Source organism: Choristoneura fumiferana, chromosome 22 (genome assembly GCF_025370935.1).
Source record: "Choristoneura fumiferana chromosome 22, NRCan_CFum_1, whole genome shotgun sequence".
Taxonomy (NCBI): Eukaryota; Metazoa; Arthropoda; class Insecta; order Lepidoptera; family Tortricidae; genus Choristoneura; species Choristoneura fumiferana.
This window is the reverse complement of record NC_133493.1, coordinates 1,805,953-1,868,049: the sequence shown is the minus strand read 5'-3', so window position 1 is coordinate 1,868,049 and position 62,097 is coordinate 1,805,953. Positions and strand designations below refer to the sequence as shown.

General features: G+C 42.5%; 2 protein-coding genes and 1 pseudogene across 4 annotated transcripts; all 3 read right to left on the bottom strand.

Moving 5' to 3' along the window:
* Positions 1-1,358: 1,358 nt before the first annotated feature.
* On the bottom strand, positions 1,359-7,723 carry LOC141440170 (fatty acid synthase-like). Its single transcript, XM_074104632.1, has 4 exons — positions 7,483-7,723; positions 6,022-7,445; positions 4,742-5,695; positions 1,359-1,499 (listed from the first exon to the last, which is right to left on the bottom strand). Exons 2-4 carry the CDS (start codon positions 6,196-6,198, stop codon positions 1,359-1,361), a joined length of 1,272 nt encoding a protein of 423 aa, XP_073960733.1. The 5' UTR covers positions 6,199-7,445; positions 7,483-7,723.
* Positions 7,724-20,704: 12,981 nt separating this feature from the next.
* On the bottom strand, positions 20,705-35,134 carry LOC141440267 (fatty acid synthase-like). 3 transcript variants are annotated; one of them, XM_074104731.1, is made up of 17 exons: positions 35,108-35,134; positions 34,190-34,349; positions 32,899-33,896; positions 32,157-32,489; positions 31,738-32,044; positions 31,031-31,224; positions 29,332-29,560; positions 27,764-28,242; positions 26,484-27,437; positions 25,556-26,167; positions 25,278-25,487; positions 24,458-25,200; positions 24,203-24,345; positions 23,277-23,397; positions 22,488-22,687; positions 21,425-21,832; positions 20,705-21,069 (listed from the first exon to the last, which is right to left on the bottom strand). In XM_074104731.1, the coding sequence occupies exons 2-17, from the start codon at positions 34,341-34,343 to the stop codon at positions 20,831-20,833; spliced, it is 6,324 nt and encodes a 2,107-aa protein (XP_073960832.1). In that variant the 5' UTR covers positions 34,344-34,349; positions 35,108-35,134; the 3' UTR covers positions 20,705-20,830. The 3 variants fall into 3 exon arrangements, with proteins under 3 accessions (XP_073960832.1, XP_073960831.1, XP_073960833.1); XM_074104730.1 differs by lacking the exon at positions 35,108-35,134 and having other exon boundaries at positions 34,190-34,538; XM_074104732.1 differs by lacking the exon at positions 35,108-35,134 and having other exon boundaries at positions 32,899-33,440; positions 34,190-34,537.
* A 4,538-nt stretch (positions 35,135-39,672) lies between these two features.
* On the bottom strand, positions 39,673-52,620 carry LOC141440339 (fatty acid synthase-like; annotated as a pseudogene).
* Positions 52,621-62,097: the final 9,477 nt, after the last annotated feature.

The window sequence follows — 62,097 nt, the reverse complement described above, 5'->3', positions numbered from 1 at the left end:
GCCTCATCTCGTCCGAAGTTCCATTAATTTAATTGTTTCATTGGAGAGTTTCTGAGGTCTTTTCCGGCGTGGAGTCTTAAAGAACTGGGACCCCACGGCCTGAACAGTTTCCACCAGCTCGTTATTAATCTCGTCCGTGGTTTTGCTATCGGCTAGGCACTGGAAGCGATTATGAAACGCGAGTTGAAAACTTTCGGGGTTCTGGATTCGGGCAGGAATAGGAAGGAGCGTGGACTTCATCAGACGTGACCGTTCAAGCTTCACATTGATATTCAGTGTGCCTCTGACAATACGATGATCACTTCCGGTTTTCACTTTGCTGATCACAGAGACATCACTGAATATTCGCTTCTTGGTCGTCATAATGAAGTCAACCTCATTTCTGACTGAACCATCGGGGCCGATCCACGTCCACTTCCTGGATGGTCGCTTTTGGAAAAAGGAGTTCATCACGTAGAGCAAGAAGTTGACCAGCCGCTGGCCCCTTTGGTTCCGCTGCCCATAGCCGGCCATACGGCCATACGGCCCCACTCTCAACTCATCGCCATTCTGAGTGCCCACCTTAGCATTGAAGTCCCCCATAATAACGGTGAAATATGTCTCGAAGGAATGTATGGCTTGAGAGATTTTCTCATACATAGCCTCTACTTCATCGTCAGGGTGTGTCGAGGTTTGCGCATATACCTGGATAACCTTCAACGAATATCTGTCGGTGATTCTGAGAATCAGGTACGTCACCCTACTCGACACACTATCGACTTTTTATCACGTTATTAATGAGGGACCTGCGGACGAGAAACCGGACACCACCCTGTGAGACTTTCGGTCTCCTTCCCGGAAGAAAAGCATGTTGCCGGACTCCAGGATCATCGTATCCTGCCCTTCTCGTCGGACTTCCGATAATCCCATGATGTCCAACCGTAACTTACTCGATTCTTCCTCCAGCTCAACGATCTTCTCGTTGGTCCTCAGCGTGCGGATGTTGTGCGTAGCCAGGGCCAATGTCCGATGGGGATGGTAGCAAGGAGTCACCCGGAGATTCTTAGCACCCCCTACTCCTCCGTTATCTGGTCCGCTACCAAGGCCAGGGATAGAGATTGAGAGAGAGATTGCCATAATCCCCACGATTGGCAGGCGGCTTGGGGATCGCAGTATTACGTTGATGGTATACGCAGAAGACGCTGCTGCCCGTCTTCTGGATTTTCCCTTTGTCGCCTTCTACGACACCCAACGGGATGGAATGGAGGGGGAGCTAGTCTTGTCCGGACACCCCACGGACGGATGGTGAAACCAATATTGTCTTTTAACACCTCTTATACCATATTTCAAGCGAAATAAAGTTATTTATATTTGTGCATTTAGTAGGCATCAGGGTAGGCAGAGCAAGTGCTGGTGGCGCACTGCTTCACAGCAAACTCCCAACTGCCTACACAGCAATCGACACAATACTTCTTCTTCATCGTATTCTTCATCTGAAGGTCGTGCCTGTCTTGATAAGCCTTTACGGAGACGTTGACGAACTACTTTCACACCCCTATGTCCTCGACCAGTTTCAGAGCTGCAGGCAAGGTGAGCCCCGTGATCGCCTTAATTTGATCCGACCATCGGGTCAGTGATCGTATTCTCTGGGCATTTTCCCCTCATCTTGCCTAGCACATTCAGTTTCTCTAGGTTGTCTGACTCCCTTCGAGCCAAAATGGCCAAAATAGCCGAGTACTCGCTGGTAGCAGGTTGTGGATAATCTGGTTCCGACATTCAGCTGGTCGAGCATGATGGTTCTTTTTGCTGTCCACGGTTTGCGTCCTCAATAATATTACGGCGTGCATTAGGCCAATTCTAGGGTAGGCAGCGCTGCTCGCGCCGCAATTGCGCGCCGCCAGCTCAAGACGCTGCCTATCCTGGAATTGACCCTGGATTGCATGCCTATCTAATCTAACGCGCGGGCGATCGTGATTGCATTCATTATCTCTTTCTAACCCATCCATAATTCCAAGTGTCTTACACAAGTGGCCTCTACTGACAGTGGCACTGGTAGTGGTAATAGTAATTTACAGAAACTCACACTGGACATGGTAAACTAAATAACTCTGAATTAAGCGCTCTCACAACGTTCACAAACTTTCCCATTTATGTAAGTACTAGCTTTTGCCCGCGGATCCGCCTGCGTGGTATTCGGTTATCGCATGCATGCATGCATTTTTCCGGGATAAAAAGTAGCCTATGTCACTCTTGGGCCCATAATCTCTATGCCAAAAATCACGTCGATCCGTCGCTCCGTTACGGCGTGAAAAACGGACAACACACACAAACATACAAACACACTTTCGCATTTATAATATTAGTATGGATTATTAGGATTATTTAGTTTTGGTTCCATTATTTTCGCATGGAACCTTAAAAAACACGTTTTCAACTATTACTTCACGCATGATTTGACGGTAAATCCTTCTGGCCGCTTACAAATTTCGCCAATTAGTAGTCGTTTGGCGCGCGCGGCACTTGTAACGCTGCGCTGTATACTTTTAATAGGTCAAAATGTTATTAAGGAATATTATTGTGATTTTATTTTTTATCGGTAAGTTTTTTTTTATTCGAAATATCTGTTTTGACAGCACCTTGCGCTTCTTAACTTCAAGATATATTACCTAATCTAAACAAGATTATACACGGTCTTTATGGCGTGACACAACAGACCATGTAAAAAATAGAGATTTATGAGAGCGTACTGTAACGAAAATAAAAAAACCGGCCAAGAGCATGTCGGACACGCCCAAGATAGGGTTCCGTAGCCATTACTAAAAAATCAAATAATATTTTTCTAAGGATTGTGTGCGGAATATTTCAAGTTTAAGTATACTACAAGCTTAAATTTCGTTTCACCTGTCCCGTTGTCTGTCTGTTCGTCCGTCTGTCTGTTTGCCTGTAATCAAATCTTGTCAGTTCAATTTGACCAACTTCCAGTAGTCAGATTGACTTGTAATTTGGAATACTTATGTAAATTGCGTAACAACACAATAATCTGGTAGTGACATCCTGGTAGTTTCTTTAATATTTTCCGCAGCGCATGCGTTGAAACACATTTTATGACTATTTATTTTACACCCTGGGTTACATTATTGAAGTTTTAGTACGGATCCCTAATTTTTTTAAATACAATATAGCCTTTGACACTCGGAGATAGTGTAGCTTCCCAACGGTGAAAGTTTTTTTTAATCGGTCCATTAATGAACTAAAATAATTTCCTTGCTCACCCGCGACCTTACGATAGCTAAGCTTATGCAAAATATGCGTGTTCATGCAGTTCCTCCACCTCCACACTGTAAGAACACACACAAATCACACAAACCCATCTATCACCACCACCACACTACACTGACGCGTTTCGAACTCAAACAGAGCTCATCTTCAGAGTGACACAACCGTACACCATGCTACCAGTTGTTAGACTAAAGAACCACAACCACCGTTTTAACTTGTCACTGTAACTCCCCAAGTACCCACATACGTTTCATGAAACAAAACTACCCACAAATTATTAATAAATTTTTTAACCGTCCTTCAAAACTACCTTGATTTTTTATTTATTTACTGTCAAGGCATGTTTTATTAACTACCATTGCTGAAATTAGATCCAAGCCGTAGCAAGGGAGATGAAACTAAATTTACCTGCTCATTAATAATAGACCCCATACTGTTGTATCTAATTATTTCCATGCATTCTAAAACATCGAGACGAAACCCCTTGCCACAATAATGTAACACTTCATACGAATCGGAGTCCGATAAAGAATGATTTAGTTCCAACAAATGTTTGGCAAAATTCGCGCAAATGTTTGGGTCGCGGGTGAGCAAGGAAATTATTTTAGTTCATTGATATGGACCTCCGCAAAGTAACGCCTGATTCAATAAATTATCGGTCCATTAGTTTCGGAGCCTATAAAATGCAAACAAAACAAACAAATCTTTTCTCTTTATAATATTAGTTTATATAGACAAGAAATCTACGGATACAACTATTTGATATAAATATTTTTGTTGATTTTTATAATGATCAATGCTGTGCCTCCTGTGATCAGTGATGTAACTCGCCTTGTACCCTTTTTGTGTGTGTGTTTTATTTAGAAATAATCAGAAATAAATAACGAATTTTGGGTCTATCTCACGTACTTTTAGGTGCTATAGTTTCGGAGATAATTTTGTGAACAGTGCTACAACTAGCAGCATTTCGGCAAAAAAATCGTGCACATCGATATTGTATTAAGTTGTAACCCCTTTATGTAATTAAAAAAGTGCTTCGGTAAATGCTAGCCCCCTTGGCTCACAAACCAGAATTTATTAAATTATATTTTCGCTCTCCTGTAAAATGACGATTTTGCACTTGTATCACTTATCACAGGAGGCACAGAATGATATATTTTCCTAAAGCTAAAAAAAACAAAGTCACCTTTACTCCACTCCCACTCCACTGCGTTTCCCGATGCTTTGTTAACATTGTTCTTGTAGTGTGAGCTGCGCCTCACACACACACTCTCCCATTATGTGTCATATAAATAGTCTTAAAGTTTTACAATAAACGCAGTATTTACTCATCATTCGGTAGTATTACTCGTCTCCCATCGCCCCACATTACATTCTAAAGTAAAAAACTTAATGAACGAAGCGAGAGCTTACTGTCTACATATGTAACTAACGTAATAACAAGTCTGCGATACACAGCGTCGGAGCCACATTTTACAAGTACCTTTACTCCGAGAGGCTCCACAGTGGCGGCGTAGTTAACAGCGTTAGCGCCCGCGGCCAGGCTCGCGTCGACGCGCACCTGCGGCTCGGCATCCAGTATGGGCAGCACGAGCGGCAACAGCAGCTCACTGGCGGGGCGACCCAGCGCGACTTCCGCCACTTTCAGAAGCAAAGTGTTGCTATTTTTAAGTACTAACTGTAGTGCAACGGTGAGTGCACTTCCCTTTAAGAGACTGACATTTACAGTATCAACGCGTGTAGTATCCAGCGGTGTAAACTCGTATATCTCTAGCTTAGGTGCAATCACAGCATTAGTGCGGCGTGGTGCTAACGATTTTTTGATTCCGCGCAGTTCCACGCCACCAGCAACAGTTCCGGACAGATCCTTATTCCGGCGTATAGGCAAGTTACCACCGCTAGTTGCCGCCGCCTCGGCTGCTTTTTGTGCAACCGGATCAATGAGCACACGCTGTATCCGCGTAGGCAGTTTCAGTACGCGCGTGTTCTCAGCTATGATCTGAAACTGCAGCATGCTGTCTATGAATGAAATCCAGTTGTTTTCCCAGGCAAGCAAGCCTTCCGTGCCAATCGCATTTGACTGAAGGACACCGCGAAACACGCCCTGGTAATTATAACCCCGTAGATGTAGCTCTTTATAAACATCGTGTGCATCCAACGACGGTATGTCTTCCACAGAAGCATTGTCGGCAAGCGCGGCTACAGGCAAGTGCTCAGCAGCAGGATCAGTTACTAGGCGTGCGCGGCCAGTCGCCACGACAGCTCCTCCCTCGCATATTTCGAAGTTTCCGCTGTTGCTTAGTAGCGTGACGAGGAAACGCAGCGGCACGTCACGGGACATTATGGTGGCACGTCGGAAATGAATGTCCTCCAGTAACACGGCTATCTCGTTCATGTTTAAGTTGTTGACCTTGGCGACCGTACGCCACACCATCGTCTGTTGGGCAATTATGATAGTTTATTGCATGTGGATAAAAGCAATCTCCATGCTACAACCAGGATGGCTCACTTTACTCAAAAGCCAACTAATTTGTAAAACGAAAAGCTTGATAAGGTACATAATGAATGACTCTTAAACAATACCTTATATTGTCTAAAGCGATCGTCACAAAATTTTATCGTATAGCCTTTGAACATTATGACGGGTCATTTTGATCTAATACGTTAGGAGCCAGCGTGAATTCAAATCAATCCCATTTTAGTGTAATGATACTGAACATCAGTTAATTAAGTAATCAAACAGAAATTTTCATAGCCACTTACCAGATAGCCAGCGCCAGGGAACAAAACGCGTCCATCAATATTATGCCCATCCAGAAAAGCTTGATCCGGCTTGCCAAGATCAAACTCGATTACATTCTCGCCAGTATGCGTTGTTAACTTGTAATTAGCCACCGTCCATTCCTTGGAATGGTCCCATTCGATGGCTGAAGCGAGCATTGGCGTACCGCGTGACACAGGCCATGATACTGCCGGGTACAGCGATGACACGCGTGGCTGCGCGCCCGCTGTGAACAGCCGGCCCAATGCCTGCAGTAGATGCGACAGTGGTTCTGGGTGGTCTCGTCGTACTAAAGGCACATGCGTAGCGGACGGCAGGGCACGTCGTAAAACAGCGTTTAAAAGTGCGTGTGGGGCTACTTCTACTACTATAGCATCCTCCGGTATCGCTCGCAGTGCGTCAGCAGACCGCACTGGTGACACAACGTTGTTGACGTGGTATTCCGCGCCGCACAGCTTGCCTGCAACACACGCTGAGTCATTCTAACAGTCCTGACTAAGCATTATCACCTCACGAAGTAACCATAATGAATCAAGCATCATTTTGTACGGCAAAGGATTCTTAGTAATTTCAGGTGGGTAGCTCGGTAGCTCAGATAGTTTTCAGCAAAGCAACATCTATCTACTAATCGATCGGTTTCGATGCTTAAAAGGAACCAATAGGATCTAAATGCTTAAATAAATATATGTATGTTTGTATGTAAGTATGTATGTATGTTTGTATGTATGTATGTATGTGGGTATGTATGTCCATTTCTTTGGTCCTCGCTGCAGCCTGAACGGCTGGACGGATTGTAAATTGTAACATATGAGGTACCATTGGATTCGTCATAACTTTCGGAGTGACAAAGGGTATATAATATTTTCAATATGGCGTCTGCGAAAAAAAATATGGCGAAGGAATAAAAAAATATATTTTGATAGCTCAGTGTAAGCACAGAATATATAATAGTACTGACATACAGAATGGACACGCTCCGCCCCGCACCGGTTCGAGTTACCCCACCCCTCAAGCGCAGATTGTAGGAAAACCGCAGGAAAGCAGTCGGGCGCGCAACGCGATGTATGTCGGCCGCACCGTCGCACAGCACTAAGTTCGGGAGCAATAACTTTGCGAAATGGTGATATACTGTTCATTGTATGGGTGTTTGTCAACAGCCAAAGATAAGAAAAGGAGTTTTTTTCGATTTCCGAAGGACAAAAAAAGGTAGGTAAGGTACCTAACCAACTTTTATTAGCAACATGTACAATGTAAGTATTAGGTATATGGGGAAAAAACCAATACCTAGGTTTAAAAGTTTGTACCTATAATGTATAAATAGACGTCTTATATTAGTCGGTAGGTATTTGTAAAAATGATTTATTAATTCTTTCCTATCAATAGATCAATATCTTATCTACAATCACTATATATTGTATTATATAGATTATAAATCACTATACTAATTATATAACAAATTGTCTTTACAAAATAAACTAGGTATACACTCATTCACTTGTTTTTAAACACTTAATTTAGACAAACGATACCTAAGTACTTTCCGCACCTATCTCTTTCTATGCCGCTATACAGTCGTGCAGTCGCGAGTCGCCACTCACATGATCTTCCAAACGCTGTAACTTTGTTTTCGTCAGGTGCAAACTATGGGTCGTAGCGTCCGTTCGTTCAGATTTAAACAATAAAACTGTGGGAAATCTAAACGTCAGCAGGGCTACTCTGAAACTCGAAACTCGAAGTTCGTGTCGTGCGGTCCCTCTGACACTTATACTATTTAATACGAGAGCGAGAGGGACCGCACGACACGAACTTCGAGTTTCGAGTTTCGGAGTAGCCCTGCAGTTACTACATTTGTGATTTACACTTTAAAAATACAGATCGTCTAGCAAAAAAATTAAAACGTGATGCAGTTCAGACTCAAAATTTGCCACAAGATATTCGTCTAGATCGAAAAAAATATACTCAAACTGAATATAGTATTTCTCAGCGCATATCAACAATAGAATATGATTCAGAAACTTCAATTCCGAGTGTTTCAGATTGTTCAACACAGACTACGAAAGATTTGTCTGCCAACACACCACGTAAAAAAAAATTGCTTAGGGAATATAAAACTATTTCCGAAAATTATTTCCTAAAAACCCGAAAATCAGTCATATTCTAATAATTTGTCGCTCGTACAAAGTCACATAATTTTCCGTGAAATCCGCGCGCCGGCAGTTCATTGCTCGGCTCGGTGGCCGTGACTCCGCGAGCAAGCGCCAACTTGTCAGTGGGCGCGCGAGAAATTGAGGTTCCTACCCTACCTACTTTCTAAAAGTATCGCGATTAATACGACATGAAATAACTTATTAGGTACAGAATAATTCGTTCAAGTTTGTAGTCATATATTTATTGTAATTTAAAATAATAATGCTTAAATACATAGACAGACACATTTTAAGTAGGTTTAATTAAAAATATATGATTAACGATTACATTTATTTACACATTTAAGTCATACCTACATACCCTATAGTACTAGGGTTTTTGCGATAGTCAGCCCTGTGCAGCTTACGCACACATTGACGCGTGTACAGACATCGTCGTGCCTATGTAGATTCAAAAACGCGTATTTTCATTTCATTTCATTCATTCATTTTCATTTATTTTGGGCAACTTGGCCCATACAGTAAATACCTTACAGACTAACATACATATTTATAATCAATATTAAAAACTAATTTGGTGACAAAACGGCGTGACCCCGTTGAGCCACCGTCCCCGACGTCGCATTCATCTGCGGCATGGTGCCCCGGTACCGCCGGAACACGACGTCTTTCGGCCAGAAGGCAGCACTCGCGATGGTCCCCATCAGCAGCCGTGGCGTGGATTTTGTATGGCGTGTCCGCCCTGTGGTAAGTACACAAACAAAATAGACTATAACATGAACTGCTAAAACTTCAAATTCGATTCAGTGGTACAGCCGAAATCAAAGTTTAGAAAACTTGAAAATTTCTTATTTAATAATTTACTAAATGTATAATAAGATTATAAGAAGAATATAATAAGATTAAGGATTTATATTAAGCAAAGAATATTCTACTTCCTAGGGCCTACCAGTACACTACCAGAAAGAATGACAAAATCCGTTGTCGGGGGCCAATTTTGTTCGCTATTCGGTTTGTAACCTTTAATTTCGGCTGTACCACTGAACCGAATTTGCACTTTTAAATGCTTAATCAACGCAAAATGTAACGGTTCTTTAATACTAAATATGAACTTTTCCGGCTTATGTACTGTTTCTGTGCTAGAAGCAAAAAACTGAGAAAACAGTAAAATTTTCGCGGTTATTTGGCTCCCAAAGTTATGCACACCTCCAGGAAAGGGGGCAAACTCGGATTACACGCATTTAGGACCTAATTAAAATGATTTACAGCTTGCTGGAAATTAATTCTTCGAAAATTTCTAATTACATTGGTCTAAAAAATTAAAAATATTTTTAAACCCGGACTACAAATGAAACCCCGCCCGGACGGTCCCCGGACGCCCTCTAAACTAGGACAAATCCGGGGAAACCCGGACGGATGGCAGCCCTAGACGTAGGCTCCCATTGACCACCGGCTGCTTCGGCTGGAAGCAGCCTGCATAAACTCACAGGTCGTCTTTCATCTTGTTGACTTACGCTGCCTTCTGATCCGCGGTTTCAATTTGAGAACTTTTCGACCCCAACGAATCGTGCTATAATATCGCATGTACTTACCTATGTATGTAAAAGTACGTTTGTATAGCATTAGTAGGCTTCATATCTAATACCTGGGTAATTATTTGAGGTGTAAGATAAATGTTACAGAAATAAAAACACACATTTTGATGTGGTCTTTTTTATTTTGAACATAAGGATATGTACCGATAAGATGCTTTATATTATAAGAGATCGATAAAGTTTATTTTGGTTAAAAAAAGCAAAAATCCAATTTTAACGGTAACGAAAATGAGCATCGAGACCACGAAAAAGAACATTTTGTTTATTTTAAAATCTTATAATTGTACTATTTGAATGAAAATCCGATCATAATGAGAAAACGAATAAGCATTATTTAATTAATCAGGTATCAACAGAAATAGACAATCAATATCTATATAAAAAAAAATTAAAACTTGACCACGAAAATGACGACTTCAAATTGTCATTTTTGTAACCTTTTAAATACTATCTAGAAATTACTTAATTAAAGTAAGATTAATAACTTCAACTCACAAACCAAAACAGTTTTCAATACCTTCCCCCGTGCAGGTCTACGGTAAACCAGAACGAAATTATGTTACAACGAAACAACACAACAAAATGCTCCTCTAAATGACGAAGTTTTCTTTTAATATTTAGATATATACATTTCACACGTACATTCAGGGCAAAATAATTCTTGAACCTCTCGCCAGTTAACAAAATTGGCGTCGCACTGGTCATAATTCCTATAACCACACCTGGAGCAAATGTTGTTGACGGTCAACCATTCTTCGTTTAAATCAATTAAATCAATAACGGCATAAACGATTACACTGTAAAAAGCAGAAAATTCTATAAAAAGTGTTCTGTATTTTTTCTACTTGTAGGGAAAATCATCTTTTCGTGGTCTTTAATCAGTTTCGTGGCCCATAGGACCACGAAAATGATGACCACGAAATTGACAAGCTCTTACTTTCGCGGCTCTGCAGTAAATATCCTATAGATTTGAAGCAAATGAAATCAATATTGAATAACTTAACTGCAAATGACACAGCACCAGTAAAACATTATATTTATTTACCCAATACTTACCAAGTCGCAACCGTAACGAAAATGACGCTCGATCTTTGACGCAAATCTAACTGAAACTTTATTACATTAATTATAGATAAATAATTATGACTTGTGTTAGACCCCGCTTACCCGGGCAACAATCAATCGCTGTTGATGGGGCTGGTTCTACTTCAAAGCAAAGTCAGAAAGGTTGAATACTAGAATTTATTCACTTACTAGGTACATGTACTGTATGAACTTAATCTTAGGACCTATGTCACTCGCGCTCCGCCAGCAGAATGCCCAGCTGGTCCAGACCTCGATCCTCCCTTCCACCAAAACCGCGCGAATTACTGCGTGACGATTGGTTTACGTCGTCACGTGACGACGCAGACCAATAGCCATCGCCGATATTTCCCGCCAATGAATTTACCAATTAAAACCAAACAAGTATTGCCATTAATAAAATTTATAGACAATACTTATTCAAAAAGTCATTTTAACGAATTAAAAAAACAACCTAAGATATTTTATCATAATAATCTAAAACCCTAACAATCGACCATCCTGACGACGTGCGCGGCCTCGCACACGGCACCAGGTGGAACCCTAACAATCGGGGTCTGAACCAGTAGCACAATCTTCATTAATCTTAGTTGTAATATGCAACGAACGAAAACCCTATTTATTCAAAAATGAAAATATGTAATATTTATACAATACTGAGCCACAACTTTTAGTAGTAATATGTAAAACTATGGAACACGGATGAGTGAAATGGACGACAGTTGATTTTGTATACACATTAAATTAATGTAAACCTACTGAGTAGCGCCACCAATCGCCATCTCATTTCATAGTCTTACACAGTTAAAATTTACGAATTATTAAATTATACATACATAATTCTGAATGGATTAAAACTAAATAAGTTTTGTGACTCATAACAATATATATATATATATCAACCATATTTACTATTATTATTTATATAGCTCTAGTATATAAAAAAAAATCTATACAGTAAGTTTTTTTTTTTTTTTATATGTGTCTAAAGTGAGATATTTAGGCACTAATAATTAACAAACTTTTACAAAAGGAAAATAACGAGCAACGCTTTTATTAAACTCAAAAATGAGGGAATAACAATTGTTTCACTAGGGGCTAGGATCAACTACTTAGCGAATAATTTTACCAATTGTATCGAATCAACAGAAAAACAATCATGACGCTTTCGTAAAACTTCACTATAGACATGGTAGGCCCAAACGATCGATTAATTGGGTCACCGAAACAATTAAGGTTCTCGACCGATCGATTATCGAGAGACCTTACTATTACTACTGCCCGTGCCTGAACGATCGATTATCAGGCACGCCTCACCGATCCCAATACGAGCCGATCGATTACCCGTGAGAGTGGTGAGGAAGAGCAGGCGCTTAGCTGACACTCGCTGCTCCAAGCTCGAGCCGATCGATTTGCTCTGCTTGATCTGTAACAACGTGCAACACTCTGTAGTCCTCAGTCTTAATATTATAATATATATGTAGAGAGATTTAACGTACTTAGTACACTTCAACTTAATACAAGGTGGACTCTTCGTCATTGCTATCGCTACTATCGGGATCATTGTCTTCGAGGTGTAATGACGCCAGGTGTATCCATGGCTTCATACGATCGGCAGCGACTGTAGTTGGCCGTCTATTCTCTGTAATCTTTAGTCCCGGTATAGGTGCTACCATGTATCGGTCCTTGCCTAAAACTTTAGTGACACGATAAGGCCCTATAAATGACGGCATAAGTTTCTTGCTTTGGCCATCGCTGTAAAAACAGGTTTTTGTAATCTTTACTAGATCACCTTCGCTATATTTATGAGCTGGCTTCCTACCTTTGTCATAATTGACTTTCTGCTTGATCTGCTCGTCATCTATCCTTGCCTTAACCTCCTTATGTATACTAGACCTATCAGTATTCGTACACGTGCCTGCGGTGGTCTCGTTTAAAGCAGGCTTCACCTCACCGTTCATACAAGTCCCAAACAGTACCTCTGAAGGAGTTCTCCCTATAGTCTTCTGGATGGTATTGTTGAGACCCCACTGAATTTTCCCGAGATGGCTATCCCAACTTTTTTCGCCGTGTTTAATGCATAATGCCTTTAACGAGTCCAGAATTGTGCGGTTGTACCGCTCAACCTGGCCATTAGACCTGGGACTAGCCACAGAGTTAAGAACGTGTCTGACGCCCTTATCTAAACAAAATCTCTTAAAAGTGTGTGACGTGAAGCAGCTACCGCGGTCGCTAATAATACGGGTAGGGTTTCTGAAAGTGCTGAAAATGTCCTCTAGAGACCTTATAACGTTCTGCGTGTTAGTGTTCCTGACAGGCTTAAGGAAGCAAAACTTCGTGAATCCATCTACTACTACAAACAGATGCGTATACCCCTTACTAGACTTCACAAAGGGTCCGAGGTGGTCCATATGTAAAGTGTGAAAAGGTATCTCCACTTTCTCTATGGGGTGCAGGAGCCCCTCGCGGGCGCTTGTATTGTTCTTGCTGTAAGCACATTCAATACAAGCGCTCACGTATTTCTTTACAAATCTGGACATTTTGGGGAACCAATATTGTTTTCTTATCCTCTCTAACGTTTTTTCGACCCCAAAATGTCCAATTTCATCGTGATTAAGACGACATAGTTGCCACCTCGCGCCCTTTGGTACCACCCATCGAATTTCTGTCTGGTTACCTTCAAGGATACGGAATAACTTATTGTCTTTAATGACGTAATTATTTTTGATGTAACGTAAATTTTTCTCATCGAGGTCACTACTTACTATATCTCTAATTCTACGCAACTCTGAGTCACCTAGCTGGAGTGTATGCAACCAATCATCACCACTAATAGACATTACTGTCGGATATTGGTCCCTAACCAATTCTGATGATTCAACGACCGGGTTACGGGACAACGCGTCAACATGGCTCATCTTAATTCCGGCCCGATATTCAATAGAGCAATTGAATTCTTGTAGTGTCAACCACCAGCGGGCTATCCGTGGAATAAGGTCTCTTTTAGAAAACGTAGACCGCAGTGCGCTACAATCAGTAACAATCTTAAATTCCATTCCTAAAAGATAAACCCTGAACTTACGGAGTGAACAGACGACCGCTAGAGTTTCTAACTCGTAAGAATGGAAGTTTTTCTCCTCCGGAGAGGTCTGTCGGCTGTAATACGCCACAGGGCGAAGAGCATCACTGCCCGGTGACCGCTGTAGAAGTATACCTCCGACACCTACTTTGCTCGCATCGGTATGCAATTCAAATTCAGCTGCAGGATCATAAATCGCCAGGACTGGCCTATCAACCAAATTTACCTTCAACGTCTCGAACGCCCTCTCTTGACTGTCAGTCCATTCCCACGCTACATCTTTCTTAAGAAGCTTACAAAGGGGAGACGATATCTGTGCAAAATCTTTAATAAATTTGCGAAAATAACTCGCTAATCCTAGGAACTGTCGAACGCCATGAACATTCTCGGGTCGGGGGAACTTCATCACGCTCAGAATTTTATTCTCTCCAGGCCTCACTCCACTAGCACTGATTTCATACCCTAGGTAATCTATCTTACTACGTAAAAACTCACACTTTGACAAGTTCAATGTAAGATTCGCCTTCTCTATCACCTGTAATACCTCTTCTAGCCGCTCCAGACACTCAGTAGAATCCTTTCCAAAGATCAGAATATCATCTATGTACGCTGTAGCTTTACTGAAGCGAGCAGAACCTAAAATGGTGTTGATCATCCGTTGAAACACGGCAGGCGCATTCGCTAAGCCGAACGGCATCCGGTTAAACTCATATTGTCCGTCCGGTGTCACAAAAGAGGTGAGATGTTTACTCTGCTCCGAAATGGGTACCTGATAGTAGCCTGATGTGAGGTCGAGAGTTATGAAGCACCCCTGCCCAGCAAGACGGGCTATCTCGTCTTCAATGATGGGCATCGGGTACCTTTCTTTAACTGTCACAGAATTAAGCATGCGAAAGTCAACGCACAACCTAGGAGACCCATCCTTTTTCCGAACGAGCAGGATTGGACTAGCGTAGTTTGAGACTGACTCCCTAACTATACCAGCATCGAGCATATCTGCTACCATCGAGCGCACCTTTTCTCGTTCGTGATGAGACAGTCTATACGGGCGATAAACAATTGGCCGCTGACTATTCAACTCTATGTTCATCTCCGCGGCATTAGTACATCCTATATCCTTTAGAGAAGAAGCAAAACAGTGTTGGTACTTCTCCAACATCACTAACAAGGTCTGCTTGGCGTCCTCTGATGCGGTCTCGCAGATTTTCACCTGATTTTCGTCCAACGTTGAATCAGTTCGCATTTCGATAGGAGTATCAACAATAAGCCTATTAACGACATCGACACGTTCAGCACGACAAAAAACGAGTTTAGACGTTATGAGGCAAGAATTTGCGCAAGGTACGACCAGCACGTTGACTCGACCATTAACTGAACGATGAAGTCCACCGGCAATAAAATACTGTCCGCCAGGTTTCCCTGCCACACAATTCTTAATAAGCACATTACCATCAAACAAAGATTTTGTTTCTATTCTAACAGACGCCGGACCAAAAATCTCTACAGTTCCTGCTGGTGAGAAGCTCAATAATTTTTCACTATCATCACTTACTGCAGGACTAGGCAATTCGTTGCCGACATTAAAGAATTGCAATTGATTCACGTCCTTGTAAACCGATATGTGTGGCTGCTCCGTAAATGACTGTCCAATAAGGACAGGCATTTCCAACAAATGATCGCTTACAACTTTGCACAAAACGGTAGCATTCACACCATCGACGCTTACATTAACGGTGAGCCCTCCTAATGACTGAACTATGTCATTGCCAAACCCTTTCATAAACGATAATACGTTGTCATGAGGCACTCCTAATTCTCTAGCAGCAGATTCTCTTTCTTACTAAGGTAACATCGCTCCCAAAATCTATGAAGGCCCTAAATGAAACATCGTTCAACTGCACATCCTTTATAAACTTAGAATCTCGATTACTAACAACGTCCTTATCTACATAATCAATGCGCATGGTTTTACCAATTGCGACAGTGGTTTTGTTTAGTTTATCACCTGTCTTGCTATAGCATTTTTCGGCAGTGTGGCCTACTTTATTGCACTGCGTGCATCTTACCAACGGTTTAGGGCAGTACAAAAAGCTATGACCCTTTTCCCTACAATTATAACACCCGATTGGCGGTGTTGGCTTACCCTCCGACCTCGCATTGTTAACGTTAGTGTTACTAAAGTTTTTATTCCTAAGTGGGAGTCTGTCCCCACCGCTAATTTGATTAGGGTCTTTATTACTAAGCAAGTATTGCAATAATTGATCGGGCTGGGAGCAGCGTAGCGCCAACGCACCTAACCTAAGTCCCCTATCACTGAGACCGTGTATTATACAGTCTACGGCACGTCTACCTTCTATTTCACATTGATTTATAAGACTTAATTTTTCGTAATAATACACTTCTATAGGTTCATTAAATTTGCTTTTTCTTTTAATCATGTCTTCCAAGGTCTGTCCATAGTTTTGCTCGCATGGAAACGCGCTAATTAACTTTTCCTGCCACTCTGGCCAGGTAAAAAGAATCGTATTAAGACTTTGGTACCACGTCTTGGCCAGACCTTGCAATTTCTGCATAGCGAAATGAGTAGTAGTTCGTTCATCCCACCCGTACACTGAAGCGCACTCGTTGACCTTCTTTAACCAAATATCAATGCGCTGATTCTTGGTAGAAGGATCGAAATCAGGTAAAATATTTTTATGATCTATCTTTTGGAGCGGTTGTTGAGCGCCTTGAGGTACGGGCGGTAATGTCAAACCATCCCTCATTTGTTTAAAAATATCAATCAAGTCTCGTTTAGAAAAAGAGGGACTACGTGACCTTTCTCTATATCCCGCGCCGACACGTCGTCCTGCACCCCGGTCAGTTGCCCTGCTGCGCCGGGAGTCTCTTGAAGAACTGCGGCGCTGGCGACTGCGCGATCGTCGCTCATCGTTGGCTCGCGAAGCATGGCGCTCCTCGGAGGCTCGCAGTCGATCGCGCTCGAGCTGTAGCTCTCGTTCCAGCAGGAGGAGGCGCTCACGCCTGAGCTCCGAATCAGGTAGCAGGCGCCTGGAGCTAGGCGGCCGTAGTCTGCTACGACTTCGTGTGGCAGCGTGGGCCTCTCTGCGACTAGGAGTCGAGAGCCTCCGCCGTCCCGGACTCTCTTCCATCGCCTGAAAACTCGCCACGATAACGAGGTTTTAGTATACAGTCAAAGTGGCGTCTCAAATCATCACCTCAGAGGGGCATTCACATGAACACTAGTCCACTCACTGGGTTCTAATATAAATGTTAATCCAGAGTTCAAATAAAAAATTATCTACCAGGGTCAACCCAAATCGTAAAGTATTGGAGTAAGAAATTACCTAAACATTGTTACAATTGCAACACTCTTACTGGGTTGTACTTGTAACATGTATATACTGTGCAATTTCATTAAATAAATAAATGAATAAATTTCTTAGCAAAACTCATCAAAACGTGTATTAAGTAGATTAAAGAAAGAAAAATAATAAAGAAAGGGTAGATATTGCAGCGTGATATTGATCACTCCCTTTTTTTTGTTCAGCATTTTAAAACTAAATGTATATATCATGTAATAAGGAACACAAAAAGAGTTTTAACATTAGGTATTATGTACTACCTACTTATACCGTACATAGTAATACGTTACTTACTTATACCACAAGTTAGTAGGTAGTTGAATTGCAACCAACTCCGGCGTAACTTTGCAAACCGGAGTTGGAAAGAAATATCGATAGGCGGACACATTAAGCAATTAAGCTTGTAGGATGTAGGGTAGAATTAAGCTAAAAATTTAGGTACAAACTTTGATTGCAAAGCTGCTTATTTGGGAAGAATTTGCCGGCGCTATGCAATAATAGAACGAGTTCCGCATTTATCTAATAATGAGACTTACTTCGCACAGCTACCCGCATTATTCAGAGAACGTTTTACCCTGTTAGTTTTACGTGTAATGTGGGGATAACTATCCTTAATTCATTAGTGCAACATATTTGCCTTCACAGTCTTGATAATAAAATAACAATATCAAAGATACTAGGGGGTTGGCAACAATAGAGGGAAATAAAATCACCTAGCCACTATAGGTACCGAGCGAAGTCGAAATTAACTATCGAACCATTGTTAAAAACATAAAATTGGGCGTGTACTTACGTTTATTTTGGTGTCACTTGTCACTTCTGATATGTTAGACCCCGCTTACCCGGGCAACAATCAATCGCTGTTGATGGGGCTGGTTCTACTTCAAAGCAAAGTCAGAAAGGTTGAATACTAGAATTTATTCACTTACTAGGTACATGTACTGTATGAACTTAATCTTAGGACCTATGTCACTCGCGCTCCGCCAGCAGAATGCCCAGCTGGTCCAGACCTCGATCCTCCCTTCCACCAAAACCGCGCGAATTACTGCGTGACGATTGGTTTACGTCGTCACGTGACGACGCAGACCAATAGCCATCGCCGATATTTCCCGCCAATGAATTTACCAATTAAAACCAAACAAGTATTGCCATTAATAAAATTTATAGACAATACTTATTCAAAAAGTCATTTTAACGAATTAAAAAAACAACCTAAGATATTTTATCATAATAATCTAAAACCCTAACACTTGCGATAAACATTATAAGTTATATTGACGCAGTCTTATTTTCAAAGTTGCTTATAGTTAAAAAAGGATTTACAGGAGGTTTGACCTCTTTTTTTTGTTTAAAATATACTTAATAAGTGTGGCTACGAAAATGATGGTGTATTTTGGAACAACGGGAAATGTAGAAAAAAATAGTCTTATCAATGTCGTAATTTTTTTATGTTTGCATGCATGGTATATCATATTATGAACATTCAATCCCTGTTTTAAACAGCAAGTTTTTCTATACCTTGTATTTTTTACAATACTACAAAGTAATCAGGGATAATCCGAACCTGACCACGTAACTGACTTTTGTGCAGAAAATTTTAGTTAGTGGAAAAAAAGATAAAATAGAATAAAATGTATTTATCACAAGTTTCAGTGATAATATCCTAAGCAACTTAAAAACAATAAACGATATATTTCTAATTTTATAACTGAAAATTTGAGTCTGAACACAATTGAACCTCTCGAAATAATAACCCACCTTTAGACGAACAATACGCTATTTGACAACTCCAGAATTTGCCATGTCTTGTATATTATTATGAAAATATAGGTCAGTATACAGACAGTGTTGATATGCCATAATATGCTGTAATACTTTTACCGACATTTCCGTGTAAAAAGGCAGGTGTTTTGTATTATTTTATCATCCCATAGATCGGGTAAAAGTTCAAGGAAAATTCCTGCACAAAATATCGCAGCGTCGAATTCACACCTGGTTATACTGATACAGCACACGTGCTAAAAACAGAACGTGAAAATAACGAAACATAAATGTGAAATGAGAGCCAAGTTCAATATTATGATATTATATGACTTGATTGTTGACTTTAACGACAAAAGAAGTGAGATCTAAATGGGTGCCAAGTGCCAAGGTGTCAAGTTCAATGGTCAGTCCTGAAATTTATTAATAACAATATAAAATATTTTATACCAACTTAAAATATAATTTCTTCTTATAACTTAGGATAACATATTGAAGTCTAAGGTCTGACTTGGCTAATTCTCATATACGAATTATTATTAAGTACCTAATAAAACAGTAATGGAAGAGCCCCATGTTCGAAAACTTAAAACTTGCGAAGGCTATAATATAATTCGTAAATACCAACCTAGAATTGCTCTAATATATTCATCAGAATAGCGGAATAATCGGATTTATGACTATTCGTTTTATCGAATCAAGTTTCGACACTTTGACTCTCTAGTCTGTGGTATTGAGAGCTGTCACCCTATAATGTAAGCATTGTAAGAAGATTATATTTTGTATGTAGTACACAGATTTTATATTCCTTAAGCCACTTTTCGAATATGGAACGTTGACTAATTTTTAAGTCAAAGACAAAGTCAAAATGTCTTTATTCAATTTAGGCTATACCAAGCACTTATGAATGTCGGAAAAACCTCTGTTGAGAAGAATCCGGCAAGAAACTCAACGAGGTATATATATATTTTTTAAACAGATTTACAATATTATTAAATGATATGTATACATCACAAGTATTTAACACAACTTTATTTTTAACACAGTAGGTTCGCTATTGGAAGGGATCGCTAATGCGGATCAAAGTTAATTAAGGACACGTTACTACTAAGTAGATACATAGTTTTGATTGGTCAGGTGAGATTCCTCAGTTTTTTACCAATAGCGGTGCTCAGTTACCATCAGGTTGATCAGATTGACCACTCGCTTGTTTTTCACCGTCTCACCATACTGCTAATGCAAAACCACTGTAGCCCAACGAAGGTCGTGGGTTCGCAAACCGTCTCGAAACGGCTACAAGGGATTTACGAACAATAAAACTACTGAGATAAACCGCTAAGAGAAAGATTTATTTTTTCCAATTGTTAGGTTTTTGGGACGTTTGTCCGATTTAGCGGTCGTTAGATCTATGGGGCAGCGACTGAAGATTAAAATTTATTTGATGCTACAAAGCCTGCGAGGGCGTAACAAGAATAGGGAATATTTCACCTATATTTCCTGTAGTTGAAATCGTACAGTCTGATTTAAACTATTTAGGTATTTCTGCTGCTTCATCTAAACAATTCCAATGCAATTGCATGTGATAGGGATCTCTTCTGGTGTCAATAGTGCAGACCAGTATTAAAACAAAGTAAGTTTCTGTTGAAATCTTTATGACTGTATTGAAAGATAAAGATATTTTTTTTTCAGCAAACAAGCACTACCTCAAGGTACTTCTTAGCCAAAACGTGAGGCGCAGCGCGAATCAACTTCTGACAATCTCCTTAATTAGTTACCGTACTGCAGATAGATTGGTCGGCAGATTTTGCTGATGCAACAGGGACTGACGTTGCACTACCTATACTTCGCAGCTTGCCAAACGTGAGTCTTCGAACCTCTGCCATGCTCAACAGCAAGGCGTATCCTCGCTCCAAGGTCCATTCGATTTCAGCGCTCATTAGCGAGTCCATACCTAGCTCCGATAAACTAGTGCTGTCTGATATCTTGCTGGGATCTTTGATGCCTGCAAACACGGATTTTTACATAATTTAATGCGATCTTATTTTGCGTAAGTCAAATAATTACTTTGCTCACCAGCGACCTTACGATCGCTACGTCTATGCAACATATGAGAGTAACAAATCCAACTAGATATCACTACCACCACACTACGCTAACGAGATCTAATTCAATCAAAGTACCCTCAGATCTCCAAAGAGTTACTCTTGAGGATGTGAACTACATGTTACTGCTTGAGTCTACGATTCCTTTTAACAAATAAATCCAATGAAATAAAAATAACATTATGAAAATAATGAGAGAGAGTGAGACAGAGAGAGAGAGAGAGAGATTTATTCACACAACAAACTTTTACGTACCAAGGATATTGGCGACGACCTGAACAATTTCCTGCGACGGTTTCTTCGGGGGGCGTTTATCAGCCACCACCATAGCAGCAGTGACAGCGTGTGGCAGAGTCATCAAGGCATCCAGAGTGTTCAGACACGAAGCTATACCTTGCGGCACTGTATCAGCCAGCACAATGTCAGAAACACCTTTCGTCACGGTGGCAACGATCCCAACGTCTCCAATGGCGCCCCATTGCACAGCCAGCGCGGGCAGACTATCGGCTTGCCTCTGCTCGCATAGCCGCTCCATAGCGCTATTGGCAAGTCCATAGTTACTCTGGCCATGAGTCCCTCGCCCGCATGCTACGGATGAGAAGACCACAAAGTAGTCCAGTTGTTGTGCTAGCTCACGAGATGCCACATCGAGCGCGCGTGTGCCTGAAACAAAGAAATCTCTTGAGGTTACGAGTGTAGCCTATTGTCTACCTTATTTTATATTTTTTTTATGTCTCTGTACTGCTTTTGGTGATCAATAAAGAATATTTGTTTTGTATTTGTATTGTGTAATACAGGTAAATTGAAACTATTAGGTACTTAGTAAGCATGAGACATTTCGATCAACTCTCAACTGTTGCTAACATAAACGTGTCAAACGTGTTGAAGCCGAAAAAAGCATAAGAAAAAGTCTATAGTAACTAATACATGTACAGTACAGACACCAACAGCAATATGTAACACAACAAAGTATGCATACATATTTATCTGATACGACTCTACTTCTAGGGCCGGTAAGACGTGACAGATATTTTTGCGCGCTCCGCTCTAGCCTTATATTATATAATACTATATAGTCTATGGTTCTAGCAGATGAACAACCAGAACCAGAACCTGTAATTGGCTTTCTGTATCTATTGTTATTTTTAATATGTATGTTTTAAGCTGTTGGTTCTCCAGAATAAATAAATAAATATCAATGAAGGTGACAGACATGCAATCAAATGTAGCCTCTTGCAACAAAATCACGAAGTTGAAAAGAATTCTAAGCTATGCGATAATTAAATGATAGCCATTTTTAGTTACCCAGCAAACTAACCATCAATTTTTGGTTTTGTGACAGCTAGGAAATTTTCTGGTGTCTGATTCTCAAGGAAAGCATCGTGCCATACGGCAGCCAGGTTGAAGATACCACCCACGGGCGCCGCACGCGCTGCCTCTCCCAGCAGCGTGCGCGCACCAGCTACAGTCGTCACATCTGATGTTGACAGGTTCACTTGTATGCCTTTTTCACGCCACCTGTGAAAATAGACACGCGATGTCAGACCGCACCTTTGTACCTAAAATATTTATGCGTCCGACGCCCACCACCGAGATGAACGGATGATCTGGTTAAAACCACTGGTTCACGCTGAATGCAGGCCGCTTCCAACCGAATTAACTGGAGGTATATTTTAAGGGGAGGCCTATGTCCAACAGTGCTCGTCGTACAGCTGATATAATGACGATGATGAAGGTTTTAGCAGCAGATCTGGTCCGGTTACGCATTTCGATTCACTCTGGTTTCGCGATGGCTTTGAATTTAATGATCACTCAGGTTCCACTAGTTTGATCAGTTAACTCGTCTACTTTGCTTCAAGAAAAGAAGCTTTTGTTATTGTTATACAATCATTAACCTCTTCATCACCACAGTCATCCAGTCGTGACAGTCAATGTCATGTCTCATACGTAACGGTCATCTTTACATGACCAACATTTAACTCGAAATTTTAATCCTGGATGGAACAAAAAATTTAGTTGACTTATCGCTGGTTTTTCTGTTGCATACAGAGCCCTTCACCTTATTCGTAGTGTAGCGGTCAAGAAGTAAAATAGGGATGTGAGGCACCTGCGAATGCACCAGGCCTGGTAGCCGGTACGTACGCCGCTGCGAGAGTTGAGCACGAGCGCGCGCGCACCTTGCTTTACTAGCCAATCACATAGCTCCAGCCCGAAGCCCCCAAGGCCGCCTGCAATACAATTTAGAGCTAGAGAATTGTAATTATATAATAGCAACACAAATTTGCATAGAAAAAGTAACAGGAGACGTAAACAGCCAAGCAAAACAAAAGAGTAAATTTGGTTAAAACCTGGCCTGTTGTGGGTATCTATATTATTACTGCACAAGTACACAACGAAGAGGAAGATAGTGGTTCGCAGTAATATAGTGGCACGTTTGGTCGATGCTGGCATGGACTAATAATAACTCTTTTAAATGCTTAATGTTAATCTTTTAACCTAAGCAGCATATACATTTTATACACTAAGCGAGGCTACAGCACTCTTAAGGTACCTACAGTATAACAACGGGTTCAGGATGTTAGTAAGATTGCCACAATAGCAGTTACTGCTAGGGTGGGAAAGACTGAGGATTTACATAACCCTGAACGCAATTTCAGAAAAATATGACTGCCCAATACTTGGTACACTGGATTAGAAATTCAAATCGTTTATTCTGCAAGTAGACCACTAGGACTCTTTTACACGTTTTTACCAAACTAACAGTGCTTTCGGATATTCGGATAGATCGTCATTGCCAAGAAGAATGCGCCGCAAGAAACTTGGCAGAAAGTATTTTTTTCAAAATAAATAATTAAAAATAGCACGAGGCAAATAAGGCCATGGATTAGTTGTGTGCTACAGTTAATTTTATTTAAATGAATATCTAAGTTTCTACTACCTATCTTTATTGCTAACCATTGCAATACAATGTTGCTCAAGCCTCTAAAATATTTTTTACGATTTATTTTTGACTAATTTTAAGATGGTACTCACCCACCAGCACGTAACTCTTAGCGGGGTGCATGTAAGTGCGCGGCAGCGCCGGCAGCAGGCGCGGCGGCGGCGAGTGCCCGCCGCTCTCTTCTTCGCGGATACGGATCAGTACCTTGCCGATGTGCTTGCCGGTCGCCATGTACCTGCAACAATTCTCAGATAAAAAAAATCTAAAGATTGTACAACTGACTACTTGTTTGATGAGCAACAGCAAATAATCAAAGAACTAGAAAGCGTTTAATATATTTTTCTTACCTAAACGCCTGCTCGAGCTGATAATCGGCGTATTCTACTGCAGGCAGTGGACGAACAGCACCATTGACGATTCCCTCAGAAACACACCGCATAACTGCTACCTTTTCATGGTGGTATTGACGTGCACCAAACAGTGCATCCAGGAGAATCCCATGTACTGTGGTGTTTTTAAGCAGTACAGCCATACTGAGTAGTGAACCAGCACTAAGGTCTACTTTGCCAATCTCTAAAAAGCGACCGCCTTCAGCCAAGCAGCGTAGTGAGGCTTGCAACTGGTCACCGGCCAGCGAATTAAGTACCATGTCAACACCTCGACCGCACGTGCGTTTTAGCACTAGCTGCTCAAAGCTGCAGTCGCGTGAGTTGCCAATATGAGTGTCAGGAAGCGTAGGATAACGCTCACGTAGGAAAGCTCGCTTAGCAGGCGAGCCTACTGTCGTGTATACAGTGCAGCCGGCGTGCAGCGCAATGGAGATGGCTGCTTGCCCTACACCGCCGGCGCCCGCGTGCACTAGCACAGAGTCACCGCGCTTCATGCTCCCACGCACCGCTAACGCATAATATGCAGTTGCGTACGCCACTGGAACAGTAGCTGCTTCTTTTAGTGACCAGGCAGCTGGCACATCCCACATAAAGCCTTCATCAGCGACCACTGTAGTAGCAAGACCCTTGGCCGCCACCATGCCCATAACACGCTTGCCTGATGATAGACGCCCGCTGAACTCTAGTCCCAGTATGCATTCCTGCGACACAAAGAGTTCATTTGGGTTACCATAAAGACTGAAAGGCCCAAAAAGCAGGGTAAGAGGCCGACATTCACCTGACCCGCGAGATTGCCTGGCAATGAATCAGGCGACAGTTTCCCAGTGGCTACCATGATGTCGCGAAAGTTAAGCGGCGCGTAGTAAACATGGCACAGGTTGGAGTGTGCCGCTTGTGGCGCGGAGGTAGCGTACTGAAGATCACTCTGTATCCAGCGCAGCGATGACAAATCGCCGCGTGTCAGAATGTCAGCGTGTGCATGCTCCACCTAGGAAAAATAAAAACATTAACAGCAAAAGTGATAAGGGAAACAGTTCTGAGGGGAATAAATCTTACCTGAAGCTGCATGTTAGCTGGGTCGTCAAGCAGAAAGTGGCGGTAAGTACCCCAAATCCCAGCGCGTAGTACGTTGAACGTGAGGTCTAGTTGAACCTGTGCGTAAAGGGCGGGTGCGTCGGGATCAAAGTCATCCTTGGCACCGGGCAGATAGTAAACTCGTAGCTTGTCACCGCCAGCCTCACGGCGCAGGCAAGTGCCCAGGCCAAGCACGCCGCTGCCTGCATCGCGTGACCACACATACACACGCAACTCTTCGCTTGTGGCGCGCTTCATAGCATCGCCTAGCGTTTCTACCCACGCAAAATCATCGTCGCGAACTTCTAGAATGATGCGTGTGGCGGGACGCGTGGCGACCCGACGGAGCAGCACGTATTCGCAAGCCGCCGCGCCCTGTCGTGCCACTGTAACCAGATGAGCGTCTTCCAGCAGCGCGGCTGCGCCTGGCTTATCTAGTGCATTTGCGGGCGCCTCCAACAGTAGATGTCCATGTGCATCCAACATTGCAGTAAGCTTGCGAAGTACACTTGCATCGTGTTGCTCCAAAACGTTCGTAGCAAGCACCAACTGGCATTTAAAATCCATGTCGTCCAGCCACTCCTTGTTTGAAAGCTAAAAAAGACAAAGTCACCTTTACTCCACTCCCACTCCACTGCCTTTCCCGATGCTTTGTTAACATTGTTCTTGTAGTGTGAGCTGCGCCTCACACACACACTCTCCCATTATGTGTCATATAAATAGTCCTAAGGTTTTACAATAAACGCAGTATTTACTCATCATTCGGTAGTATTACTCGTCTCCCATCGCCCCACATTACATTCTAAAGTAAAAAACTTAATGAACGAAGCGAGAGCTTACTGTCTACATATATAACTAACGTAATAACAAGTCTGCGATACACAGCGTCGGAGCCACATTTTACAAGTACCTTTACTCCGAGAGGCTCCACAGTGGCGGCGTAGTTAACAGCGTTAGCGCCCGCGGCCAGACTCGCGTCGACGCGCACCTGCGGCTCGGCATCCAGTATGGGCAGCACGAGCGGCAACAGCAGCTCACTGGCGGGGCGACCCAGCGCGACTTCCGCCACTTTCAGACGCAAAGTGTTGCTATTTTCAAGTACTAACTGTAGTGCAACGGTGAGTGCACTTCCCTTTAAGAGACTGACATCTACAGTATCAACGCGTGTGGTATCCAGCGGTGTAAACTCGTATTTCTCTAGCTTAGGTGCAATCAGAGCATTAGTGCGGCGTGGTGCTAACGAATTTTTGATTCCGCGCAGTTCCACGCCACCAGCAACAGTTACGGACAGATCCTTATACCGGCGTATAGGCAAGTTACCACCGCTAGTTGCCGCCGCCTCGGCTGCTTTTTGTGCAGCCGGATCAATGAGCACACGCTGTATCCGCGTAGGCAGTTTCAGTACGCGCGTGTTCTCAGCTATGATCTGAAACTGCAGCATGCTGTCTATGAATGAAATCCAGTTGTTTTCCCAGGCAAGCAAGCCTTCCGTGACATTCGCATTTGACTGAAGGACACCGCAAAACACGCCCTGGTAATTATAACCCCGTAGATGTAGCTCTTTATAAACGTCGTGTGCATCCAACGACGGTATGTCTTCCACAGGAGCATCGTCGGCGAGCGCGGCTACAGGCAAGCGCTCAGCAGCAGGATCAGTTACTAGGCGTGCGCGGCCAGTCGCCACGACAGCTCCTCCCTCGCATATTTCGAAGTTTCCGCTGTTGCTTAGTAGCGTGACGAGGAAACGCAGCGGCACGTCACGGGACATTATGGTGGCACGTCGGAAATGAATGTCCTCCAGTAACACGGCTATCTCGTTCATGTTTAAGTTATTGACCTTGGCGACCGTACGCCACACCATCGTCTGTTGGGCAATTATGATAGTTTATTGCATGCGGATAAAAGCAATCTCCTTGCTACAACCAGGATGGCTCACTTTACTCAAAAGCCAACTAATTTGTAAAACGAAAAGCTTGATAAGGTAGATAATGAATGACTCTAAAACAATACCTTATATTGTCCATAGCGATCGTCACAGAATTTTATCGTATAGCCTTTGAACATTATGACGGGTCATTTTGATCTAATACGTTAGGAGCCAGCGTGAATTCAAATCAATCCCATTTAAGTGTAATGATACTGAACATCAGTTAATTAAGTAATCAAACAGAAATTTTCATAGCCACTTACCAGATAGCCAGCGCCAGGGAACAAAACGCGTCCATCAATATTATGCCCATCCAGAAAAGCTTGATCCGGCTTGCCAAGATCAAACTCTATTACATTCTCGCCAGTATGCGTTGTTAACTTGTAATTAGCCACCGTCCATTCCTTGGAATGGTCCCATTCGATGGCTGAAGCGAGCATTGGCGTACCGCGTGACACAGGCCATGATACTGGCGGATACAGCGATGACACGCGGGGCTGCGCGCCCGCTGTGAACAGCCGGCCCAATGCCTGCAGTAGATGCGACAGTGGTTCTGGGTGGTCTCGTCGTACTAAAGGCACATGCGTAGCGGACGGCAGGGCACGTCGTAAAACAGCGTTTAAAAGTGCGTGTGGGGCTACTTCTACTACTATAGCATCCTCCGGTATCGCTCGCAGTGCGTCAGCAAACCGAACTGGTGACACAACGTTGTTGACGTGGTATTCCGCGCCGCACAGCTTGCCTGCAACACACGCTGAGTCATTCTAACAGTCCTGACTAAGCATTATCACCTCACGAAGTAACTATAATGAATCAAGCATCATTTTGTACGGCAAAGGATTCTTAGTCATTTCAGGTGGGTAGCTGTAGCTCAGATAGTTTTAGCAAAGCAATATCTATCTACTAATCGATCGGTTTCGATGCTTAAAAGGAACCAATAGGATCTCAATGCTTAAATAAATAAATATCATGGGACACTTGACACCAATTGACCTAGAGTCCCACACTAAGCAAAGCTTGTACTATGGTTACTAGGAAACGGATAAACATACTTATATAGATAAATACATACTTAAATACATAACATACACTATGCTGAAGCTATAATACTTGCCTGTTGGATCTTATTTTTACCCGACTGCCCGAAGGAGGGTTATGTTTTTCAAGCGTATGTATGTATGTATGTATAAGTATGTATGTATGTATGTATGTATGTATGTGGGTATGATGTCCATTTCTTTGGTCCTCGCTACAGCCTAAACGGCTGGACGGATTGTAACATATGAGGTACCATTGGATTCGTCATAACTGTCGGAGTGACAAAGGGTATATAATATTTCAATATGGCGTCTGCGCAAAAAAAATGGCGAAAGAATAAAAAAATATATTTTGTATTGTAATAATATGGTAATCAAATGAAAGCTAATAATTAGCCCATTATAAATATATACGGGTTATAATACTTTTAATTTACTATTTTCACAGAAATAACAAAAAGTATAAAAATAAAAAACATTAAATTTAAAAAATCAAAAAACCCGACTGCCTTAAAAACGAAAAGGAAGAAAATAAGTCTAGTGGTCTAGAACTCTGTCAAGAAGCTCATTTAAGGTTCAACAGTCGGGACCCATTCAAATCGTAACCAGTTCAAAAAATCTTGGTGATGGGTCCCGACTGTTGAACCTTAAATGAGCTTCTTGACAGAGTTCTAGACCACTAGACTTATTTTCTTCCTTTTACTTTTTAATTATAAGATAGATCTAGACATTTATATAAGCAAAGATTTAAGATAAATTAAAAATACTGAATTTCACTCCACTCTTTCACTCACCCCATTCTGAGTCCTGTTGATCAGGTCCTAGCGATGTGGAGATCCAGTGCAGGCTGCGCGGGCGCGGCTCTGGTATTATCTCTTGCAATTTGGTGCGCAGTTGGGGCACTGCGGCCGCGATGTACTTGCTGTGGAAGGCTATACCAGTGCTGTTCACGCTGCGCACGAATACACCCTCAGTCTTCAGTTCGGCTACTAACTGCTCTACGGAATCTGATGGGCCAGATACCTGCAGAATGGTGGGAAAAAATCACTTTAAATCTAATTGATAACTGAAAGCGCCTACTAACGATTGCTTTGTTGTGCTGGAAATATTTTAATAAATGATTTGTCATTTGGATTCGTTGAAAAGTAAGTCAGTTAAATTTGTAATAGTTGATTCGCATTAAGTTTTCTATCACGATCATATTAGCTGTTTTTCCATTAGCTGGCCCGGCACCGGCATAGCCGTGCACCGGCACCGGCGCCGGGGCTTCGTTTTCCACTGCGCCGGTGACGATGCCGGTTTACATCCGGTGAGTAGTACAGTACTGACAGTACTGACACGGACTTCAGCACAACTCATATACAACATGCAGTTTTGCCGGGCCGGCACCGACTGGGGAGCTTGCTACCCCGGCGGTGGCGACGGTGCCTGCGGGACTCAACGCCAGGCCGGCGCTGGTGCTGGTAGAAGAAACAAAGAAAGAGAGAAAGAAAATACATTAACTTACAACACAAGACACAACAATAGTAGTTATTAAGTACAAATGTGTCAACACATAGGTAAGTATGCGTCATTGCGATTGCGATTGCGACTCCAGCGTTGATTTAGCCAGCACCGTTGGTGACCCTCAGACCGCTACAAAGATCTAGACACGCGGTAGCGTGTTAAACCAAGCTCAAGCTAACAGAACTGGCGAGCAGCACCGTGTGTAATTTTATCCGGACCATTGGGAACCTCTTTTGACCCGCTCATAACTCAAAAACTATTTCACATAAACATGTAAAATTTGGCTACTTTATTAAGACTTCTGAAATACATATGTGCTCCAAATTTCATAAACACACCTCAATCAAACGGATATTTCGATATAAACATTCAAAAATTGACTATTTTATAACTGATTCACCTATAGATCAAAATTTTAACTCAGTTCCAGATGATCTACAAAGTTCAAATTTGGCATCCAGATAGGTAGTTGGATGAATACAAAGGAATAAATCAGAAACTAGTAAATATTTATAATTTTATTATAATTTTTAAATTAAATTATTTCTGTACAAGTAATGTATTCCATCAAAACAAATGTGAAATGAGAGCCAAGTTCAATATTATGATCTATGGCTTGATTGTTGACTTTAATAACGACACAAAAGAAGTGAGATCTAAATTAGTGCCAAGTTCAATGGTCAGTCCTGAAATTTATTCATAAGAATAATAAGTAAAATATTTTAGAACAACCTAAAATATCATTTCTTCTTATAACTTAGGATAGCCGAACTTGGCTAGTTTTCATATACGAATTATATTATAGCCTCCGCAAGTTGTAAAGCTGTAAGTTTTTATTTTATTCTTTCGAAAATTTGGCTTGCTAGTTGAAGCATCGGGGCCGGTGGTGCCGAGCCGGTTAATGGAAAAACGCCCATTACGTTAGATTTCTTTCTTTCTTTTTACAACAACACTGGCGCTACTGACTGTAATTTCATGGCATCTCACCGTGACATTGTCTGCGGAGTTGTGGCAGGCAGGGAACACGTCGGGGGGGCAACGGCGTGCGGTCTCCTCCCACGTCAGCCCCACGGCGGCCATCGCGCCCGGCGGCAGCGCCGCGTCCACTATACAGCGCGCGCGCCAGTATGTGCAGAGCACTGCTTGTTCTGCTGTTAGGGAACCGTCTGCGTATGCACAACCTGCACACATGTAAGAAAAGAAAGCATTTTAAGTTCATTATCATCAATTTTAGTTATACAGCCGGAATACGTCGACTGCTGAACAACTGCCTCTTAGAACGCCACAGTGAACGATATCTGGATGCTGTTTTGCAATACTGAGTCAACTCACCCTTTACTTTCACGTCTTGGGATCAACGCGAGTCGGCGGCTGCTGCAAGCCTGCAACACGCGCACCCAGAGTGCGCGGAGTGGAATGCGCGTGTAGCAGCAGCCGCCGAGTCGCTTAGCTCCCAAGAGGAAGGGCTACGGATTAGCCCGAAACATGTCAGGGTAAACTCGATTTAAGACGTGAGTTATCCAGGTCAATATATTTAATATGAGTGAGTCTCACGGTAGTTTCATGTTCAAAATTGACGCTTACACCTTTTTTACAAAAAAAAATGATTTTATTTGTAATTTAATTACAAAATTATAAGCAATCAAACGCAACTTGTTACCAAAGACCAATCTAACTACGAGCCAACTACTCACCATTTTCACCAACAGAAAATCCCACGATCCCATTAGGACGCACGCCTACTTCTCGCAGCACGTCCACCAACGCAACTTGCACAGCCGTGATTGACACCATCGAGTTGACGACTGCATCAAAGTTAGCCTCAGGAGCTTCGGTCAGCACGTACGGCAGGTCAAAGCCTAGTGGCCGTAGTGCTACTGCTAAGCGAGCTATACTAGCTGCAAAGACCGGCAGTCGCATCAAGGCACGTGCCATCCCATGCCATTGTGAGCCCATGCCAGTGAAAACAAACCAAACTGGGCGCGTCTCTGTCAGCTCCATCTGATGGGTGACGGATAAGAGTTCAATATACAATTATACATACATAGAATTGAGAGAAAGCGAGAGAAAAGAAAGCTAGAGAGACACATTGACATATCTTGTGCGTACGTACCTTCATTGTTTCTAACACAGATGGTTCGTCATGCTCGGGATTCAACACTGAATAGCCACGGTAAATGTGTCGGGGAATAGCCCTCGCATGCACAGCATCCAACAAAGCATGGAGCTCAGCGTCCCGTGGATGATCCACTGCCAGCCTTAGAAGCCGTTCGACTGCAGCTTCTGTTCTTCCCGAAGCCAGCACTAGTCGTGGCGCGGGGTAGGACGCTGGTGGCGGCCGCTCGCCGCCCTGCGACTCTAAAATGACGTGGGCATTGGCGCCGCCGAAGCCGAAGGAGTTGACGGCAACCAGCCCTCCTTGCCATGGCGTGTTGCGGTCCACAACCTAAAAAAAGGTGCACTTTATAGAAACATTAAAAGTCAGGGTTCACGCAGTACTCGTATGAGTGAGTGATTATATAATTAATCTGATTTGCAACGCCTCATCAGAGATTTCCGATAAATTATCAACATACGATTATTAGCCGTAAAACGTGTAATGGTTGATATAGCCTACCCCAGTGATTTCTTACACAGCAGGACGCTTTTCCTAATCTTACCGCAGTTAATGACTGCCCCTCTCGCTCCCAGTAAAATGGTAATAAGAAGATTAATAATCCCCATTGCCAGAAACCGATTAATATACTCGTATTAGTAGGGACGTTAAAAGGTCACAGGTCTTTTAAATCTCCCTATTCATAACACGTCGTTTACAATATCTATAAAATTTATTATTGAATATCTGGTATCTGTACCTTGATGCGGCCGTCACTGAGCGCAGGAATGTCAGGGTTTGGTGTTCGATAGTGCAAGTTCCCTGGAATTACTCCATGCTCCATCGCCACCACCACCTTTGCAATTGAGCAAAGGCCCGATGCTGCCTCTGCGTGGCCCATATTGGATTTGACTGAGCCTATTAGAAGTGGTGTGGCCCGACTCTCACAGAACAGCTCATCGATGGCGTTGACTTCTTCCGGATCCCCAACTTTAGTTCCTGTACCGTGAGCCTCCACGTACGCGACATCTTGTGGCCGTAAACGCGCTTCTTCGAACGTCTCCTGTGCGAGCTGGCGCTGCATAGCTCCCGTAGGATAAGTGATGCCTTGCACCTTGTAGCCATCTGAATTTGTACGTACACCACGCACCGTGCAGTACAGTCGACGGCAATCACGGCGTCGCTGCAATAACACAGTCACGGCGGCTTCAGACCGCACGTAGCCGCGTCCATCTGCATCAAACGCTGCGCAACGGCCAACTGGCGACAACATGTCTAACCGATGTACGTGCAGCGAGCTACCTGGAAAGAGGCAAATGTTGGCCCCCGCGACAATTGCAGCGTCACATTTACCGGCATGGAGATCAGCAACAGCCTGGGCTATTGCGTACGCGGAGCTAGAGCAAGCACTGTCGATAGCGTAAGACGGCCCTTTAAAATCGAAAGTATATGACAAACGATTCGGCAACATGGAGAGAGCGCAGCCGGTAACTGCGTAGCCGTTGATTTTATCTTCGTCATAGGACCATATCGCGCCAGTTTCTGAGCCGGATATCCCAACGTAAACGCCGGTTCGGGAACCGCGGAGTTCATCTGAATTAAAGCCAGCATCTACAATAACCTCGTGGGTTAGCTCTAACAGCATACGCAGTTGTGGGTCCATGAAATGCGCAAGCTTGGGGTTTACACCGAAGAATGTTGCGTCGAAATGCTTGAGGTCCTTAAGCTTGCCGTTACGCTCTGGCAGCCCATGTATACCTGTCGAGATTTCCCACCATATTACATACACAAACATCACGCCTGTATTCCCAAATGGGGTAGGTAGAGCACACGAAACGTTACGGATTCGGAGCCACTTTTGGCAATTTTAGGTTATCCACCATATTAGTGTGCTAATAAACTTATATTTGAATTTTACAATTAGCAGCTTTTGCCACATTAAAATTCATCGCATGCGTCTTTTCAAATTGGTCATAATCAGAAATTTAGATGAGCTGTTGATCTTATTTTAATAATTCTTATGTATGTGCTAGAAGCCCGAGGTGACTCACCAGGTGGCCAGCGCCGATCATCAGCGGTAACAAGGTCTACTCCATCGAACAGGTTCTTTGCAAACTCCTCGATGTTGTTAGACTCTGGCAGCCGGCCTGACAGTCCTGAAAGGACGATGTCATCTGCACCTGTATCCCAATTCTCTGGTAGCATTTTAACCTGTAATAAATTTCCTTTGGCTGACTTAGGTCATGTTCTAGGTCGGTCATTTTATGATGTAGGTCATATTCTAGGTAGGTCATTTTATGAGTAGGTCATTTTCTGATTAGATCATGCTCTACGTAAGTCATTTTCTGAGTCGCTCATGTTCTACGTAAGAATGAATTTATTTTTATAACAAATCAAAATTACTAAACAAACCAAAATTTTACAAAACTAAAAATTACAAATAAAAAATACCCTGGAGATCGCCCACTTGGGGCATCGTCCCCAGGACGGAGGCCGCATTCCCTCTCTGCACCGCCAAACTTAGGCGCTGGGCAAAGAAGGTACCAGCCCTATGGTCGCCTGAGACGCCGAAGAGCGTGTCCGACACTTCTTTTATCAACTTTTTTGTGTCGGACGACCATGGGCCCAAAGTTTCTATTGCAAGTGCCGCAAATATGTAGTTGTTCGAAAGAAATGCATATTTGCGACACTTAATAGTTTGGGCCTGCTCTGCGGCGGACACAGGCTTCCGTGCAGAACCGTTAACGTGGGACGGAGCCAATGTGTCTACACAGGTGACGTCCCACGCTAAGGGGCGGCCCAGACACCAAGGCACTAAAGTACAACCATCGGGCGTCTTTCCGTCGGTGGCAGAGAGACCCGAAGGTTCCAATGTCGTGGGCACAGAGGCAGTGGAGAGAGCCCGGCGGATGATTAAAAAAAAAGAAAATGACTTACGTAGGACAAGATCTACTCAGAAAATGACTAACCTAGAACATTTATCCGTCATTGACTGAAGGCCGTTTGCACGATCTTGTAATTAAAAAATCATTAAATCTGGGTTCAGGTTGACAGTTCCATTTTGACGTAGTTAAAATTGACGTTAACAGTTAACTCGGAGTTATATTTAACTAGCTTTTGCCCGCGGCTACGCCCGCGTGGTATGCAGTTATCGCGCGCTGTTATTATTATTCTGAGATAAAAAGTAGCCTGTCACTTTCATGCCCATAAACTATCTCTATGCCAAAAATCACGTCGATCCGTTGCTCCGTTACGGCGTGAAAGACGGACAAACACACAAACATACAAACACACTTTCGCATTTATAATATTAGTATGGATGGTTGACACTGGTCCGCGCTGATGTCACAATACAAGTATTCGGCAGTAGACCGACTCGGCCGTATTCTTGAAATTTATACCTACGGCTGCGCGGATCACTAGGGTTGGCAACTACAAAAAGTAAAACAGACGTGTGTAAATTTTTACTGTATGTGCTTAGTAAGCCGCGGATGGACAGACAGACAGACAGACATGGCGAAACTATAAAGGTTCCGTTTTTGCCATTTTGGCTACGGAACCCTAAAAACCGCATTCAAATCACACAAGCGTAAACACACACACACACATACACACACGGTGCCACAGACAGACACACATAGTGGTCAAACTTATAATACTCCTCTTTTTGCGTCGGGGGCTAAAAACAGAGACAGAGCGTCACATATTTATCCGTCAGTTAAAATTTATCAATGGGTGGTGAAACAGCCCCTAAGTCTATTTGTTTAGGTAGGTACCATCAGCCAAACATGTGGTCTACCACCTTTAAAAGACCACTTATTTTGCTGATGGTATGCGATTTACATAAGTATTCCAAATTTCAAGTCAATCTGACTACTGGAAGTTCATCAAATTTGACTTACAAGATTTGACTACAGACAGACATGACAATGTTAGGTTTATCAGCGTTGAATTTAGGCACCCGTAAACATTGCAAAACGCACGTTCTCGTGCACTCACTCGACCAGCGCAGCGACCGCACTGCGCGGCGCGCGGCGTGGCACTGCGTAGGCCATGAAAGATGCTCCGCTGAGTGCGTGCGTCTATTTTGGCCCTCTAATATGAAGTCGAATTACTGCCTATATTACTTGTATTGTGCTGATGTGATGTGATGCTTACGCCAATGATGATAAGGCATATTTGGAGATTTATTGCCAGATGACGCAAAACGACAAAACGGTATTTTATCGACAGTTAAACTCTTAAGTTAAAATAACTAATAATTTTAAAGGCGAGTAATAACTCGTGACGAGTTGCAATCGTTATTGCATAATTTCAGCATAATTTTAGGTTGAAGGTTTGACATTGATAATTTGTAAACCTGCATGGAGGTTGAATACGCATGTAGGGTAACAGCACCAGTGGCCAGCCAGGAACCAGTGGTCAGCCTTTTTGCGTCGTTTATTGGTCATTAATATCGCTACAATTAGAACAAACGAATCACGTGTTCTTAAATAGAAACTTTGATTCCTCATTGGTTAATATGTCACACGATAGGTGCGACAGGGGATCAGGGGGAAGAAATAAACTCGTCCATACAGGGGACGGCGGTTGAAAAGAGCAGTAGTGTCATGCATGTCCGCCATATTTATTTTGTCTGTCTGTGGCACCGTAGCTCTTAAACGGGTGACCGATTTGATGCGATTTTTTTTGGTTGACAGTGGTACATGATGATGATGATGATTGTTAGTCATGGTGATGATGATGGTCGTTGCTAGTAATAATGAAAATGATGGTTTGTATTGATGGTGAAGATGATGGTGATTATGATGATGATGATGATGATGATAATAATGACATGGACCCATTTCAAAATACTAGTTAACTACATACAATGAATGCCGCTCGGCCCGCGCGTTGATTGTTACGGGTATCCAACATTTTAAAAGAAACATGTTACTGTCCAGGAAGTAATTTAATGATAATGATGGTAATTTGGATGTGATGATGATGATGGTGAGGATGGTGATGATTGATGGTGATGGTGTCAGTGATGATGATGATGATGATGGTAATGATGACAGTAATGATGATGTTGATGATGCTGAAAACGATGATGATGATTGGGGCAGAATAAACATGACGTGTAACTATGTAATATTTCTTCTGACATGTGTAATATTTGTAACACCTGTGTATGTTCCTGCGAAATAAATAATTTCATTTTATTTCATTTCATGATGGTGATGATGTCGATGACGACGATGTATATGATGATGATGATGAAGATGGTTGATTGTGATCATTATGATGATGTAGTTGATGTAAATTATGTAGATGATTATATAGATGAAGTAGATGATGATAATGATGATAATGCAGATATGTATATGATGATATTGATGACGATGATGATGATGTAAATTATATAGATGATGATAATAATGTAGATGATGATGATGCTGAAAACGATGATGATGATTGGGGCAGAACAAACATGACATGTACCTGTGTATGTTCCTGCAAAATAAATAATTTCATTTTATTTCGTTTCATGATGGTGATGATGTCGATGACGACGATGTAGATGATGTAAATTATGTAGATGATGATATTGATGACGTAGATGAAGATAATGATGACGATGTATGTATAATATCGCATGTACTTACCTATGTATGTAAACGTACGTTTGTATGAATTAGTAGGCTTCATATCTAATACCTTTAGACGAACAATACGCTATTTGACAACTCCAGAATTTGCCATGTCTTGTATATTATTATGAAAATATAGGTCAGTATACAGACAGTGTTGATATGCCATAATATGCTGTAATACTTTTACCGACATTTCCGTGTAAAAAGGCAGGTGTTTTGTATTATTTTATCATCCCATAGATCGGGTAAAAGTTCAAGGAAAAATCCTGCACAAAATACCGCAGCATTGAATTCACACCTGGTTATACTGATACAGCACACGTGCTAAAAACAGAACGTGAAAATATCAAAACATAAATGTGAAATGAGAGCCAAGTTCAATATTATGATATTATATGACTTGAGTGTTGACTTTAACGACAAAAGAAGAGAGATCTAAACGGGTGCCAAGTGCCAAGGTGTCAAGTTCAATGGTCAGTCCTGAAATTTATTAATAACAATATAAAATATTTTATACCAACTTAAAATATAATTTGTTCTTATAACTTAGGATAATTATATTGAAGTCTAAGGTCTGACTTTGCTAGTTCTCATATACGAATTATTATTAAGTACCTACTAGTTTCTACCAGCAAGCCAAATTTTCGAAAGAATAAAATAAGAACTTAGGTACAGATGTACCTAAAACTTGCGAAGGCTATAATATAATTCGTAAATACCAACCTAGAATTGCTTTAATATATTTATCAAAATAGCGGAATAATCGGATTTATGACTATTCGTTTTATCGAATCAAGTTTCGACACTTTGACTCTCTAGTCTGTGGTATTGACAGGTGTCACCCTAGAATGTAAGCACTGTAAGATTATATTTGGATTCTTTGTTCAAACATGGCGATGTAGACGATATCTAATTTGTATTTCTGCTCTTTGCTAGTTGAAGTATAATTTTGATAGTATATTAACTTAACAGTAACAGTGATCAGCTACACGCAAGAATTTTGATCAAGTTGCAGTACTGCATAAGAAGATATATTTACTTTTAATTTAACTGACATAAGCCTTATGGATTAAGAGAATAAATAATAAGATTATATTTTGTATGTAGTACACAGATTTGATATGGGACTTAAGTCACTTTTCGAATGTGGAACGTTGATTAATTTTTAAATCAAAGTCAAAGTCAAAATATCTTTATTCAATTTAGGCTATATCAAGCACTTATGAATATCGGAAAAACCTCTGTTGAGAAGAATCCGGCAAGAAACTCAACGAGGTATATATATATTTTTTAAACAGATTTACAATATAATTAAATGATTTGTATACATCACAAGTATTTAATACAACTTTATTTTTAACACAGTAGGTTCGCTATTTGAAGGGATGGCTAATGCGGATCGGAATTAATTAAGGACACGTTACTACTAAGTACATACATAGTTTTGATTGGTCAGGTGAGATTCCTCAGTTTTTTACCAATAGCGGCGCTCAGCTACCATCAGGTTGATCAGATCGACCACTCGCTTGATTTTCACCGTCTCACCATACTGCTTATGCAAAACCACTGTAGCCCACGAAGGTCGTGGGTTCGCAAACCGTCTCGAAACGGCTACAAGGGATTTACGAACAATAAAACTACTGAGATAAACCGCTAAGAGAAAGATTTATTTTTTCCAATTGTTAGGTTTTTGGGACGTTTGTCCGATTTAGCGGTCGTTAGATCTATGGGGCAGCGACTGAAGATAACAAGAAACACGAATACACACAACAACACGCATAACAAGAATAGGAAATATTTCACCTATATTTCCTGTAGTTGAAATCGTATAGTCTGATTTAAACCATTTAGGTATTTCTGCTGCTTCATCTAAACAATTCCGATGCAATTGCATGTGATAGGGATCTCTTCTGGTGTCAGTAGTGCAGGCCAGTATTAAAACAAAGTAAGTTTCTATTTAATTCTTTATGACTGTATTCAAAGATAAACATATTTTAGTACAGCAAACAAGCACTACCTCAAGATACTTCTTAGCAAAAACGTGAGGCGCAGCGCGAGCCAACTTCTGTCAATCTTCTTAGTTAGTTACTGTACTGCAGATGGATTGGTCGGCAGATTTCGCTGATGCAACAGGGATAGACGTTGCACTACCTATAGTTCGCAGCTTGCCAAACGTGAGTCCTCGAACCTCTGCCACGCTCAAAAGCAAGGCGTATCCTCGCTCCAAGGTCCGTTCAATTTCAGCGCCCATTAGCGAGTCCATACCTAGCTCCGATAAACTAGTGCTGTCTGATATCTTGCTGGGATCTTTGATGCCTGCAAACACGGATTGTTACATAATTTAATGCGATCTTATTTTGCGTAAGTCAAATAACTACTTTGCTCACCCGCGACCTTACGATCGCTACGTCTATGCAACATATGAGAGTAACAAATCCAACTAGATATCACTACCACCACACTACGCTAACGAGTTCGAATTCAATCAAAGTACCCTCAGATCTCCAAAGAGTTACTGTGAGGATATGAACTATATGTTACTGCTTGAGTCTACGATTCCTTTTAACAAATAAATTCAATGAAATAAAAATAACATTATGAAAAGAATGAGAGAGAGAGAGAGAGAGAGAGAGAAACAAACACTTATTTGATACTTACACCATAATTACTATGTAGCATGAAAATTTGGCAGAAAAAACTTTTACGTACCAAGGATATTGGCGACGACCTGAACAATTTCCTGCGACGGTTTCTTCGGGGGGCGTTTATCAGCCACCACCATAGCAGCAGTGACAGCGTGTGGCAGAGTCATCAAGGCATCCAGAGTGTTCAGACACGAAGCTATACCTTGCGGCACTGTATCAGCCAGAACAATGTCAGAAACACCTTTCGTCACGGTGGCAACGATCCCAACGTCTCCAATGGCGCCCCATTGCACAGCCAGCGCGGGCAGACTATCGGCTTGCCTCTGCTCGCATAGCCGCTCCATAGCGCTATTGGCAAGTCCATAGTTACTCTGGCCATGAGTCCCTCGCCCGCATGCTACGGATGAGAAGACCACAAAGTAGTCCAGTTGTTGTGCTAGCTCACGAGATGCCACATCGAGCGCGCGTGTGCCTGAAACAAAGAAATCTCTTGAGGTTACGAGTGTAGCCTATTGTCTACCTTATTTTATATTTTTTTTATGTCTCTGTACTGCTTTTGGTGATCAATAAAGAATATTTGTTTTGTATTTGTATTGTGTAATACAGGTAAATTGAAACTATTAGGTACTTAGTAAGCATGAGACATTTCGATCAATTCTCAACTGTTGCTAACATAAACGTGTCAAAGGTGTTGAAGCCGAAAAAAGCATAAGAAAAAGTGTATAGTAACTAATACATGTACAGTACAGACACCAACAGCAATATGTAACACAACAAAGTATGCATACATATTTATCTGATACGACTCTACTTCTAGGGCCGGTAAGACGTGACAGATATTTTTGCGCGCTCCGCTCTAGCCTTATATTATATAATACTATATAGTCTATGGTTCTAGCAGATGAACAACCAGAACCAGAACCTGTAATTGGCTTTCTGTATCTATTGTTATTTTTAATATGTATGTTTTAAGCTGTTGGTTCTCCAGAATAAATAAATAAATATCAATGAAGGTGACAGACATGCAATCAAATGTAGCCTCTTGCAACAAAATCACGAAGTTGAAAAGAATTCTAAGCTATGCGATAATTAAATGATAGCCATTTTTAGTTACCCAGCAAACTAACCATCAATTTTTGGTTTTGTGACAGCTAGGAAATTTTCTGGTGTCTGATTTTCAAGGAAAGCATCGTGCCATACGGCAGCCAGGTTGAAGATACCACCCACGGGCGCCGCACGCGCTGCCTCTCCCAGCAGCGTGCGCGCACCAGCTACAGTCGTCACATCTGATGTTGACAGGTTCACTTGTACGCCTTTTTCACGCCACCTGTGAAAATAGACACGCGATGTCAGACCGCACCTTTGTACCTAAAATATTTATGCGTCCGACGCCCACCACCGAGATGAACGGATGATCTGATTAAAACCACTGGTTCACGCTGAATGCAGGCCGCTTCCAACCGAATTAACTGGAGGTATATTTTAAGGGGAGGCCTATGTCTTACAGTGCTCGTCGTACAGCTGATATAATGACGATGATGAAGGTTTTAGCAGCAGACAACTGGTCCGGTTACGCATTTCGATTCACTCTGGTTTCGCGATGGCTTTGAATTTAATGATCACTCAGGTTCCACTAGTTTGATCAGTTAACTCGTCTACTTTGCTTCAAGAAAAGAAGCTTTTGTTATTGTTATACAATCATTAACCTCTTCATCACCACAGTCATCCAGTCGTGACAGTCAATGTCATGTCTCATACGTAACGGTCATCTTTACATGACCAACATTTAACTCGAAATTTTAATCCTGGATGGAACAAAAAATTTAGTTGACTTATCGCTGGTTTTTCTGTTGCATACAGAGCCCTTCACCTAATTCGTAGTGTAGCGGTCAAGAAGTAAAATAGGGATGTGAGGCACCTGCGAATGCACCAGGCCTGGTAGCCGGTACGTACGCCGCTGCGAGAGTTGAGCACGAGCGCGCGCGCACCTTGCTTTACTAGCCAATCACATAGCTCCAGCCCGAAGCCCCCAAGGCCGCCTGCAATACAATTTAGAGCTAGAGAATTGTAATTATATAATAGCAACACAAATTTGCATAGAAAAAGTAACAGGAGACGTAAACAGCCAAGCAAAACAAAAGAGTATTATTACTGCACAAGTACACAACGAAGAGGAAGATAGTGGTTCGCAGTAATATAGTGGCACGTTTGGTCGATGCTGGCATGGACTAATAATAACTCTTTTAAAAGCTTACTGTTAATCTTTTAACCTAAGCAGCATATACATTTTATACACTAAGCGAGGCTACAGCACTCTTAAGGTACCTACAGTATAACAACGGGTTCAGGATGTTAGTAAGATTGCCACAATAGCAGTTTCTGCTAGGGTGGGTAAGACTGAGGATTTACATAACCCTGAACGCAATTTCAGAAAAGTATGACTGCCCAATACTTGGTACACTGGATTAGAAATTCAAATCGTTTATTCTGCAAGTAGACCACTAGGACTCTTTTACACGTTTTTACCAAACTAACAGTGCTTTCGGATATTCGGATAGATCGTCATTGCCAAGAAGAATGCGCCGCAAGAAACTTGGCAGAAAGAATTTTTTTCAAAATAAATAATTAAAAATAGCACGAGGCAAATAAGGCCATGGATTAGTTGTGTGCTACAGTTAATTTTATTTAAATGAATATCTAAGTTTCTACTACCTATCTTTATTGCTAACCATACAATGTTGCTCAAAGCCTCTAAAATATTTTTACGATTTATTTTTGACTAATTTTAAGATGGTACTCACCCACCAGCACGTAACTCTTAGCGGGGTGCATGTAAGTGTGCGGCAGCGCCGGCAGCAGGCGCGGCGGCGGTAAGTGCCCGCCGCTCTCTTCTTCGCGGATACGGATCAGTACCTTGCCGATGTGCTTGCCGGTCGCCATGTACCTGCAACAATTCTCAGATAAAAAAATCTAAAGATTGTACAACTGACTACTTGTTTGATGAGCAACAGCAAATAATCAAAGAACTAGAAAGCGTTTAATATATTTTTCTTACCTAAACGCCTGCTCGAGCTGATAATCGGCGTATTCTACTGCAGGCAGTGGACGAACAGCACCATTGACGATTCCCTCAGAAACACACCGCATAACTGCTACCTTTTCATGGTGGTATTGACGTGCACCAAACAGTGCATCCAGGAGAATCCCATGTACTGTGGTGTTTTTAAGCAGTACAGCCATACTGAGTAGTGAACCAGCACTAAGGTCTACTTTGCCAATCTCTAAAAAGCGACCGCCTTCAGCCAAGCAGCGTAGTGAGGCTTGCAACTGGTCACCGGCCAGCGAATTAAGTACCATGTCAACACCTCGACCGCACGTGCGTTTTAGCACTAGCTGCTCAAAGCTGCAGTCGCGTGAGTTGCCAATATGAGTGTCGGGAAGCGTAGGATAACGCTCACGTAGGAAAGCTCGCTTAGCAGGCGAGCCTACTGTCGTGTATACAGTGCAGCCGGCGTGCAGCGCAATGGAGATGGCTGCTTGCCCTACACCGCCGGCGCCCGCGTGCACTAGCACAGAGTCACCGCGCTTCATGCTCCCACGCACCACTAACGCATAATATGCAGTTGCGTACGCCACTGGAACAGTAGCTGCTTCTTTTAGTGACCAGGCAGCTGGCACATCCCACATAAAGCCTTCATCAGCGACCACAGTAGTAGCAAGACCCTTGGCCGCCACCATGCCCATAACACGCTTGCCTGATGATAGACGCCCGCTGAACTCTAGTCCCAGTATGCATTCCTGCGACACAAAGAGATCATTTGGGTTACCATAAAGACTGAAAGGCCCAAAAAGCAGGGTAAGAGGCCGACATTCACCTGACCCGCGAGATTGCCTGGCAATGAATCAGGCGGCAGTTTCCCAGTGGCTACCATGATGTCGCGAAAGTTAAGCGGCGCGTAGTAAACATGGCACAGGTTGGAGTGTGCCGCTTGTGGCGCGGAGGTAGCGTACTGAAGATCACTCTGTATCCAGCTCAGCGATGATAAATCGCCGCGTGTCAGAATGTCAGCGTATGCATGCTCCACCTAGGAAAAAGAAAAACATTAACAGCAAAAGTGATAAGGGAAACAGTTTTGAGGGGAATAAATCTTACCTGAAGCTGCATGTTAGCTGGGTCGTCAAGCAGAAAGTGGCGGTAAGTACCCCAAATCCCAGCGCGCAGTACGTTGAACGTGAGGTCTAGTTGAACCTGTGCGTAAAGGGCGGGTGCGTCGGGATCAAAGTCATCCTTGGCACCGGGTAGATAGTAAACTCGTAGCTTGTCACCGCCAGCCTCACGGCGCAGGCAAGTGCCCAGGCCAAGCACGCCGCTGCCTGCATCGCGTGACCACACATACACACAACTCTTCGCTTGTGGCGCGCTTCATAGCATCGCGTAGCGTTTCTACCACGCAAAATCATCGTCGCGAACTTCTAGAATGATGCGTGTGGCGGGACGCGTGGCGATCCGACGGAGCAGCACGTATTCGCAAGCCGCCGCGCCCTGTCGTGCAACTGTCACCAGATGAGCGTCTTCCAGCAGCGAGGCTGCGCCTGGCTTATCTAGTGCATTTGCGGGCTCCTCCAACAGTAGATGTCCACGTGCATCCAACATTGCAGTAAGCTTGCGAAGTACACTTGCATCGTGTTGCTCCAAAACGTTCGTAGCAAGCACCAACTGGCATTTAAAATCCATGTCGTCCAGCCACTCCTTGTTTGAAAGCTAAAAAAGACAAAGTCACCTGTATAGCTTCGTTCGTTACAGTTTTAACGCTTATTTAGACTGCCTCTCCCGATGCTTTGTTAACATTGTTCTTGTAGTGTGAGCTGCGCCTCACACACACACTCTCCCATTATGTGTCATATAAATAGTCCTAAGGTTTTACAATAAACGCAGTATTTACTCATCATTCGGTAGTATTACTCGTCTCCCATCGCCCCACATTACATTATAAAGTAAAAAACTTAATGAACGAAGCGAGAGCTTACTGTCTATATAACTAACGTAATAACAAGTCTGCGATACACAGCGTCGGAGCCACATTTTACAAGTACCTTTACTCCGAGAGGCTCCACAGTGGCGGCGTAGTTAACAGCGTTAGCGCCCGCGGCCAGGCTCGCGTCGACGCGCACCTGCGGCTCGGCATCCAGTATGGGCAGCACGAGCGGCAACAGCAGGTCACTGGCGGGGCGACCCAGCGCGACTTCCGCCACTTTCAGACGCAAAGTGTTGCTATTTTCAAGTACTAACTGTAGTGCAACGGTGAGTGCACTGCCCTTTAAGAGACTGACATCTACAGTATCAACGCGTGTGGTATCCAGCGGTGTAAACTCGTATTTCTCTAGCTTAGGTGCAATCAGAGCATTGGTGCGGCGTGGTGCTAACGAATTTTTGATTCCGCGCAGTTCCACGCCGCCAGCAACAGTTACGGACAGATCCTTATACCGGCGTATAGGCAAGTTACCACCGCTAGTTGCCGCCGCCTCGGCTGCTTTGTGTGCAGCCGGATCAATGAGCACACGCTGTATCCGCGTAGGCAGTTTCAGTACGCGCGTGTTCTCAGCTATGATCTGAAACTGCAGCATGCTGTCTATGAATGAAATCCAGTTGTTTTCCCAGGCCAGCAAGCCTTCCGTGCCAATCGCATTTGACTGAAGGACACCGCGAAACACGCCCTGGTAATTATAACCCCGTAGATGTAGCTCTTTATAAACGTCGTGTGCATCCAACGACGGTATGTCTTCCACAGGAGCATCGTCGGCGAGCGCGGCTACAGGCAAGCGCTCAGCAGCAGGATCAGTTACTAGGCGTGCGCGGCCAGTCGCCACGACAGCTCCTCCCTCGCATATTTCGAAGTTTCCGCTGTTGCTTAGTAGCGTGACGAGGAAACGCAGCGGCACGTCACGGGACATTATGGTGGCACGTCGGAAATGAATGTCCTCCAGTAACACGGCTATCTCGTTCATGTTTAAGTTATTGACCTTGGCGACCGTACGCCACACCATCGTCTGTTGGGCAATTATGATAGTTTATTGCATGCGGATAAAAGCAATCTCCTTGCTACAACCAGGATGGCTCACTTTACTCAAAAGCCAACTAATTTGTAAAACGAAAAGCTTGATAAGGTAGATAATGAATGACTCTAAAACAATACCTTATATTGTCCATAGCGATCGTCACAGAATTTTATCGTATAGCCTTTGAACATTATGACGGGTCATTTTGATCTAATACGTTAGGAGCCAGCGTGAATTCAAATCAATCCCATTTTAGTGTAATGATACTGAACATCAGTTAATTAAGTAATCAAACAGAAATTTTCATAGCCACTTACCAGATAGCCAGCGCCAGGGAACAAAACGCGTCCATCAATATTATGCCCATCCAGAAAAGCTTGATCCGGCTTGCCAAGATCAAACTCTATTACATTCTCGCCAGTATGCGTTGTTAACTTGTAATTAGCCACCGTCCATTCCTTGGAATGGTCCCATTCGATGGCTGAAGCGAGCATTGGCGTACCGCGTGACACAGGCCATGATACTGGCGGGTACAGCGATGACACGCGGGGCTGCGCGCCCGCTGTGAACAGCCGGCCCAATGCCTGCAGTAGATGCGACAGTGGTTCTGGGTGGTTTCGTCGTACTAAAGGCACATGCGTAGCGGACGGCAGGGCACGTCGTAAAACAGCGTTTAAAAGTGCGTGTGGGGCTACTTCTACTACTATAGCATGCTCCGGTATCGCTCGCAGTGCGTCGGCAAACCGCACCGGTGACAGTATGTTGTTTACGTGGTATTCCGCGCCGCACAGCTTGCCTGCAACACACGCTGAGTCATTCTAACAGTCCTGACTAAGCATTATCACCTCACGAAGTAACCATAATGAATCAAGCATCATTTTGTACGGCAAAGGATTCTTAGTCATTTCAGGTGGGTAGCTCGGTAGCTCAGATAGTTTTTAGCAAAGCAATATCTATCTACTAATCGATCGGTTTCGATGCTTAAAAGGAACCAATAGGATCTAAATGCTTAAATAAATAAATATCATGGGACACTTGACACCAATTGACCTAGAGTCCCACACTAAGCAAAGCTTGTACTATGGTTACTAGGCAACGGATAAACATACTTATATAGATAAATACATACTTAAATACATAACATACATTATGCTGAAGCTTTAATACTTGCCTGTTGGATCTTTTTCTTACCCGACTGCCCGAAGGAGGATTATGTTTTTCAGGCGTATGTATGTATGTATGTATGTATGTATGTATGTAAGTATGTATGTATGTATGTATGTATGTGGGTATGTATGTCCATTTCTTTGGTCCTCGCTACAGCCTAAACGGCTGGACGGATTGTAACATATGAGGTACCATTGGATTTGTCATAACTGTCGGAGTGACAAAGGGTATATAATATTTCAATATGGCGTCCGCGAAAAAAAATATGGCGAAGGAATAAAAAAATATATTTTGTATTGTAATAATATGGGAATCAAATGAAAGCTAATAATTAGCCCATTCTAAATATACATGGGTTATAATACTTTTAATCTACTATTTTCACAGAAATAACGAAAAGTATAAAATAAAAAACAAAATTTAAAAAAGCAAAAAACCCGACTGCCTTAAAAACTAAACGGAAGAAAATAAGTCTAGTGGTCTAGAACTCTGTCAAGAAGCTCATTTAAGGTTCAACAGTCGGGACCCATTCAAATCGTAACCAGCTCAAAAAATCTTGGTGATGGGTCCCGACTGTTGAACCTTAAATGAGCTTCTTGACAGAGTTCTAGACCACTAGACTTATTTTCTTCCTTTTACTTTTTAATTATAAGATAGATCTAGACATTTATATCAGCAAAGATTAAGATAAATTAAAAATACTGAATTTCACTCCACTCTTTCACTCACCCCATTCCGAGTCCTGTTGATCGGGTCCTAGCGATGTGGAGATCCAGTGCAGGCTGCGCGGGCGCGGCTCTGGTATTATCTCTTGCAATTTGGTGCGCAGTTGGGGCACTGCGGCCGCGATGTACTTGCTGTGGAAGGCTATACCAGTGCTGTTCACGCTGCGCACGAATACACCCTCAGTCTTCAGTTCGGCTACTAACTGCTCTACGGAATCTGATGGGCCAGATACCTGCAGAATGGCGGGAAAAAATCACTTTAAATCTAATTGATAAATAAAAGCGCCTACTAACGATTGCTTTTTTGTGCTGGAAATATTTTAATAAATGATTTCTCATTTGGATTCGTTGAAAAGTAAGTCAGTTAAATATGTAATAGTTGATCAATAAGTTGATATCAAAATGCGCGCCGCGACAGTAAATTTTAAATATGGTGCTGCCACTCCACAGGTTAAGTACAAATGTGTCAAACGTAGGAAAGTATTGCGTCATTGCGATTGTGAATCGGACATGGCTCAGCATAATGCTGAACGTTAATAATAACCATCCAGCGTTGATTTAGCCAGCACCGTTGGTGACCCTCAGACCGCTACAAAGATCTAGACACGCTGTAGCGTGTTAAGCCAAGCTCAAGCTAACAGAACTGGCGAGCAGCACCGTGTGTAATTTTATCCGGACCATTGGGAGCCTCTTTTGACCCGCTCATAACTCAAAAATTATTTCACATAACATATCAATTTGGCTACTTTATTAAGACTTCTGAAATAATATGTGCTCCAAATTTCATAAACACACCTCAATCAAACGGATATTTCGATATAAACATCCAAAAATTGACTTTTTTATCACTGATTCACCTATAGATCAAAATTTTAACTCAGTTCCAGATGATCTACAAAGTTCAAATTTGGCATCCAGATAGGTAGTTGGATGAATACAAATGAATAAATCAGAAACTAGTAAATATTTATAATTTTATTATAATTTTTAAATTAAATTATTTCTGTACAAGTAATGTATTCCATCAAAACAAATGTGAAATGAGAGCCAAGTTCAATATTATGATCTATGGCTTGATTGTTGACTTTAATAACGACACAAAAGAAGTGAGATCTAAATTAGTGCCAAGCTCAATGGTCAGTCCTGAAATTTATTCATAAGAATAATAAGTAAAATATTTTAGAACAACCTAAAATATCATTTCTTCTTATAACTTAGGATAGCCGAACTTGGCTAGTTTTCATATACGAATTATATTATAGCCTCCGCAAGTTGTAAAGCTGTAAGTTTTTATTTTATTCTTCGAAAATTTGGCTTGCTAGTTGAAGCATCGGGCCGGTGGTGCCGAGCCGGTTAATGGAAAAACGCCCATTACGTTAGATTTCTTTCTTTCTTTTTACAACAACACTGGCGCCACTGACTGTAATTTCATGGCATCTCACCGTGACATTGTTTGCGGAGTTGTGGCAGGCAGGGAACACGTCGGGGGGGCAACGGCGTGCGGTCTCCTCCCACGTCAGCCCCACGGCGGCCATCGCGCCCGGCGCAGCGCCGCGTCCACTATACAGCGCGCGCGCCAGTACGTGCAGAGCACTGCTTGTTCTGCTGTTAGGGAACCGTCTGCGTATGCACAACCTGCACACATGTAAGAAAAGAAAGCATTTTAAGTTCATTATCATCAATTTTAGTTATACAGCCGGAATACGTCGACTGCTGAACAACTGCCTCTTAGAACGCCACAGTGAACGATATCTGGATGCTGTTTTGCAATACTGAGTCAACTCACCCTTTACCTTCACGTCTTGGGATCAACGCGAGTCGGCGGCTGCTGCAAGCCTGCAACACGCGCACCCAGAGTGCGCGGAGTGGAATGCGCGTGTAGCAGCAGCCGCCGAGTCGCTTAGCTCCCAAGAGGAAGGGCTACGGATTAGCCCGAAACATGTCAGGGTAAACTCGATTTAAGACGTGAGTTATCCAGGTCAATATATTTAATATGAGTGAGTCTCACGGTAGTTTCATGTTCAAAATTGACGCTTACACCTTTTTTACAAAAAAAAAAAGATTTTATTTCTAATTTAATTACAAAATTATAAGCAATCAAACGCAACTTGTTACCAAAGACCAATCTAACTACGAGCCAACTACTCACCATTTTCACCAACAGAAAATCCCACGATCCCATTAGGACGCACGCCTACTTCTCGCAGCACGTCCACCAACGCAACTTGCACAGCCGTGATTGACACCATCGAGTTGACGACTGCATCAAAGTTAGCCTCAGGAGCTTCGGTCAGCACGTACGGCAGGTCAAAGCCTAGTGGCCGTAGTGCTACTGCTAAGCGAGCTATACTAGCTGCAAAGACCGGCAGTCGCATCAAGGCACGTGCCATCCCATGCCATTGTGAGCCCATGCCAGTGAAAACAAACCAAACTGGGCGCGTCTCTGTCAGCTCCATCTGATGGGTGACGGATAAGAGTTCAATATACAATTATACATACATAGAATTGAGAGAAAGCAAGAGAAAAGAAAGCTAGAGAGACACATTGACATATCTTGTGCGTACGTACCTTCATTGTTTCTAACACAGATGGTTCGTCATGCTCGGGATTCAACACTGAATAGCCACGGTAAATGTGTCGGGGAATAGCCCTCGCATGCACAGCATCCAACAAAGCATGGAGCTCAGCGTCCCGTGGATGATCCACTGCCAGCCTTAGAAGCCGTTCGACTGCAGCTTCTGTTCTTCCCGAAGCCAGCACTAGTCGTGGCGCGGGGTAGGACGCTGGTGGCGGCCGCTCGCCGCCCTGCGACTCTAAAATGACGTGGGCATTGGCGCCGCCGAAGCCGAAGGAGTTGACGGCAACCAGCCCTCCTTGCCATGGCGTGTTGCGGTCCACAACCTAAAAAAAGGTGCACTTTATACAAACATTAAAAGTCAGGGTATGAGTGAGTGATATATAATTAATCTGATTTGCAACGCCTCATCAGAGATTTCCGATAAATTATCAACATACGAATATTAGCCGTAAAACGTGTAATGGTTGATATAGCCTATCCCAGTGATTTCTTGCACAGCAGGACGCTTTTCCTAATCTTACCGCAGTTAATGACTGCCCCTCTCCCAGTAAAATGGTAATAAGAAGATCAATCATCCCCATTGCCAGAACCGATTAATATACTCGTATTAGTAGGGACTCCCTATTCATAACACGTCGTTTACAATATCTATAAAATTTATTATTGAATATCTGGTATCTGTACCTTGATGCGGCCGTCACTGAGCGCAGGAATGTCAGGGTTTGGTGTTCGATAGTGCAAGTTCCCTGGAATTACTCCATGCTCCATCGCCACCACCACCTTTGCAATTGAGCAAAGGCCCGATGTTGCCTCTGCGTGGCCCATATTGGATTTGACTGAGCCTATCAGAAGTGGTGTGGCCCGACTCTCACAGAACAGCTCATCGATGGCGTTGACTTCTTCCGGATCCCCAACTTTAGTTCCTGTACCGTGAGCCTCCACGTACGCGACATCTTGTGGCCGTAAACGCGCTTCTTCGAACGTCTCCTGTGCGAGCTGGCGCTGCATAGCTCCCGTAGGATAAGTGATGCCTTGCACCTTGTAGCCATCTGAATTTGTACGTACACCACGCACCGTGCAGTACAGTCGACGGCAATCACGGCGTCGCTGCAATAACACAGTCACGGCGGCTTCAGACCGCACGTAGCCGCGTCCATCTGCATCAAACGCTGCGCAACGGCCAACTGGCGACAACATGTCTAACCGATGTACGTGCAGCGAGCTACCTGGCAAGAGGCAAATGTTGGCCCCCGCGACAATTGCAGCGTCACATTTACCGGCATGGAGATCAGCAACAGCCTGGGCTAATGCGTACGCGGAGCTAGAGCAAGCACTGTCGATAGCGTAAGACGGCCCTTTAAAATCGAAAGTATATGACAAACGATTCGGCAACATGGAGGAAGCGCAGCCGGTAAGTGCGTAGCCGTTGATTTTATCTTCGTCATAGGACCATATCGCGCCAGTTTCTGAGCCGGATATCCCAACGTAAACGCCGGTTCGGGAACCGCGGAGTTCATCTGAATTAAAGCCAGCGTCTACAATAACCTCGTGGGTTAGCTCTAACAGCATACGCAGTTGTGGGTCCATGAAATGCGCAAGCTTGGGGTTTACACCGAAGAATGTTGCGTCGAAATGCTTGAGGTCCTTAAGCTTGCCGTTACGCTCTGGCAGCCCATGTATACCTGTCGAGATTTCCCACCATATTACATACACAAACATCACGCCTGTATTCCCAAATGGGGTAGGTAGAGCACACGAAACGTTACGGATTCGGAGCCACTTTTGGCAATTTTAGGTTATCCACCATATTAGTGTGCTAATAAACTTATATTTGAATTTTACAATTAGCAGCTTTTGCCACATTAAAATTCATCGCATGCGTCTTTTCAAATTGGTCATAATCAGAAATTTAGATGAGCTGTTGATCTTATTTTAATAATTCTTATGTATGTGCTAGAAGCCCGAGGTGACTCACCAGGTGGCCAGCGCCGATCATCAGCGGTAACAAGGTCTACTCCATCGAACAGGTTCTTTGCAAACTCCTCGATGTTGTTAGACTCTGGCAGCCGGCCTGACAGTCCTGAAAGGACGATGTCATCTGCACCCTGTATCCCAATTCTCTGGTAGCATTTTAACCTGTAATAAATTTCCTTTGAACCACTTTGGTCTTTGTTGCAAAGTATTTAAATAGTCTTGGCTCCACTTTTTCCAAAACAGTTGAGAACAGTTTTGTAAATATTGCCAACGCGACAAGTGACTAACTGGGACGTCCGCGAGACTATGTTCTGGTACAGCAGTCAGACTCTTGCCTATCAGAAAATGCCCGGCAGTTAGCACGTTAAACTCGCTAGGGTTGTCACTAGCTGGTAGTGCGTATAATGGACGCGAATTCATTATAGCCTCAATTTTGCAAAAAACTGTCGAAAGCTCTTCAAACGTGAGAGCTTTTTCACCTACAGCGCGCACTAAATGATATTTTGCGGACTTAATTCCTGCTTCCCATAGACCTCCCATGTTTGCAGCTGTAGGAAAGTTAAATTTCCAGTCAATTTGACGCTGCGCACAACCGCTCAAGATATCATCTTGATTGCGCTTATTAAAAATAAAGTTTTGAACTTCAACAAGATGCTTCCTAGCTTTGACGAAATTCGTACCGCAGTCCGAATAGATACACGCACACAACCCGCGCCGCGATACAAATCTATCTAATGTAGCCAAGAAGCAGTCGGCGGATAATGATGAGAGAACCTCCAGATGAACGGCTTTAGTTGAAAAACATACGAAAAGCGCTAAGTATGCCTTCTCTATCTTCGCATTGCGTCGCAAACTCTCTTTAATGTAGAATGGACCACCCAAGTCTACTTCTACATGCTCAAAGACTTTATTCGGTTGCAATCGAGACGCCGGTAGATCTCCCATTTTAGGCTGAAGCGTTGTTGGTTTGCATTTAAAACAAGTCTTACATTTTGAAAGAATTGACCGAATTATGCTACGAGCAGATAAAATCCAGTACCTTTGCGAAATAATACTTTGTAAGGTTCGCGGCCCAACATGTAAATATTTGACATGAAAATACTCTATAAGTAGATTAACAAACCTACAACGCTTTGGAAGCAACAACGGATGCTTTGCATTATATGGTAACTCTGAGTGAGGAATTCTACCCCCCACCCTTAGGAATCCACGGGAATCACAGAAAGGTGCAAGCTTCCTTAACGAAGGAATATACGTTTTGCCCCTTGATAAATCAATAATTTCTTGATTAAAGTAAGCACACTGTATTACTTTAATCAAGCAATCATGCGCTTGATTTAAATCGTTGGTGGTTAGAACGTCCTGATTTTCAATAGGTGCATCTCTGCGAAACCTACGGAATAATTTCAAAATTCGAGCTACCGTTCTTTGCAATTTTGAATAAGAAGAAAACTGATTGCAAACTCTTTCAAAAAATTCCACTTTACTCTCTTCGACATTTTGTTGACTTAACAAATTAAATGAGTTGCAATTAGTTTTCATTTCCGGAATTTCCGATTCGTTCTTATTGAAATGACACGAAATAGGCCAATTTTCCCTATTTTCGTACATCCAAGCAGGACCTTCAAACCACTGCGAACTACACACTATAAACTGCGAGGGGGAAACGCCACGTGAACTAATGTCTGCCATGTTATTTTCGCTATTAACATGACGCCAGACGTGAGGTGGAAGCACTTCTATAATTTGAGTAACACGGTTACACACAAAAGTTTTGAGTTTATACGCGTCAGTTTGGATCCAAGACAGAACTATCGACGAGTCAGTTAAAGCGGTAATGCGAGTGACGTTAACACGCGATAGTGATCCTACGATATCGATGGTGGAAGTCTCAATTGGCGTAAGGGACAAAATACCGAAAATCACTTTTAAACATAGAAAATTAGAGTTTTTTTTTCTCTGTCGATTGGTAGTATTCAAGTTACGATACGGCCCTTACTTTTGCTGTTATCAACATTTATTATTTTAAAATAAAATAGCTTAAGGGACATGATATAAAATATTTGAGCTGAAAAATGGCGTAAATTATTATTTTTAATATTTGGGTCGTAAGGGGCAGTGGCAGTCTCATATGTCCTTTACGACTCGGCTCATGTCGTTAAAAAAAAAACAACAAATATAATAAAAGGGCGTATGGGTCAATTATTGTTTCATTGCCCTTTACACCCCAACATTTTATAACGAATAAGATAAAAAAGCAAGAAGTTGTTGGGCGTAACCTTACCACCGCCTGTACCAATTTCTTGTACCTAACATCAAAATACTAACGCGTCTACCTACCTTCCACGCGCCGAGCGTTTGCGCATTGCACATTCGGTCAGTCGTGCCAGACACGTCAAACACGGAGGACGTATTTGATTGCCTACGTTTGTTCTTTGTCAACGCGCGTATTTTTTTATAAGGTGCCAAAAGCAAAACAAAAAAAGAAGATTAAGTTGATGGATCCCCTAATGGCTTGACGTCGAGCTAACATTTCCGTAATGGAATTTCAGTCAAGGATGTTGAGGTAAATTTCTCTTAGCTACTTTGTTTATTTTAAGCTATCCTGACAGCTGTCCTGACAGATCCTAATAAAGGAAGCCTGTGCCCAGCAGTGGGACGTATATAGCCCGAGATGATGATGCATATATAATAATTTGGCCTGTATAATTAATTATGTATGTTGAGAGTTAAAAATGGTATAATCGGAACGTCGTAAGGGACATTAAAAAACAGCAATTTATAAAATAAGAAATACTTTTATGGGCGTAAGGGGTATAAAAAGCAAGAGCTAGAGTAAATTGTCGCTCGTAAGGGACAGTAGCAAACAGACATTTAAAAAAAAGATGTAATTGGTACGTCGTAAGGGGTATTAAACAACAGCAACTTATAAAATAAGGAATACTCTTATGGGCGTAAGGGACATCAAAAGCTAAAACTAGAGTAAATTGTTGGTCGTAAGGGACAGTAACAAACAGACAATTTAAAAATTGAGGTTACTTTAAGGGTGTAAGGGGCACTTAAAGTAAAATACCTTGCTTGCTTCTTTTAGTTCATTAAAATACCTTGTTAATGTTAGGTCGTAGGAGGCATCAAAACAGATGGTTTTTAGAACTTGTAGTGATTGAAACAACAACTCAAGCAAGCATACTTCCAAATGTGCAAGAAATAGTGCAAGCAAGCATGCAAGAAAGCATGCAAGCAAGCAAGCATGTAAGCAACCACCTAAGCAAGCTTGCAAGTGAGCATGTAATTTTGTCAATCAAATCAACAAACATGCAATTTTATCGGCCTGGGTTAGATGAACATCGCGGGCTACCCCGATCCCGCGATGGCCGGTCTATGGTTTCTCCTGCAGCGCTCATGAAGCGGGCTGGCGTCCTACTCCCTCACAGCTGCAATCAGTGTGTTGGAGGAAGCATAAATAGTGCAAGCATGCATGCAAGCAAGCGTGAAGCCAGAAGGCAAGCACGCATGCAAACAACAAATCAAGCGAGAATACTCCCAAATGTGCAAGAAATAGTGCAAGCAAGCATGCAATCAAACATGCAAGCAAGCATGTAAGCAATAATGCAAGCAAGCAGCGTTAGTACGCCAGTGGTGGTAGTGAAAATCAGTTCATCATCATCGTCATCAACAACATCATCAGTTCGTTTATCGCTATCCTGCCGGAACTATGCTATTTTCCGGGATAAAAACTTATTTACTTGGCGATTTTTAACAGCTGCAATATCTTCCTTGACCCTCTCAGCTATAAACAAACAAGTCAGCCATAGCCGAGCATTTGTTGGAGTTAGGACCAAACCACTGGATTGAGCTTCATAATCCCAAATTCTGTCCACGGAACGTCATTTCTACTCAAGAATGGTACGTGAAGCAGTTGAAATAAAAAAGCATAAAAATGTCAACCGGGACAATGGATATAAGCTTTCATCTTCGTGGAATCCTGTTATTAATAAGTGTCGACGTCGGGATGAGTGTTGTGAGTCGGTGTGATGGGGTGACAAATAAAAATCACCAAGAGCGGGTAGTTAGTGATAAGAGTGCTGGTACTATTAGTGATCAAGTGCGGGTAGTTCGAAGGACTCGCGCTCATAGTCAAAATACCACACACGGACTTATCACGCTATTATTACACAATTAATATTTACCTCGACGTTTCGGCAACGTTACAGTTGCCGTGGTCACGAGTAGACTGAAGTGTGGGTCGTCAAGTCTGCCTAGCAGCGCGAGTTCTTCAAACTACCCGCACTTGATCACTAATAGTGCTGGCACTCGTATCACGAACTACCCGCACTTGGTCACTTTATTAGTCACCCTATCACACCGACACACAACACTAACAACGTCCGATCGTCCCCCGAACATTCATCCCGACGCCGACACTTATTAATAACAGGATTCCACGAAGATGAAAGCTTATACCCATCGTCCCGGTTGAAATTCTTATGCTTTTTTATTTCAACCGCTACACGTACCATTCTTGAGTAAAAATGACGTTCCGTGGACAGAATTTTGGGATTGTGAAGCTCAATCCAGTGATTTGGCCCTGACTCCAACAAATGCTCGGCTATGGCTGACTTGTTTACCTGGCGATTTTTAACAGCTGCAATGTGTTCCTTGACCCTCTCAGCTATTGTTCTTTTCGTCTGTCCGATATAGGAACTACCACAACTAAAATCAACCGTATAAACACCCGGTGTTTGGAAGGGAACGACATATGCCTCGTCGGTGTCCTAATATGCCTCGCAAAAACTAAAACTAAAACTTAAGAAAATGTTACAAATTACATATTTTTTAAGGGGACGTGCAAAAAAATATGGCTTTTGCGCGTTATTTTAAATAATTAAAGTGGTTCTTTGAGTTAATTCACTATTTTTTTTAATTTTACTTCTGGAACTTACGTCCAAATATGTAGCAAATAAAATATATGATGTCCTATAAGACCAAAAATCGGTTACTACATTATTTATTTATTTACGGTTTATGAGTGTAAGGGGCTATGACACCCGTATGTCACGGGCGTAAGGGACAGCTATTTTTCTTATTAAGCTTTTTACGAAAATGTCTATAGTTTCACGTTGAAAACCAAGAAAATTCAAGATTTTACGTAATTATAACGTCCTGCTAAGTTAAACATTAACAATGCTGTGAGGGTTTGAAAATTACCAAAACTTCTTTTCGCTCTCCTGAAAAGTAGCATTTTGTCCCTTACGTCAATTGAGACTTCCACCATCGATATACTTCATTAGTTTGCTAAGGAGTGCTGCCGCCATGAGCTCGAGCCTGGGAATAGTCACCGGCTTCACTGGAGCTACCTTGGATTTAGCTATAAGCAGCCTACACTTGACTTGACGCTCACGTCGTGAAAAACGTAAATAGACGCGGCGTAACCTCGTGATGATGCGTCACAGCACCCTACACGCATTCAGTTACCCCTGGAAGCAGGACATGGCGCTCAATTTGTAATTCTGACAATCTAGGCAGCTCAGAAATAAATTCTAGCCATTGCTGACAAACATCGCTAGGTAGCTGCTCATCCCAACCGATACCTAACTTCCAGAGATCCTGCATTATGCATTTCGCGACGAAATTGCATGGAGATATAAAACCCACGGAGTCATATATCGAAGCTAATATTTTTAAAACAGATCTCTTGGTCATAACTGAGTCTTGCTTATTTACGGAAAAACTAAATGCGTCAACTAATGGCGCCCCCTTCAGGCCTAGAAGCTTTAAAAAGGCGTCATTTTTGTCCTTTTCGAAAGAAATGCTAGGTAGAGGAACGACGTATCTACCGCTCTCGTCGCGGCTATGCTCGTTCGCGTAAATATCCTCTGCCAGCTGATCCAGCGGACTAAGTACAGGTTTGCACGGCAATTCCTCTACTTCCCAAAAATCACGCAACGTTTTGTCCAGACTTTTCTCTTCACAGACCGATAAGTGGAAATTTTGTGAGGTTAATTGAGAATCATAGTACAGTTTTCCACTTACTACGTAACCAAATACTGTCTCAATAACATTCGGTATATTTGACTTAATGTTGACCGGCTTGTCTTTAATTAATTCTGACACTACATCGTTGCCTAATAAAATATCAACAGCTGACTTTTCGTAGAACAATGGGTCAGCTAAGTGGAAACGCTTATACTCTTCCACAACCTCGTACGGAAACGAAATGTTCGGCATTTCCGAAGAAACTTTGGCTACCACTACCATATCTACCGCAAAACTCGGAACGTCCGATTTACACGGTTTTATGTCGCAAGTAATAATACCATAGTTTTTAACTACTTCGCCGCCTAGTCCAGACACAGTAAACGGACATTTGTTGCGACGTAGGCCCAAACGTTGAGCACAATCTAACGTAATAAACGAGCTTTGAGCACCCGAATCTAGAACTGCACGGCAATTCTGCGGTTGACCCGCGATATCAGCAATTTGTATGCGAGTAGTACCTAACACAACACCATAGTTTGCTTCTTCATTCACGGAATGAAGCGATTCTTTTACCGCGACGTCGGTATCCGCATCGACACTCACGGAGTGTGACGGATTTATCCCGGCTCCGCATACGTTAGAGCGAGATGGCTGCGACGTCAGCACGGCTGACGGCGCACCCGCGTCGCGATGAAGCAAATAATGATGAGGCGAAGAACATACACCACAAGTCATGTAGCTTCTGCACTCAGAAGAATCATGACTCGATTTTAAGCAATTCGTGCATAATTTTAAGGCGTTGACACGGTCAATCCTATCCTGAACTAACAGTTTACGAAACTGTTCGCACCGGTAAATCATATGATTTAGGTTACAATGCACGCATATCGGCTTTTTAAAGTTATGAGTGTCGTTTCGAGTTGTAGTCAAGCCAAGTTTAGGCGAAACCTGGGGAGATCGTGAATTTTTATAATACATGTTATTCGATTGAGTAGGCTTACTCGGTTGCGGTGTACTGTATTTGTTTGGAATAAAACCAGATTTTGTTTTGTTTTGAGTTGACGAAGAAGCGGTCCAGGAGCTAGTACTCGGAAAAGTATGTTCGAGTACTTTAATTTGTTTATTCACGAAATCAATGAGTTCTTTGAAAGTCGGCAACTCGTTTTGATCCCGGCTTTCTTCGAATAACTTTCGCGTGTGGCTATCGAGCCCGCGTAAGGCAATATGGCAGAATAGGGATTCATCTAAATTTCGAATTTTCAATGCTTTAATAGCTTTCAATGAATGGTCAAAAGCTTCAATAAACGAAGTCAGATTCGCGACACTATCTTTTGTCAGCGGAGTGAAACCTAGCATTCGGTCTAAATATCTCCCGGTCAATGCCCTTTGATCATGATACTTGTCTAATAAACTTTGCCACACTACGGCATAATTATTAGCAGTGATCGGAAGATTTTTCACCATATTTAGTGCGGAACCCTTCACACATGACAACAGATAGTGAAATTTGTCGATGTCATCGAAGCTACGATTATGTACTAAAGACACGAAAGTATCGTAAAACGTCGTCCAATTTTCAATCTGACCATCGAATTCGATCAAAGTAAGCTTAGGCAATGACGGCTTACCTAAATTGCTCTCATTATTTGTTTGACGTAAATTCGCCGACTGCTCCTGGTTTAACTTTTCACAGTTCAAAGCTACTCGTTTGCACGCATAAATAAATCGTCAAAACTCTCTAGTACGCTTGTCGAGGGCTTAGAATCTGGTGACTGTTGCAATTCAAGTACAACAATATTCATAACAATATTTTCGAAGTCGCTACGAGCGTCGTCGAGTTCTGAATACTGTACAAAAATCTCTGCACCGAATCTAAGCTATCCATTCTAAGTGTTTTGGATAAATCATAAGCCTTTTGAACCTTACTGAACAGATATTCTTTTTTCAAATTTAAAATTTTAATTGTGATTCACAATCTTCACCCTCTATTATTGGCGCCATTTTTAAATTCTGTCACGGACAAATGAATAACAATGGACTTGCCAACTTGAAACAAAAATGAACTCGCCCGTGTGCAATTGCACACGTGAAAAAAATGTTTTTAGATGATTATTTTTCAGAAATATAACGAGAATACGATTCACGGTATAATGGGCAACAAATAGTGTAACTTTTTAATAGAAATTCGGATCGGAGGCCAAAAAATGTGGCGTCACGGACCACGTAAAGAAAAAAGTTTTCGAAGCAAATGGACTGTATGAGGAGAAACTGGTTAAAGTTTAGAATTACCTAAAAACTGGACTGCTGAAAACTTTCCACGGGTTCGCTATCGTAGAGGAAAGGCATGGTGAGTCTTTTGTAATTAATCTGGAATGATAAAGGCAGTATTAACCGAAAGCCCATCTTTCTGTGTCCAGTTTTTAGGTCATTCTAAACTTAATCAGTTTCTCCTCATACAGTCCATTTGCTTCGAAAACTTTTCTTTACGTGGTTCCGTGACGCCACAAGTAGCCTGTCACTTTCATGCCCATAAACTATCTCTATGCCAAAATCACGTCGATCCGTTGCTCCGTTACGGCGTGAAAGACGGACAAACACACAAACATACAAACACACTTTCGCATTTATAATATAGTATGGATGGTTGACACTGGTCCGCGCTGATGTCACAATACAAGTATTCGGCAGTAGACCGACTCGGCCGTATTCTTGAAATTTATACCTACGGCTGCGCGGATCACTAGGTTGGCAACTACAAAAAGTAAAACAGACGTGTGTAAATTTTTACTGTATGTGCTTAGTAAGCCGCGGATGGACAGACAGACAGACAGACATGGCGAAACTATAAAGGTTCCGTTTTTGCCATTTTGGCTACGGAACCCTAAAAACCGCATTCAAATCACACACGCGTAAACACACACCACACATACACACACGGTGCCACAGACAGACACACATAGTGGTCAAACTTATAATACCACTCTTTTTGCGTCGGGGGCTAAAAACAGAGACAGAGCGTCACATATTTATCCGTCAGTTAAAATTTATCAATGGGTGGTGAAACAGCCCCTAAGTCTATTTGTTTAGGTAGGTACCATCAGCCAAACATGTGGTCTACCACCCTTAAAAGACCACTTATTTTGCTGATGGTATGCGATTTACATAAGTATTCCAAATTTCAAGTCAATCTGACTA

What these genes read in the sequence shown, in the direction of transcription:
- LOC141440170 (XM_074104632.1), bottom strand. Translation starts at nt 6,198, where the DNA reads ATGCTCGCTTCAGCCATCGAATGGGACCATTCCAAGGAATGGACGGTG. An exon ending in TCCCTGGCGCTGGCTATCTG is followed by an intron (nt 5,696 to 6,021) that starts GTAAGTGGCTAT and finishes ATTGCCCAACAG; the next exon opens with ACGATGGTGTGGCGTACGGT. An exon ending in TGGAGCCTCTCGGAGTAAAG is followed by an intron (nt 1,500 to 4,741) that starts GTACTTGTAAAA and finishes GTCTCCGTAAAG; the next exon opens with GCTTATCAAGACAGGCACGA.
- LOC141440267 (XM_074104731.1), bottom strand. Translation starts at nt 34,343, where the DNA reads ATGCTACCAGAGAATTGGGATACAGGTGCAGATGACATCGTCCTTTCA. An exon ending in TGGAGCCTCTCGGAGTAAAG is followed by an intron (nt 26,168 to 26,483) that starts GTACTTGTAAAA and finishes TGTCTTTTTTAG; the next exon opens with CTTTCAAACAAGGAGTGGCT. An exon ending in TAAGAGTTACGTGCTGGTGG is followed by an intron (nt 23,398 to 24,202) that starts GTGAGTACCATC and finishes ATTGTATTGCAG; the next exon opens with GCGGCCTTGGGGGCTTCGGG.